Source organism: Ursus maritimus, unplaced genomic scaffold (assembly GCF_017311325.1).
Source record: "Ursus maritimus isolate PB19 unplaced genomic scaffold, ASM1731132v1 scaffold_11, whole genome shotgun sequence".
NCBI lineage: Eukaryota > Metazoa > Chordata > Mammalia > Carnivora > Ursidae > Ursus > Ursus maritimus.
Window position 1 is genome coordinate 15942531 of NW_024423453.1, and position 54638 is coordinate 15997168.

The following is a 54638-nucleotide window of genomic DNA, read 5'->3' on the forward strand; positions in this document are numbered from 1 at the left end:
TGTCTACAACATCATAATGTGTATAAATAAGAAAACCAATTGCTTTCAGAGGGAAATACATATACATTTAACCATCTGTCAGCTAACACCTCCATTAGGGTCTCCTTCAACTTTCACGAGCGCACTGAACTGAAAACACCCAAAATGGGTTTATCATTAGCTCTCAACGTCCCCACCTGTTTTCATGATTGTTCACTGCTTGGCTCCACCAGTGAAACTCATGCAGGAGTCCAAGGTGTTTTTTTCTGCGCACATCAAAGACATGGTTGAGGCCAAACCTTGTCCACAGGGGCCTTCTCAGAGTATAACCAGGATTAGGGCCAAAGGTTTCCTTGAAACCACCCACAGACTGGAACCCCGAGGACAACCTCCAAGCATCCTGGATAAGAAGGCCCTAACACAGTGCGTTGTCAGGACGACGGCGAGGGGGGCGGTGTGTGGAGGGCACTTAGTAGGACAGTGAAGAGGCCCCACTGCGCAATTTTAACCCGACTTCTGTGGCAGTCACGGCCTCAGTAGGCCCGAATAGCCGCTCTCAGAGAACAAGGTCGGCGTCATGGGCCGTCGAATGCGCGCTCGTGACGCCGTCCGGCGTCTCTCCGCTTGTTGACGCAGCCGCATAGCGCGCATAGCCCGCAAAGCCCGCAGAGCCCCAGGGACACTGCGCGGGCGCTGACGCTGGCGCAAGCGCAGGGCCGGAAGCCCAGCGGCGGAGACGGTTGGTGATTGGATGAGGCTCGGCGTGGGGTGTTAGTCCGGGTACTGGGGGACGTCACGAGGCCGCTTTTGAAAGACGCAACCCTGGGCGCGTGGCTCTCACACAGAGCGCCCCGAAGCCAGAGGTTGAGCCCGGGAGCAGGAAGCAACGGCGTCGGCGGCTGGGGCCGGGGAGCCCCGGGCCTGGGGCTCGGTCTCTGGCCTACGGGGCAGGAAGGACAATTTTGGTGGGTGGGAGTTGGGCTGGGATTCGGGCTGTTGAGGGTCTCATGTTTGTAGGTTTTCTTTTTCTCCTATTCTCTGACCCCCAAGTAGTTTTAAGGGCTTTCCCCGTGGACAGCTTTGATCCTTCTTTACCCTTTTGTAGCAGTGTTTTGGAAGGGATATAGGAGGGACGAGGCCTGTGCCTGTTAAAACTCTAGTCACAAAGCAGTCATGACATCAGTTAGAGAGATTTAGTTCTGTGTCGTATTTAAGCCAATTATGAAGATCGATATGTTTTTAATTTGAGTAAGTACTTTTATCTAGTATTTTTATGTTTCCTGCCAATTTTCTTACGATTTGTAGGTGAGAAAATGTCTGGCAACAATGACTGGTTTCAGAGTTCCCGGGTCCCTAGCTTTGCTCAAATGCTGAAAAAGAACTTGCCAGTTCAGCCATCAACCCAGACGGTAACTACACCAGCAGGATATTCTTCAGAAAGTTACAGCGTGTCGAATATGGCTTCCAAGGTTACGCAAGTGACGGGTACGATTTCATTTTCATTTACAGTAATACCTTAGTTCTTCAAGATTCTAGGATGGCCAATGAGTACTGTTGAGCCTCCAGTTTAAATGTTGGGTAGATATACATCCATTTACCAGTGGCTAAGTCCCATTTGGAACTCCGATTTGACTCTGAACACTGTAAGAGGCCTGTGGAAATTCTTCTCCTTGCTGCTCATTTATTCTTTAGGAACTGTTAACAGCTTCAAGCCTGTCTTGCCTTTTTGAGGTGAGACTATGTTGGTCCCTTCAGGAAAAGGACTGGACTTGTACTGATTTCTATTCCAATATCGCTTAGCATAAGTATAAAGCAGGGACAAACATTTAAATTCATTTGAATTCAATGTGAAAAGTAATAGAATATAGTGACTAGGAATCAGAAACTGATCTTAGTCCCAGGTCTTTGTCTTTAGTCCAGGCCTTAGTGACATAATGTGTGTGTGTGTGGGGGGGAATGCTTTGAGAGCTTCTGAAGACCTTGACATCATTAAAATTTTGTGATTCTTTGACATCACTTCAATAATGACAAGGATAGCACTTCTTTGCAAACAATGATTTTTGTACTCCAAAAAGGTATATGCATCAACAGGTTACACTTGTCATGTGTGCAAAATTTTTAGTAGAAACTTACTTGTAATGAAGAACACCTATAACTAGTTGTATCCGGGACAATCTGCCATTTTTAGGTGAGGATTTAGTGCTTTTGCTATTTTTTTTTAAATTTTACTGAACTGACAACTGTAACCATATCTTTTTAGGTAATTTTCCAGAACCATTGCTTTCCAAAGGTCTTTCATCTATTCCAAATCCTGTCCTTCCTCCAAAAAAAATACCTAAGGAATTCATAATGAAATACAAACGTGGTGAGATAAATCCTGTGTCAGCTTTGCACCAGTTTGCACAAATGCAGAGGGTTCACCTTGACCTTAAGGAAACCATAACAACAGGCAAGTGCAAAGTTATATCTGGTTATTACAGTGCTGGAAGATATTTTCCTGTTAAAAGCAGAGCATATAAATAGTACTAAATTTGATTATTTTCTATATCCACATAATATTGGGGTTAGGTAACTACTGGTATGTTTTGACAAGTATATTTCAGAAATTTTTATATTCGTATTTTTCTGCAAATAACTTATATGTACAAAATTTTTATAATCGAATTTTAATTTTTTTGTGTATGGCTAGTTGAACTGAAATCCCATCAGCCTTATGGATTATTTTCAGGTGTGAGTACTTGTAGACTAACATGTTTTTGAAGAGTTGTTAAATATTTGGACTATGATTATTTAATGAGAAGGATTCTGTGATGATGATACCTAACAAAATTATGGTCTAACTTAGCTTCTGAAATTCAAGGTTTAGAGGTGAAAATAGCACTTACATGATTGACACTCTATCTGTAGACTTGTCTGACTATTTTCCGCATTCTCTCTTGGAATTGGAAGGCTACAATAGTACAGATCAAATAAAATCCAGCCTCTAACCTCTTTATCTCGTGACCAGTGATTAGAAAGAACTTTAGGAAAGTGGAGGGATAAGAGAATAAGTGCTCTTAATTGACATGAATGGGGTAGAAGTATGAGAGTCAAGGAAACGGAGTCTTTAAAAATACATGTATGTGTACAAATGTGTGTGTGTGTATGTTTGTTTGTATATATACAAAGACATCAGGTAGTTTGGTTTTTTAAATTTTCTCTTACCATTGGTAGCTTTTGCCAATATGTATCTCAAGGCATCCTTGCAAAAGAATTTAAAGCTTTTGAGATTTTAGCTAAGGTTGTCATAGTGAAGTCAGATTTCCAGTCTTTTGTTTTGGAGGAAATAATAGTAAACAGGTGACAAAAATAGAGTCTTAGTATAGAAGGTGAAGTTTTCCTAAATCTAATCATTGTAGGTTGGATTTCTTCATGATCAATACTGTGGTCAGTAGTTTTCCCTCCATTCTTCTCAGACCATTCTTGGAAAATGTAAACTATTGGTCACAGTAAGAAAAAAATGTGTGAGGGCAAATCTTTAATGATCTGAGCAAGAGCTACTCAAAAACACAATCCATTAGTAATGGTATTCACTTTATGTACATAGTACTAGTTGAGTAATCTGAATCAGTAGGTTTGATGAGACCAAAGTAGCAGTATTTTAACAGCTCTACAGGTGATTTAAAGACATACTAAAGTTTAAGAATCTGAAGTATGATAGGATGAAGTTTAAAGGCTCAGCACTCTGGCACAGAGTACTTAATTAACAAATTTGATGGAGGATATCTCACACAAGAATCGTATGGGCCACTAGTTAAATATACAAAATATTCTCAGGTTTTATAAATTTGGATTGGAACCTAGGTGGAACCTTGGGAAACTGAAGTCATAGATAGAGGAAAGCGGTTTACTCAGATGCAGTCAGGAGTTGCTTGTAAAACCTTGATGTACATCTTAAAAAACCCAGGAGTTAGTGTAATAGGTGAGAAAATAATAACAATGATGATGACGATGAGGCTTATGTGGAGTGTAATTGTACCTATCCATCCGTAACCAGGGTAGAATCTTAAGTTAACCAAAGACTTTCTAAAGTCTGAATTACCAACAAGGAAAACTTGAACTGGAAAAATCTTTGCCCTGTAAATTTAGATGATTCCATTTCATTTTTCACTAGGCAAAAATGAAAACTAGGTAAAAGTAATTGTGTAAAGGTAATTCTTCTAGGAATTTTGGATGGCTGGACATTGAGTTTAACTCTTTAGCATATCTTCTCTGTTTTTGTTTCGGTTTTCCTTGTGGATTCTCTCCCCTCCACTTGCCTTCAAGGCTGTGGTGGTGTGAATTGCTTACCATAACTCCCTGATAGGTTCACAAGATTTCCGCAAAGGGATATCTTTTATTCTGGAACTTATAAGAGTATCAGAGCACTCAGAAGGTGGGAGAAATTCAACTTTATTGGCATTGAATTTCAAAAGAAGAGATGTTGCCAGAAGCTCCATATCTTACCTCTCATTGGTCATTCATTAGATATTTGGGTGCTTACTATTGCCAGGCTTCATTATACAAGCCACTGTTGCTCCGTGTATGATCTGTACTCTAAAGCTGTCCGTACCGTTCATGCTGAATCTGGAGCTAACCTGGCTGCTTGATAGGTTCCTCAGAACTAGTTCAGGCACTTATCAGCTTTACTTTTAATCTGCATTTTCTCTAAAAACAAAACAAACAAAACAAAACACAAATCTGATAGGCCAAGATTGTTTTCCACAGTTTTTGTGCTGGGATATTTTTGTATATCAAATGTCATTTGCAAGATCATACTGTGAATTATTGCAGCATTCACTCTGACTTCTTTTTCAAGGTAACGTTATGGGACCATATTTTGCTTTTTGTGCTGTGGTGGATGGAATTCAATATAAGACTGGACTGGGACAAAATAAAAAGGAGTCTCGATCCAATGCAGCGAAATTAGCTCTTGATGAGCTTCTACAATTGGATGAACCTGAACCAAGAATTTTAGAAACAGCAGGTAAATACTCTTGATTATAAAGGATTTATAAAATGTATCTTTTCCCAGAAGGAATCACCTGCAGGATTTATTAATGAAGAGTTACGTGGCAACTGCAAGACAGAGTAGCAGAATTTATTTCCTTCCATTGCTATCTGCTGCCATGTTTAATATTAGTTAAAATGCTCTCGTATAGGGGATAAAAAGTATACTTACAGTGATGAGTACTGAGTGATGTATGGAATTGTTGAACACTATATTGTACACCTGAAGTTAATTTAATACTGTATATTAATTGTACTGGAATTAAAAATAAAAATAGCAAAGAAAAAATAAAAAGGTTTTCTATAAAAGAAAAAAATGCTCTTGTATATTTCAGCACCATGAGCTATAAACATGTTGACTGAATTGTCTCATAATTTGTCAGATTCTCAGTAGCTTCTTATCCAGAAACTTGATTTTTCTCTGTAATTTATTGGGTTCCTAGTCTCTTAATAATGTGCATTTAATGCTTAGACTTTTAAAATGCAGTTTTTGTGAAGTTTGGCTATCTGTATTAAATTCAGTAATGGTAAAGCTACTTGAGAAAATAATGGCCTAAAGCAACATAGCAAATAGGTTAACTGTAAACTCCAGAATTAGATTGCTCTGGTTGAAATATTGACCTGGGATAGGCAAGTTATTTGCTTTCTAAACCTGTTTCATCATTTAAAACGTGGGGACACTAAAAAAATAATAAGTAATAAAAAAAATGGTGACTCTGATAGTAACTACCTCCTATGGCTGTTCTTAGGATTAAATAAATAATGAATGCAAAGCACTCAACCAGTGCTTGGTGAATAATTTGTAATAAAATGATAGTAGCTCTTACTAAATATTAATCAGTTTGAGGAATATGTTACCATTTTATATATGTGTTAGCATAATCAGCAGTTTTTGTCAGTGGTCACTTAATGGTAGATTACATTTTGGTTTATCTGTAAATTAACTTTAAAAAGAAAAGAAATTTGATGATAAATTCATTCTTTTTAAATTCAAATCATCACTTTTATTGTACTACTGGGCTTTTTTTGTTTTTGGTCTGTTCGTTTTTTCTTTTGTAGTACTTTAGCTCATTTTGTTTTTTCTCTAAGTTTAACTCTTATTCATGCATTTTTATTTTTGTTTAATTAAAACCATTATTTAGTAATTAAAATGATTTGCTACATGTAAGTTTTGATGTTTGTCATACTTTGGATTTATTAAGTACTTAGGAAAGTATTTTGTTAATTTCCATGTTATTTTCTGTTCACTATTTTTCAGATTAATTTTTCAGGATTAGGTATGATGATTTTGTCTTATACATGCTGGCACTATAAATGTCATATTATCCTTATTTTATTGAATTCTTTGATTCTTAATGTTATTTGACCTATAAAAAGCAATGATGCAGTGATTTCATTTTCTTGGAGGGTAAACCTTTTTTAAATTCAATATCAAATTATTTCTTTTTTATCTTGCATATTTTATATATGTTATGTATGTTTTTGGTCTTGAATTTTTTTTTAATTCTCACAGTGCTTTTAGTTACCTTTTGTGTTTAATATCTTTATCCTGTTTTGCTTTTAGTGATTTTCTGTTGAGCATAAAATTAGATTTTTTTTGACATAACGAATATTTCAATAAAAAACTTAATATTTGCATTTATTATGAATGGTAAGTGTCATGTTATGGTTTTTTTTTTTTCCTTTTATGGCTAATGTTTTCTTTGACTTTTTTTCTTTTAAATATTTGGAAGGTATGTACTGATTTTAACCTAGAAATTCCCCTTTCTGATATGAATTCAGTTTTGATAATTTTTTTTTTAAGATTTTTTATTTATTTATTTGACAGAGATAGAGCCAGCGAGAGAGGGAACACAAGCAGGGGAAGTGGGAGAGGAAGAAGCAGGCTCATAGCAGAGGAGCCTGATGTGGGGCTCGATCCCATAACGCTGGGATCACGCCCTGAGCCGAAGGCAGACGCTTAACCGCTGTGCCACCCAGGTGCCCCTGATAATTTTGAGTTTTGATTTTATCAGTTGATAATTTTGCTATCTTTACCAATATTCGTATTTGTCCATCATTCTTTTATTCAGTTTCACACTGATTTATCCTATAGATGAACAAATCCTACTCACTTTGAGCTTAGTGTGATGAGTGATTTATTTCTTTTATAGATAAGCCTTTGCCTCTCCAGAGTCTTTAACAAATTAATGTGAAATGCCGAACTGGTGACAAATAATATTCTTAAGGCATTCCTTCAGTTTATTAAGGAAATTCTTTATATGTGATTATTTTATCAGCTATTTACCCACCTAAGTATACCCCAGCAATATTTTCCCAGTTTCCTTCCAGCTGTAGCATGCAGTAGAATCAGTAAATCTATATTTTCAGGATGTGCTGAGTTCCAAGGACTGCGGTAGGTATTGGGAATCAAGAATCAAGTAAGATCTGTCCTCTACCCTCAAGAAACTAAAATGCTTTGTTGAAATTACGTTAAAACATGTCTACAGAATTTCCCAAGCATCTAATCTAATTGTTAGGAAAGGATGTTTTCCCTAAGGGTCTTTAAAATGCTTATTTAGGGCTAGCAAATGTTTTGCCCGGTGGACTACAGTTTTTAGTTTTTTTTTTTTTTTAAATAATATTTATTTTGTTATATTAGTCACCATACAGTACATCCCCAGTTCTTGATGCAGTGTTCCATGATTCATTACTTGCATGTAACACCCAGTGCACCATGCAATATGTGTCCTTCTTAATACCATCACCGGCCTATCCCAATCCCTCACCCCCCTCCCCTCTGAAGCCCTCAGTTTGTTTCCCAGAGTCCACAGTCTCTCACAGTTTTTAGTTTCTAAATATCTATCTTTTGCCTTCTCTGAAAATTAATGTGGCACTTTCCCATCTTCACTGATGCCCCTTTTATAGTCACCGTTGTTTTCTCAAAGAGTGCCAGTAGTACCTTAATTATGACTAAAGATTTTTTAGTAATGTATTTTCTCTTGTCACAGAGCCTAGTAATAATTTAATAATTAATTTAATTAGATCAATTTTTCCCTTACATTCTTTAGGATGTCCTGAACAGCTGAGTTTAAAGATTTATTTTTCTTGTGGAGGGATATGGAAGATAAGAGCTGAGTATTTCTTTTCTTTGCTGTGAGCTTTATATCAGTTTTTTTGATCTCCTATTCATTTATAACATAAACCTTAAAAAACTTATTTTTAATTTTTTCAAAATTTTGGACTCATCAAAATTTTTTTCCATGTATATATCATTCCATATTTTGTACATGGTGTTTTTCAAGTATAATCTTGTTTTTTTAACTGTACAAAACTTCTTGCTCTAACTTTTTTTAAGGATAGTGTTAATGTAAGTTTTGAAAACCTTAACACATTCTTTAAAAAAATTTTTTTTAAATTTTTATTTGAAGCTCCACGCCCAACGTGGGGCATGAATTCAATGACCCTGAGATTGAGTTGCATGCTCTATTGACTGAGCCAGCCAGGCATCCCTAAAATCTAATACTTTCTGACACGATGATTTAAGAATCCGGTTCTAAGTTTATTTCAATACTCCTTTTTAAAAAAATCATTTAAAAAGTTTTTAATGTGGTCAAATAGAATTTTGTAATGCATATATATAAAACAAATTTTAGTATCTTAACCATTTTAAGTGTACAGTTTAGTGTGAAGTACATTCACTTTGTTGTGTATCCAATATCCAGAACTCTTTTCATCTTGCAAAACTGAAATTGTGTACCCACTAAACAATTATTTCTCATCTTTCCCCTTTTCCCCCTCACATCAAGTTCATGGCAATTACCATTTTACTTTCTGTCTATATGAATTTGACTACTTTAGGTTTTGCAAAGTGGAATCATATAGTATTTGTCTTTTCATGGCTGGCTTTTTTCACTTATAATGTCCTTAAAGTTTATCTACATTGTAGCATGTGTCAGAATTTCCTTCCTTTTTAAGACTGAATAATATTCTGTTGTATGTATATACCACATTTTGTTTAGCCATTCATCCGTTGATGGATACTTGGGTTTCTTCAACTTTTGGCTATTGTGAATGATGCTGCTACGAATGTGGGTGTGTAGATAGCTATGACATTCTGGTTTCAATTCTTTGGGTTTCATACCCAGAAGTGGAATTGCTAGATCATATGGTAATTTCATATTTAATTTTATTTTAAGAACTGCCGTATTGTTTTCTATAATGGCTACAACATTTTACATTCCTACCTGTGGTGCACAAGGGTTCCAGTTTTTCCATGTCCTCACCAACACTTGTTATTTTCTGTTTTTTTTTGTGGTTTTTTTTGTGGTTTTTTTTTTGTATAGTAGCCACTCTCCTGGGTATGATATGGCATCTCATTGTGGCTTTGACTTGCATTTTCCTAATGATTAATGATGGGGAGCATTTTCTCATGTGCCATTTGTATATCTTCTTCAGAGAAATGTAATAATTCCTTTGTCCATTTTTGAAAGGGGCTATTGGGGGTTTTTTTTGTTGAGTTTTAAGGGTCCTATGGGTTTCACTTTCCACGGCTTCATTTGCCTGTGGTCATCTGTGGGCCGGAAGCAGATGGTCCTCCTCCTGACATATCAGAAGGTCAGTAGTAGCCTAACACTAGGTCGCAATGCCTATGCCATTCACCTCACTTCATCTCATCACATTTTAAAATCTCACATCATTACAAGAAGGGTGAAGACAGTACAAAAATATATTTTCAGAGAGAGAGACTATATTCATATAATTTTTATTACAGTATATATGTTCTGTTGTTAATCTCTTACTGTGCCTAATTCATAAATTAAACTTTACCATAAGGACATATGTAGAGGAAAAATCATAGCATATATAAGGTTTGATATTACCTGCAGTGGAGCTAATCCCCTCAGATAAGGGAAACACTACTGTATATTCTGGATATCAGTCCCTTGTCAGATATGTGATGTAAAAATATTTTCTCCCTTTTTGCGGTTTGCATTTTTGCTCTGTTAATAGTGGTTTTTTGATCAGAAAAGTATTTAATTTTGATGAAGTCCCAATTTTTTCTTTTGTTGCCTGTACTGTTGGTGTCCTATCCAGGCAATTATTGCCAAATCCAGTGTCATCATCAAGCTTTTCTCCTATGTTTTCTTCTAAGAGTTTCATGGTTTTTACCCTTATGTTTGGGTCTTTGATGCATATTGAGTTAATTTTTGTGTATGGGGTTAGGTAGGGGTCTGTCTTCAGTCTTCTGCATGTGGATATCCAGTTTTTCCAGCATCATTTATTGAAAAGACTGCCCTTTCCCCCTTTGAATGGTACTGGCCCCTTGTCAAGAATCATTTGAGAAAATATGTGAGAACTTATTTCTGGATTCTCTATCCCATTGGTCTATATGTCTGTCTTTATGCCATTACCATACTATTTTGATTTATTGTCACTTTGTGCTAAGTTTTGAAATAGGAAGTGTGAGTCCTCCAACTTTATTTTATTTTGCTTATTTGTACATGGTGCTTTAAAATGCAAACCAACATGTGCAGTCACATTTTCTTTATTGAAATTATTTGTTCTTGATGAACAGGATTTAATATTTTTGGTTTTCATTCTACCTGAGCCCAGCTCTCTTAGATAAATGGAAAAAAAATCCATCTTTCTCTGAGTTTTTGAAGTTATGTTTATTTAAAGTCCAGAGTGCATATTTCTAACTATAGTTATCAGCCTTTGCTTAACTAACATGAACTGCAAGATGACATTGCCAGTCTTCCCTTGTTAATTTTGATATATTCAGTCAGTATTTTGTCTTACTCAAAATTAAGTCCGTTGCAGTATTTTTTGCTTCCTTTGTTCTTATGAATGATTCTTGAGAGATACTAATTAATTTAGTTGAAACTTTGCTCCTGGAAACTGTCCATTTAAACTTTTCTGATCTTTTTTTTGTTGTTTCTTTGGTTTAATGTCATGTTCTTTTTTTGTTTTTCCCGGGTTCCCTAACTTGGGATCCAAATTGGAAAGCCATTGCAAAAATGAGACTAAGAGCTTTGAAAACTTTGAATGTAGTACTCCCCTAGGAAAAATGGTAACTTTTACTTATTAAATTTTGATAGGATGTTAATTTTAAGTATTTTACATAATATTACTACAAATAGAAAATTGTTCACGAGCATCTAAAACATGGCTTCATTCTGAATGCTTTTTGGAGTGTGGCATCTATGACAACGCAAACTATTTAGCAGCATAGGATTAGGAAATCCAGAACTGTGTGTGTATAATTTCAATATAGGAAAGACATTTATCAAGGCTGAGCTAATGGATATTTGATGGCCTAGAGTTGGCAGAACTATACAGAAAAAATAATCATTCTAAGATTGCTGTTTATTATAGAAGAGTAAGGTACCTGCTCTTTGGAACATTGAAATTTCATGTTTCTTTCTTTGTTATTTACAGGTCCTCCTCCTATCCCTGCAGAACCTGTTGTTTCACCTGAACCAGTATATGTCTCAAAAGTACATTATGGTAGGAAAATCCTTTATGATTTTCTTTTTTAGAAGAGTAACTCAATAAAAATTATAATTAAACTTATTATAATTAAACTTATAATTAAATTTAAATTGTAATTAAAACATGGTTAGGTATGAACATATACATTGGTATTTTATCATTCAAACCTGTCACACTTCTACAGGGAGGAAAATTTCCTTCTATATGTGCTAAAAAAGAGAAGGGAGAGGAAAGATTGAAGAAATGGCTTTTTTTCTATAAGGAGGTGATTCATCAGTTTCATATAGCTGCTCTTTTGAGAATGCTGTGCTTTGGTAGGCTTGTCATTAATGAAAACCAGTGGCTTTCTGGTGCTTAATGGTTGGGACGTTCATTTTAAATAATCTATTTAATTTAAATGGTAGTTATTTGTCACTCGAGCTCAAGAAAACAACTACAATTGCAGTTATAATTGTATGATCTACAATCAGCTACTTCTCCATGCACCTTAAGTTCTCATGTGTAAAATGGCCGTAACAATAATTACCTCATAGGGTAATTAGGATTAAATGAATTCATACATGTTAAATAGTTAAATCAGTGCCAGTAGATGCTTCCTAAACAGTAACCTTTTATTATAACACTTTGTCATATTCGACATATTGTGTTGGTAGTTGTATGCTTTTCCTATTGGATTATGAATCCTCTGAAAGTCAGGAAATTATTTCTCCATTGCTTACATAGTAGTTAACACTACAGACTTCAAAGTTTAGAATACTTACAGAATTAAAATGAAAACGAGCCTTTCTTTCTAGGTCTGGAGATTAGGATTTAAAAACCAACTTTATGTCTATTCAGACTTGGTTTGTCCGTTGTCTTTTTTTATTTACATTATCTTTCTAAAACAGAGAAAGACTGTGCACATTTGTGAGCTGGTTTGGAGTAAAAGGACAAGACCAGGGAAAATAAGCCTATTCAAGTGGCAAAATTTACTAAAGTTTAATATAGTAGTTTGATCTAACAGTCATAAGAATTGATGAAACGAAGGGAAGTGAGGGATGAATCTAGTGATAATATCCCTTAATATGGGAGACGGCCCTAGTCTGTCTTTTCAGCCTCTGTGGGCAATTTTCATGAATAGTGGGACAGAATCTCTGGTCAATGACTGACAGCATAGATTAATATTACCCTGAGAAAACAGGTCAATCTGTGAGGAACAAAGAAAATGTGGTTAACAATATGTTTAAAGAAATACATGATTAGAGTCAAGTTTCGTAGGTTCAGACAGGAGTCAAGTTGTCACAAAACAGCAAACCTCATCCTTCAAACTAATGGGTAAACACAGGGGCTGGATGTTGTTGCCTTTGAAGAAAAAAGATTTGAGACCCACAATAATTTCCCAAACAGATCCTGTTGGGCCAGTTATAGAGCATATCACTATCTCACAGCCTGTCTGCTTTGTCCTTTTTCTAACTGGACCATATTTCATTAAAAATAGCAATACTTTGGGGTGCCTGGGTGGCTCAGTCCATTCAACTTCCAACTCGATTTCGGCTTGGGTCATGATCCCTGGGTTGTGAGATGGAGCCCCACATTAGGCTCCGTGCCAAGTGTGGAGCCTGCTTGATTCTCCCTCTCCTTTTGCGCTTCCTGCCCCCTCTCTAAAAATTAAATAAATAAATAAACAAATAAACAAATAAATAAAAATTTTAAAAAGTGATATTTTGGCTCTGAAGATAGGTTCAGGTTACAGGATACTGAAGATTACTTGAAATTAGCTACTCGAAATCAAAGAAATGGTGTTAAATGGCATTATCTATGTCATATTTTTATCTTATCCTCCATTTTCAGTAATTTGGGAGAACATTTTATTTCCTTAATAGCCAGGGTACATTTATAAGGAAAATGGTATTTCACGTGCTTTTTTTTTTTTTTTACATGCATGGTAATAAGAGATACATTTAGTAAGACGGACTTGGTTATATTCACAATATTATTTCCTTCAACACTGAATTAAGACCCAGAGGTATACTGGTATGTTGTTAAGTCCCAAATGTTCTTTATGATATTTAGGTGCAACTTTTTAATGTGTAGCAGAACATTTTTTTTTTCCCTATACACAATTCTTGTTCTGTACTAATTGCAGTGTGGTTTTTCTACTCTACATTGTAACACAATACTTGTTGACTATATATGACATGATCAAACAAATTATGGTACATTCATTCTATGGACCCATTAAGAAGGATGAGATAATACCCTTGAGTGATGTCCAAGAACAAGTAAATGCAAAAGATACATTTCGGCATGTCCCAGTTTCTATTTTTTGAAGTGATATATATTTATAGATCTCAAAATTTCTATTAGAAACCGGTAATTTTTGCCTGCATTTGGTGAGGGAACTTCTGAATGTATATTTTTATATTGCTGTTTCAGTTTAAAAAAAGTTAAATTTGGGATGCTTGGGTGGCTCAGTTGGTGAAGCTTCTGCCATAGGCTCAGGTCGTAATCCCAGAGTCCCAGTATCGAGCCCTGCATCAGGCTCCTCACTCAGTGGGGGGGTCTGCTTCTCCCCCTGAACCTGCCCTGTCTTGTGCGCATGTGCGTGCTCTCTCTCTCTCTCTCTTCTGTATCATGAGTTTTGGTGATAATGCAGAGCCAAGTTGCTGAGTACTTCTCATATTTTTACTACATAAGGACCAAAAACTAATTTATGTACCACACATTGATGGTTTTGTTGATAGCAGTTTTAGTGAAGTATATGCTAGCATGCAATTATAGTAATAATTGGCACCTCCACGTTATATGCTTTGTGATGAGATAGAAGAATATAGCTATTACTTCATTATTTTTTTCTCTCAGAGCTTCATTTTGTGAATAATTTTGTGATTGTTCACATTCTTCTTGATAATGCGAATTTGTCTTTGCCAAGAGAGCGTTAACAATATTAACAGAAAAAATAAAGTTTAACAAATATAAACAAAAGCATGTAAATGGCCTAACTGAAATGCGTTGTGTCTTGTTAGCAGAATGTTAGCTGAGATTGCTAATGTCATACTTTTATCATTTGTGCGCTTTTTTTAATGTAATGATTATTAAGCAGGTAAAAAAAATTTCTGTGAAAATTTGACAGCAAAGTTGTTTCTTTGCTTTTTTTTCCTCTAAAAATATGAAATGGGCTGTGAACCACTCAATAGACTACTTAGCAACTACCATGAAACATCAGGAATTATCAGTGGTTTACAACTATACTTTGAGAAACACTATATTAGGTGATTCTGCAACTTCTCATTCTCTAGAACAATTGTTCTTCAGTAGGGATACACAAAGCAACAAATGGCCAGGGTCCCACCCCAGAATCTTAAGTAGGCTCTGTCATGTTTTTTAAAAAGAAATCCATGGGTAACTTTTGATGTATATTCTTGGTTAAAACTGTTCTCTAGTAATCCTAGTTACTTAAAACTATCTTTATTCCCTTTCAAGTTTAGAACTTTTTTAGTGGGAACATGGACTATATCAGGGGTCTAAGTGCTTAGTGCTTCGCTGTAGTTCTCAGTGGGGCACATACTAAGGAGTGTATTTTAATTGTCACCATGTTGAGGGGAGACTACTGACGTTCAGTGAGATGTTGGTTTGCAATATGGGACAATCCTATTCAACAAAGAAATGACTTGTGTCTTGTATGACTTTTGAATATTTCATTATATATAGATCAATAATTCTCTAATATGTAATATTAAGAATTTTTTATAAGTTTTCGATAAAGCTCAATAATGTAGTTTTTTTAGAATTGAATGCTTTAAAATATCAATCATGACCTAAATTATAATTTGCTCCCATATCTATAAATTACAAACTCAATTGTAATGTTACAATAGGAATAATAGAGGCCTCTGGGAGAAAGCACCGTGTTCTTCAAATTCATATTCCATTTGATTTTTTTTTCCAGAAGGGAGACATATTCAATATGCAAAGATTTCACAAATTGTTAAAGAAACATTTAATCAACTAATTTCCAATCATTCAGAATATCTGAAATGTAGCAATTCATTGGCAGCTTTTATAATTGAAAGAGGTAAGTCCACAAATATTTGGGATGTGTTTGTGGAAAAACTATTAAATATCCTAATCATTTGAGCTATATATAGCAGTATTTTAACTGACTATCTTTGACCCTTTTTACAACGGTGTTACATTGATTGATTTGAAGTGGCCTTTTCTAGTGGGTGTGGATCATTAAATATAAAGGCTGTCAACATTAAAGTATACTGACCAGAAACTAATAGAGAGCTGCAGAATGGTAAAATGCCTAACATTTTAAACAATAGCTCTGTTGAAACTACGATCAACCTGAAGTCTAGTTTCCATTGTAACAAACATTGAAAAGGTCTTGATAAAAATGAACAAATTTTCACTTTCAGGTAAGAAAGGATTACAATATGAAAAATCATGAACCTGTTTTTTTTTTGTGGGTATATGTAAAATCTATCTGTTTATAGCTATATATATAGATACCTATATACAAAAGTATTTTCTATAATCCAAAAATGCATGAGAATTCATAGATGGTAGAGAACTGGTAGAGTTAAAATCTTTGGGTAGTGAAATTTTAAGTGTTAATAAGACTTGGATAAATAGAGGAAAGGGCATTTTGGGAGGAAGAAAGCAGCAGTGAAAAAACTGTTTATGGAACTATGAGAAATTTATTACTAGTGCAGAGAAGTATATATATATATATACAGGGGTAATACAGAATATACTTCGGTTGATAAGATGTTACCAGATTCTGGAGTCATTTGAAATCCAGTCAGAAGTTGGACTTAATGAGATAGTAAGTGGTAAAAGATTTTTGGTCAGGGATTGATACAGAACTCTAATTGTTGGAAACAGCACGAGACTTAGGTGTGCTACTTAAATGACTTTGGGCATGTTATATACTTAACATCTCTCTGCTTCTGTTTTCTTCTAATTTCTTTAAAATAGAAATACTCTCTACTTCATGGAATTACTAGGATTAGATGTGATAATATAAATAAAGTACTTGGCACAGTACTTGGCGTTTAGGAAAAGCTTAAATTACATTTGTAATGATTAAAATAAGTTGATGTTTAAACAATGATTGCCAACAGTTTTTTTTTTTTTTTAATACTACAAGGATTGGGCCTGAATTAGGGAATCATAACTTACTTGATTGTGATGGAGCTGCTTATGTTAGAGTTGAGATAGACATGAACGGGCAAAGAAAATATTTTTTAGAAATATGATGTGATAAGATGAAAGTGACAACAAATGATAGTTGAAATGAGATGAATAAAACATAACATTTCAAGTTTACATAGTAGAATGGTGTTTCCATATCCCCTGGAATCTGGAAGCTGATGTGAAGTTGTGTGAATAGGATGGATAAGAGTAATAAATCTGGTTTTAGAAATATGATAGTGAATGTGGGGTGGGGAAAGACTGAGTAAAATTCAGTACATGTTCCTGGAGTAACTCACACAATCAATACATACTTAAAATGTATTAGAAACCTCAAATGGGTATTCTTCACACATTCCCTGAAATGTCCATTTTATACTTTCCTTTGTCCTCAAATATCCTACATCTTCTCTTCCATCCTTGCTTTCAACTAATGGTCATGCCTCATAATTTTTAATTGTGTCTGTAAGAAGCTATCAAATCCAAACTACTTCTGTTCTCTGCCACGAAATCTGTAATTCCTTGTATTTGTGCTCATCTTCTCTACTGTGAGTGGAGGAAGGATCTTTCCTCTTATAGCTAATCCTTTCACTTAAATTTTGATTCTGTTCCTTCTCACATCTTGATGAATTTCTTCTTTTTGTTATCCCCCCTTTTTCCTGCATTATCAGACTAGTATCTCCCTGAAACATGGCAGGTCGAGTTACAGAGTTGAAATAGAAACTGAGTTTCTATTTATAACTGCGAACTTTATATCACCATTCCAGAGCTTACACTGACACTATATACTTTGCTTTTACCATCATCATCCCCTCCTTACTGGAGCAACTACGTTTGTTTTAATGGAACTTTTTATTTTTCCCATCTAATTTTAATTTCTCCTCCAGCTTTTTCCATCTCAGTAAATGGCATTTTTCCAGTTGCTCAGACTAAAAGGCTAAGTCCTTTCCCTAACACCCTAAAATTTATCTGTGAGTTCTATTATGTCTCTAAACTATCAGATCTGATTATTCTTTTCCAACCATCTTCATTTCTCAAGTCTTAAGTCATTATGTCTTCAGCTTCTTGGACTTATAGCATTATCCACATAAAGGAGGGGTCTTAAAATGTAACCCAATGTGGTTTTCAATCCGTTACCCTCAGTAGCTTCACCATAGCTCTTAGATAAAATCCACAGACATCTTAGCATGGTTTATGATGCGTCCTTCTCTAACTTCATCTTATGCCATTCCCTTCACTCTTTACTGAAGCAGCTCTGCTGGTCTCTCTTTGTCCAGGGTCTGCACAAGCTCTTTCTTTTGACTACAGCACCCTTTACCTCACTCATGCTGCTTACTCCTCCTACTGGAACTTAAATTTCAGTTTCATAAGGAGAGATTCCACAACTAGTTTGCATGAGGTAACCTTCCCCAACCACCACCCCCCCCCCCCCCCCCGCCACCATTATTCTTTACATTGGCTCCATACTTTTTTCCTTTAAAGCACGTATCACAGTTTTTGGTTTGTTTAGTCTTTTTCTGTCTCTCCAACATTTTATTCCTAGCATCTACTTTAGCACCTGGAACTCGGTAGGACCTCAGCAGTTTTTGTTGAATTAATGAAAGTCCTTTAGGTATTTGCAAATGTGAAACTTTATTCTTTTTGTTAAAGATTTATTTATTTTAAAGAGAGTGTGTGAGCATGTGAGCGGGAGGAGGGGCAGAGGGACAGGGAGAGAGAAAATCTCAAGCAGACTCCCTGCTGAATCTCCCGACTCTGGACTCCATTTTGCGGGGCTCCATCTCACAACCCTGAGATCATGACCTGAGCCAAAATCAAGAGTTCAACGCAACTGACTGAGCCACCGAGCCACCCCTGAAACTGAACTTTGTTTGAAAGTCTAAGATTAGAGATTTTCTGAAATCATCAACACAGAAGTAAAAGAAAAAGCAAGAGGAGAATATTCTAGAGAAGAAAGAGCAATGAACCTAGTGACTACGCTATAGAAAGGCCTCATAGTTAGGATGTGAAAGGAAAAAAGAACTGTATAATCAGAGCATAGAGTTTCAAGGAAATCTCAAATGGGGTACAGCAAAAAGTAAATGGAGTGAAACTATTAGAAAAAGAATAGGGTGCTTTTTTCTTTAAAAAACCAATTTCCGTCAGTTAAAGCATCTACCTTCGGCTCAGGTCATGATCTTGGGGTCCTGGGATTGAGCCCTGGGTCGGGCTCTCTTCTTAGTGAGGAGTCTGCTTCTCCTTCTCCCTCTGCTCCCCCGCCCCTGCTCGTGCACACACTCTCTCTCTCAAAAAATCTTTAAAAAAGCAGTGTCAGTAGAACAGATAAACTATGATTTGTAGAGAATTTGAGTGGATTAAGAAAAAAAATAGAGCCACTATAGATAACTTTAAGGCAGCAATAGAATGGCAAATGATGTCTCTAGTAAGCCAAACATATCTAGATGTAGAAGAAATAAATGCATGTTTGAAAACTAAGGATATCTGATTATTCTATTGATTGTGGTAAAGTTTTAGATGAACTATTATAACTGCCTTTTTAATTGAATTTTATTGAACTATTAAAAAATTGGTTCCTAGAAGACTCTTGAACTCTTCTATGAAACTGAAATTTTTTCCATCTTTTTGGTCAATATAAGTAACTTTAAAATGGTAAGGGGAAAGGAAAGAGGGAGGTCAAAATAACCTACTGTTAACCTTTTCCTTTCAGCTGGACAGCATGAAGTTGTAGCTGTAGGCACAGGTGAATACAATTATAGCCAGTGCATTAAGCCAAATGGAAGAGTGTTGCACGACACTCATGCTGTCGTTACAGCAAGAAGGTCTCTCCTTAGGTAAGGTAACATGTATATTTAATGCCACCAAATAGTAATGCTTTCAGCTCAAAGTAACCACATATCAGTGTCTTTATTTACAAATGGAATTTTAGGGATCATTGAGCCATGGATATGACAGTCTCTTACTTATCCAAGTCATCTGATTATTTCCAGGTCATTTTTTAAAACCTTACAGTAACTGCCGTGTCTATATAATCTGTGGATTTTAGTGGTTTCTATTATCAAGACCTTATGAACTCAGTTTTAAGAGTTCTACAACTTTTTTTAATATACTATCTTTATTACTGAACAAAGTAATTGGAATATATAGCTTTATATTGGGACCAAGTAGGCTTGGTAATAGTCACCCCCCTGAATTAGTCATATTTATCCAAAGACAGCGCCAGAAACCAGTTTCCATTCACGAGGTCTGTGCAAAGTTTTATATAGCAGAACATAGATACAGTATTCTTTTCTTTTTTAATTTGAAGTATAGTTGACATTCAATGTTACACATGTTAATGTTCAACACTCACCACACTCACCACCATGGTAAATGTAGTCACCATCTGTCAGCATATGATGTTATCGTGGTATTATTGACACTATTCCCTATGCTATACTTCTCATCCTCCTGACTTGTTTTATAACTATAAGTTTGTACAGGCTGGCAGATGTCAAAAAGGGAGAAAAGGGCTGAGGTGAGCATGCCTAGTTTCTTTCCCCAAATTCTTCAGTAGTCACTCTCCTCCTTACAAAAGGAGTGAAGAGCAGGTAGGAGAGAGAAGCCAGGAATGTTACTCCTTAGAAGTCCCTTCATATGAAAAGTGAGAAATTTGTTATTTTCTCCAGGATCCATCTGATTGTGGTTCTGTTAAGCCATTGAACTTACTTTTTATAAAACTTTTTTATGGAAAATTTCAAACACAAGAATAAGATAATGAATTCTATCATTCAGTTATCAGCATTCTGATATCAGTACCAAGTGATCATATCCAATTATCAGCATATCCATTTATCGGCATTCTGCTGTTCTTATTTAACCTATGCATCCTCACTTTTTGTTGGTGGTATTTTCTTTGGTAGAGTATTTTAAAACATTTTTAGACATTATTTTGCCTGAAAAACTTAAGTACATGTATCTATAAGGAAAGAATCCTGTTATCTTAAAAGGAAAGTTTTGGGGAAATCCAGGAAGGTAATGCATGTCATTGTCCTCTAATCCTTGTTGGTGCTTATTTGGCCTCTTTAAAATTACCTCTTTTATGTTCATTTCTTCCCATGCTTGGCCTTATTTTATGCTTGTGCTGAATTTTCTTATTATTTCTGATGAAAGGAATGAAATCATGTTTTTTATTTAATAATCAAAATAGTATTAGTCCCCTCATTTGATTAGTATTAGTTTTTCAGGAGATTTGTTTCACTTCTTTATATAACTTACGGTCTTCATTCTGTTGTTCTTGTACTTCTGTGTTTTTGTCTTTAAAACCACTAAGGAGCAGGAACCACAGTTGTTGTCTGTCTGTCTTGGTGGGGAAAGGAAAATAGAAGCAAGGCAGAATTTTGACACTCCAGGTAGGAGGCTGAGAGTAGAACTGTCTGAGAACAAAGAGAGGGATCACTAGAGAAATGGGTCTTTTGCAGGATATGACAGTTGGGGACTCACGTGAAATGAGTGGAACGGTAGTCAAGGAATGGCACTTTTAGGCAGGTCACATGTCAGACTGGGCTCCAATTGAGGACTTCTTATGGGATTTAACTCTTCATTAAGTAAGGCTAAAGTTATTTTAGGAGTTCTTATCAATATCAAAACTTTCCACACAGGGAGGGACATTGCTCACCACACATGAGAATACGATGCTTAAGATAAATTACTTTAAAACTTTATTATTTGATAAAGTTATAACCCTTTTATTTTAGGTACTTTTATAGACAACTTCTACTCTTCTACAGCAAAAATCCTGCTATGATGGAAAAATCAATATTTTGTACAGAACCAGCTTCTAATCTACTCACTCTCAAACAGATTATTAACATTTATCTCTATATGAACCAGTTGCCTAAAGGGTCAGCCCAGATTAAGTCACAATTGTAAGTATCTTGGAAGTTGTTTTTAAAAGCAGTCAAGATGGCTCTATCTCATATATTCTGAATCCCTACAGCAATAGAACAAGTAAATTCTTATCTATTCGTATTCTCCCTCTGGCTTGAGGTGTTATTTGTGGCCTGCTAGAGGACCACTCAATCCGATCTGATCTATTACTACTCAGTCTGATCTGTTACTACTTCTCCACTCCTCCCCTCCACTCAATCTGATCTGTTACTACTACTTAAACATTCCATGTAATTTACCACTTTCTATGCTGTTGAAAATTTTTTTCTTTCGAGTTCTAAGACTTCATAAATGTTAGGAAAGCATGGATTTATGTACTGTCACGTACTAATACAGGAGCTAAGAAATGCAGTTTGTTTTTCTGGTCAATCTGTAGCCAAAACTTCGTTATCTTGATTAATGGGTAGCATCAGCGTGAGATGTAAACAGTACAGGCAAGCACAAAGGAGAAAGCAAGTCTGACTGTCTAGAGATAACCATGGCTAATATTTTGTTACAAATTCTTCCAGTTACACATTTGAAAACAAGGGCAAGGAATGTTCCTGGAGAAAAAATTCAGGACAAACGATATTACATTTTATTTTTTTTAACATATTTTATTGGAGAAGAATCTTGAATACAAATTGTCAGGGTTTTTTCCCTTCATTCTCTTTGTAGTTTTTGAAAATTTTCATACAGAGAAAAAAAATAACTGTGGTAGGAACAAAAATTAGGTTTTCATTTGATTTTAAGGGACACAAAGGCAGTAAAAAGAATTTATCTTTGCAAGAAACTCTAAATATGGTTAATTTCTGTTTGGTATTAATCTTGTGGAACCAAGTCACTCCATTCCTACCTTGCTTTAGTTTTGTATCTTTTTCTGTTGCTAGAATTAAATGTACACTGGCAAGTTAGACATATTTGAAAACAATTCTTAAGTACGTATATTTTTATTTTTTTAATTTTTTATTTAAATTCCAGTTAACATACAGTATAATATTAGTTTCAGGTGTACAGTATAGTGATTTATTACTTCCATACAACACCCAGTGCTCAACACAAGTGCACTCCTTAATCCCCATCACCTATTTCACCCATCTCCCCACCCCCTTCACCTCTGGTAACCATCAGTGTGTTCTCTATAGTTAAAAGTCTGTTTCTTGGTTTGCCGCCCCCCCTTTTTTCCCCTTTGCTCATTTGTTTTATCTCTTAAATTCCACATATGAGTGAAATCATATGGTATTTGTCTTCCTCTGACTTATTTCGTTTAGCATAATACCCTCTAGCTCCATGCATGCCATTGCAAATGGCATGGCTGAGTAATATTCCACTTTGTATGCTTTGTTTTTTAAAGGAAAAAAACCTTTCCTTTTCTAGGCGTCTTAATCCACATTCTATATCTGCATTTGAAGCCAATGAAGAACTGAGTCTCCATGTGGCTGTTGAAGGCAAAATTTATCTGACTGTCTACTGTCCTGCAGATGTTGTTAACAGAGTAAGCAGTATGTCCTCTAGTGACAAATTGACAAGATGGGAAGTACTTGGTGTACAGGGAGCATTGCTGAGTCACTTTATACAGCCAGTTTATATCAGCAGTATACTTGTTGGTGAGTGGGATTTTAGTACTTCCTGGCCTCTTTCACTAAGTAAATATATTTTATTTATCCGTATAAAATTGGATTTTGCATACATGATCCTTTATTTAAGGTAAAAAAAAATTCATTGTTTCATTGAGCTTTTCATTTCATGGTAACTTGTGATCATACTTGGTATAATATGACTTCTTATCAGGAAGAGAATAATATTTTAAATTAGCCAGTTAGATGTATTATACCTTAAACTTACACTTTTGTTTGCACAACATTCAAATTCACCCCTTTCTTTTGGAAAAAGATGTTTTCTTGAACTTCTCAAGTCTAACAGCTTATATTTAATTATCCTTAAAATAAGAAAAATCTTAAATGTCCATTGGTTTTTTTGCTACCTTTTTCACACATTTGGTTATGATCTGGATCCTTTTAATTTGTCAAATGAGTTGGAAGTAACTAGAACACAAGATAAATAATGCAAATTAGTAATTTACTTTCTTTGGGGGGAAGTATTTACAGACTTATATAATTATATTTGAATGGTTTTTCAGACATTATGTCAATAAACAATTTGGGGGCCCATTTGTATAGTTTTCATAAAGCACTGAGTGTTGCAAAACTTTAATTTACCTCTGTGAAACACTTTAAATACTACTGTTACTTGGTTCTTCTTTGCTTGACGTTAATTTTTTATAACAATTGCATGTGTAAGATTGAGATCTTCTTATGAGAATATTTTTGTTTTAGGTGGTGATATTTCTGGGTTTTTAAATTAATTTTTTGTTCTTTATATATTTTATACCCATTTCTTAGGAATTTCTCTTACAAGTAATATTTTTTCAGTTCCATGTGTATACAAGATGCTGTTCTTGTTTGGCTTTAATAAGTTGTAAAAAGGAAAATGGTTATTTATTTTCTAACATTAAGCTTATTCTCTTTGTATAGAAAATACATTACTTGATTCACAATTCAAAGGATTCAGAAAGGTTTTCAGTGAAGTTTTCCTCCCATCCTAGTGCCCCAGGCACACATTTTTCTTCTGTGGCATTCGTTGTTACTAGTTTGTTGTTCTTCTTTCCAAAGATAGTTTATACTTATAGAAGTAAATGCATATTCTTTTTCTTTTCTTTTTTTTTTTCTTTTTGTGTTTTGTGTGAATAGATAATACACTTCATACTTTTCTGCATATTGCTTTTTTCATTTAATAATTTATCTTGGAAATATTTCCATCTCGAGTATGTAAAGAATTTCTTCATTATTATTTGTGTCTCACTGTATGGTATTTCTTTGTATAAAGGTATGATAATTTGTTTAACCACTTGTAGGTTGAGGGAATTTTAGATTGTTTCTAATTTTTTTCAGCTACCAAAATGCTATAGTACATGACCTTTTTATGTTTGTTATTTGCTCATGTAAAAGTATATCTATCTCTAAGATAAATTTCTGAAAGTAGAATCACAGGTAAAGATGTATGCATTTGCAATTTTGAAAAATGTTACTGAGTTACACTCCACATTCCCACTGGTAATATATGATAATTGCAATTATTCTTACCCTCAAAAGTAGTTACTTTTAAATCTACTTTTTCCAGATACATATTCTTGTAGATGATACATTTCTTAGATTTAATTTGCTTACTAAAGTTTTTTGCCTTATTTTCTTTTAGTCAGGTCTGATACACTCTCTCAGGCACTTAAACTTTTTTCAGTCTCCTTTAAGAAAGGCTATTTTTTTCTCGAATGTCTATTAAGTATCTAAGAATTGTCTATGCTTTCTCTAGAATCACAGCTTTCTTTGACTTTGGTGAAAAAAATATTGTAAAATTTGTCATTTATATGACATAACTCCATACTATATTTAGTTTCTTAAAGGGATGAATATAGGTTCTTGTAAAATTATTTAGTATTTAGTTAGTGGTTTGGGATAGGAGCTTAAAAATTAAATCTCTTGTTGTTTTGAGTGTCATCTTGCACCTAGCAATGGGGAACACCATGTAACAATAAAAACATATAAGACTTTGTAAAATTATTTCTTTTCTCTTTCTTGGCATTTTTGTGGGACACAAAGCATAATTGGTGCTGTCTGGTACAACCTAAATGATGTTAATGTGTTTAAGTTGTTGGTAAAAAATGCAGGGGCGCCTGGGTGGCACAGCGGTTAAGCGTCTGCCTTCGGCTCAGGGCGTGATCCCGGCGTTATGGGATCGAGCCCCACATCAGGCTCCTCTGCTATGAGCCTGCTTCTTCCTCTCCCACTCCCCCTGCTTGTGTTCCCTCTCTCGCTGGCTGTCTCTCTCTCTGTCAAATAAATAAGTAAAATCTTTAAAAAAAAATGCAGATTTTTGGACCTCTTAAGATCTCTATTCTGTGTCTGGGCGAGGGGGTAGGAGTTTTGAGACAGAGGAATATACATTTTAAAAGCACCACGAGGTGATTCTGATACAGATGATGTGAATGGCTCTTTGAGAAATACTCATTTAAAGTTTCTGTACACTAGAAGAGAGAAATTTAGAGAGCTAAAAGAATCTTCAGAGTTCACTGAACTTTATTAGTAGTCTAGTACAGTTTCTCACTTAGCATATAAATTTTTTTATGCCATTCCTGATAGAGCATCATCTAACCCTAGTTTAAAAGCATCCAGTAATGTGGAGTGTAGGATTTAAAACCAGTCTATTCTAATTAATTGAATAGCCCCAGTTGTTTTTAAAAAAATTCCTCCTTATTTAGAATTGAAATTTGCTTCCCTTTAATTCTGTTAACTGACAATATAAGTTAAATCTAATTCTTTGAGGATAATGACCTCATCCTGTTTTCTCACAAGTCTAATGAAATCTTTTACAGTTCTTTAATTCTTAAAAACTTTATTTACTAGATCATTTACCATTGGGAAAGTATTACGTTTTCCAACTCGTGATTTTGGCTCAGGTCATGATCTCAGGGTTGTGGTATCCAGCCCTGGCATGGGGCTCTGTGCTCAGTACAGAATCTGCTTGAGATTCTCTCCCTCTGCCCTGCCCCCTGCTCATGCACGTGCACTCTCTTTCTCTCTCTCAAATAAATAAAATCTTAAAAAAATAAATAAATCCATATTAGGAGGAAAATTCACTTTGCTTAAGTACTTAAAAACAGCTGGATTTATATTAGTTTTCAAGCTTTTTAAGGTATATTTTGCAAATTTGGTGTTCTATTATGGTAAGCTCATCTGTCTGAATATTTCAAGAGTGTTTGTCCACAGGTATTTCCATCCAGTTCTTTTAATACACTTATTTGAATTGTACTTTTGGATTATAAAGAATACCATTTGCTAATTCCCTACTAGTGAAAGAATCTGTTTTAAACATAGTTTATGGACTTTGATAACCTTAGCGATTCTGTTATTTCTTTCTTTCTTTCTTTTTTTGTTTTAAAGATCAATAATAGGAGGTTCATAGTGTTAATAAAACACTTGCTCCAAGTCATTCAGTTTGCCTATTGGCAGAGCCTGGACTCAAAACCAGTTTTATAACTTCTCATGCTGTTGCTTTTTGTATTAAATTGAGCTCTGATAGCTTTGTCTGAGCATAGCAAGTGACTAGAATCTCACTGCTATGTCTGTTAAACTTCACACTCTTGAAGGCAGATGCTTTGCCATAGTCATCTTGATCCAGTTTTTGCAAGGGGTTAGTAAATATTTCATGAATAAATGGTTAGAGTCAGCATGTTTTGTTCTTGAAAGTGCTTTTATTTTTCTACTTAAAACTAATTGGAACACTTGAAAAATAAATTTTATTCTTTACACTTGTTGCATTTTATGCTCACCTAGGAAGCTTTTAAAATAATGTGAGAATGGCATTGGTATTAATATCCCAACCCCTCAAGATTCTAATGTGCATCCAGGATTGATAGTTACTGCTCTCTGATAATCTAATCTTTTATATTCTTTTTTCATCGGGTATTTATTGAGCCCCCTACTATATGCTAGGTGTTGTGCACTGTTGCATTATTCTCAGAGATACCATTCATGTAATAAAATACAGAGTGAGCATTATGAGTACAAAGGCAAGATGCTTCTTGCCTTTATGTCTTCTCCTAGCCACACATTTGTGTTTCACAGGGACGTGATTTGTTTTCTCTGGATGTCCTGTGACATACGGGTGGTGGTGTTAAAATGTAATGCCTCAGACTGATTATGATGTTCCAGATATGGTAGGACCAGTGCATAGTTCTTTAATGTTTGATTCTTTGATTTATATGCTTTATTCTTATTCATGCAGCCTCAGTTTTTAACAGCTGTTTCAGCAACCATTTCTGCTGACTTATATTACAATTATGGTAGATTAAGTTCCTGAGAATCTTTACTGTATAAAATGCTGTCCAGTCAGGTCAACTGTGGTCCTCGAATAGATTTAATTTTTGACTTCACCTTTGAGTTTCATGTTATTTTAGATGACTTGAGATAAACCAAACTTTCCCTATTATATGACATGATTTTAGAGCTATATTTTTCCAGGAACAAGATTTAGCCTCAAGGTATAACCAAAACCGTACTTCAGATTTGGTTAATAGTTAAAGCATACATATATAAAGGGGAAAAGTAAAATTTCTAATATTAGTATACTTTTTTCCTATTACATTATTGCTTTTATACCACCCTATTAAAACATTTAGGTGGAACAATTTGGTATGTAAGGAATCTTAAATGGAATTTGACTTGCAGGGTGGTTTTTTTTCCACATGTGTGTTGGTATTTTAGGCACAAATAGTGCCATTATCTCATTACAGTGTGTCATAGTCTGTTTGGGATGCTACAAATTCCACAGACTGGGTGTCTTAAACAACAAACGTGTTTCTCATAGTTCTGAAGTCTAGAAATTCCAGGATCAAGGTTTTAGCAGATTCAGTGTCTGGTGAGGGCCCATTTCCTGATTCATAGATGCCTATTTTCTCACTGTGTCCTGATACTCTAGCAGGGGTGAGAGCCTCTTTTACAAGGATACCTCACAAAGGCTTACTATCACATTAGGAATTAGGTTTTAACATTAATTTTATGGAGACACATTTAGTTTGTAGCACAGTGTGTAATAATAGGTAACATTTTCTTTTGAATCCATGTCTTCTGTTCATTTTAGATACAGTGACTATTCCACAGACCTTATTTCTTCCCAACTGTTTGTGCCCAAGTATATCTTTTTTTTTTTTTTGTGCCCAAGCATATTTTTAACTGGTCTTCATTTGTTAGTATTTCTTAATTTGGAATGTTCAATGGAGTACTTAGTGTCTATTGATGGATGAATAAAGAAGATGTGGTATATACATACAATGGAATATTACTCAGCCATAAAAAAGAATGAAATCTTGCTATTTGCAACAGCATGGATGAATCTAGAGGGTATAATGCTAAGTGAAATAAGTCAGAGAAAGACAAATACTATATGATTTCACTCATGTGGAATTTCAGAAACAAGAAAAAAAAAAAAAGACAAACCAGAAAACAGACTCTTAACTATAGAGAACAGACAGAGAGGAGGGGTGATAGGTGGGGGGATGAGTGAAGTACATGTTGGGGATTAAGAGTACACATCTTGATGAGTGTCAAGTAATATATAAAATTGTTGAATCTGTATATTAGATACCTGAAACTAACACTGTATGTTACTGGGATTAAAAAAAACACAAAGGAGTGCTTAGAAAAAGGATGTCAACAGCAGTTCATGTTCTTTTTACATCATTTTCTAGTTTCCAAATAGTCATAATGAATGTAAGACCAGTAGCCATCTCAACAGTTCCAATGTATGGAAACAAAACTTTGTGAAGTAATGTTTAGTGGTGTGTAAAATTTCTCTTTGTGAGAACTTCTGACCTTTTTCTCTAAGGAGAAAAGAGATCTATTTTTGAATTACTAATTTTTAAATAGGAATGACTTGTCTAACTTCTATTTTAAGTTTGATCAGCCTACTATTTTATACTATACTAGTGATATTACATCTTTTTGAGCTTTCTTTCAACAGTTATTTTAACTGAAAACTCAAAGGTTTTGGTATTAGTCAAAATTGTAACCGGAAATGGTCATTATTTAAATTATTTTGTGTTGTGAAACTGGGAACATTGTGGTACTGGAATAGTTGTAATTTGTGGCCCTTAGATGTGGAAAAATAACTTAATCTCACCAACCATCTCTCAGCCGCATTTATCTCCTATATTGTTTGCTTGTTTCATAATGTGATCTGAGAAATCAAGACAGGAGGAGCCAATTCTCTCTGGGAGAACCCTGTAAAAAGTACTGTATTTTTTTCTGGGTGAGTTCTGGCTCTTCACTTTTATTCACTGAAATGTCAGTTATTTTCTGTAGAATCTTTTTTGAATGGAAATTATGACCATTGTTACCTTGTCCTGGTTCTGGTAAAGAAAATAGAAGTAGCTGCTGAGAAGTAGGAAAGGAAGTTTGCAAGATAAAAGATAAATAGACCTAGACTGTTTCTTTCTTTTTTTCTTTCTTTCTTCTTTTTTTTTTTTTTTTTTGGTCTAGTCTTTTGATATTGAATTTCTGAGTGTTTTGTTTTTACTTTCTAGGTGATGGGAATTGCAGTGATACTAGAGGTTTAGAAATTGCTGTAAAGCAACGGGTCGATGATGCACTCACTTCAAAACTTCCCATGTTTTACTTGGTCAACAGACCTCATGTTAGTTTAGTACCTTCTGCATATCCACTTCAAACAAACTTGGAATATAAAACCCTGAGTCTGAATTGGGCACAGGGGGACATTTCGTTGGAGATTGTGGATGGCCTAAGTGGAAAGATCACTGAAAGGTTAGCATTACTAATTTCTTTTAAAATCGCATATTTAAGCAGGACACATGTGGTGAGCAACGGGTATTGTATTAAGTGTTAAATTACTAAATTGTACACCTGAAATTAACATTACACTGTATTGGCTAACTGGAATTTAAATTAAAAAAAAAGATCTTAAGGAAGAGAAAATACATTTATAATACTGTATTTATCAGAAAAAAATCTGCATATAAAAGGACCTGTGCTGTTTAAAACCCATGCTTTTCAAGGGTCAGCTATATTTAGAAGAGGCCTGTGCAAGTGTAAGGGGCCCAGAAAGTTAAGCTTCACAGTAAATCTACCTCCACCAATGCTATAATAAAAACAAAACAAAACCTTTAAAAATATTAAGGAAAAATGCATTTTAATAGAACTTTTAAAATTATTCTAACTTTTTAGGTACAGTTTTTTTATTTCTGAACAATAATAATAGTTATCATTGAGTGCAACGATTTTGTGGGCATTGTGCTAATTTAAAAAAACAAAACAAAACATTCTTTTTTTCTGATGAGAAGAAGACCTGGAGAAGTTCTATAACTTACTGAAGTTACATAGTAAGTTGAATGGAGCCAGCATTCAAAATCAGCCTCCAGAACCTATATTTTTCTAAGTATCTTTTTGTGATTTTAGTTAACACTGGAATCATATAACGTATTTGTTTTAAAAATTCATTTTCTCTTACTGAATCTGAATTTCTGGATCTAAGGCTGAGAATCTGTATTTTTGACATGTGTTTTCAAGTATTACTTACATATACTTAAAAGTGAAAACTAATGTACTAGGTTGTATTGCCTTCTTATAATAACCCTGTAGGTTGGATGGTAATGTTGCTCTTTTTCAGATAAACTGATTCAAGCTAGGTTTAATATCTTGCTTAAAGTCACCCAAATAGTAAGTAACACAGCTGGAGTTCTTATCTGGACATTTTATTTTCAAAGCCCTTATCAGTAACCATAATATGCTATGCCTTTTAGACATTTCTTTATAATATCCCTGCCATTGATTATCAAGTAAAACTAAAACTGTTCTTTCAGCGTGACCATACATTTATAATGAGGTAATGAATAATGTTAAAAATTTAATTGCCTAAACTGCCTAAACTTTCTTTGTGAAAGATGGGTTTAAATTAAGACCACATACAAAAGTGTCTTGATATGAACTCAGGCTTATTATTGATTATTTCAACTAGTGTGGATTACACTTTTCTTGCCTTGAATCAGCTCTTAATAATGGACAACCTACACACACACAAACAAAACAAGTCTTTGATAAGACATTAAAAAGTCTTTTACTGAAAGCAGATAAAATATGAGCATAACAGCTGAAATTAATGTAAAATGAGCTTAACTAATTTATTATAGCTAAATGCTTGCCAGATGATTACAAATGAAGAGAGCAGATGTGATCTAAATATTAGACAAGGTGTAGTTCAGCTCCAAAGCATTACATAAGGCAAAGGATAATTTATTATTATAATGTATAATTCACAAGGAAGAAAGAACAGTAATGGATATCTATGCAACAAATAACATAGTACCAATATTCATAAAACAGAAGTTACAGAAGAGAAGGAAAAATAGAAATCCACTACTAGTTGAGACAGTAATTGACCTTTCAGTTCATGATCAAATAGACAAAACAATAAACAAGGATATTAGTGGTTTTAAATAACAGAAAGGTAGATTTGATTAACTTACACAAAACTGTCCGTAAAAATACTTTTGAAGATTCTACAGAATATTGAAAAAAATTGATCCTACGTTAGGCCACAAAGAAAATCTCAAACTCTGAAAGAAGCAGTGAGAGAACCTAGAAGTGGAACCTCAACTCTATAGTCAGCTAACTAATCTTCAACAAAGTAGGAAAGAATATCCAAAGGAAAAAAAGACAGTCTCTTCAACAAATGGTGTTGGGAAAAATGGACAGCAACATGCTGAAGAATGGAACTAGACCACTTTCTTTTACCATACACAAAAATTCAAAATGGATGAAAGACCTAAACGTGAGACATGAATCCATCAAAATCCTAGAGAACAAAGGCAGCAACCTCTTTGACCCCAGCCTCAGCAACTTTCTACTAGACACGTCTCCAGAAGTGAAAGAAACAAAAGCAAAAATGAACTATTGGGATTTCATCAAGATAAAAAGCTTCTGCACAGCAAAAGAAACAATCAACAAAGCTAAAAGGCAACCTACGGAATGGGAAAAGATATTTGCAAATGACAAATCAAGGGCTACTATAAAACCTATAAAGAACTTACCAAACCCAACACCCAAAAACCAAAAAATCCAGTCAAGAAATGGGCAGAAGACATGAACAGACATTTCTTCAAAGAAGACATACAAAAGGCTAACAGACATGTGAAAAAATGCTCAACACCACTCATCATCAGGGAAATAGAAATCAAAACCACAATGAGATACCATCTCACACTGGTCAGAATGGCTAAAATGAAAAACTCAAAAGGAAACAATGGATGTTGGGAAGGATACGGAGAAAGGGAACCCTCTTACTCTGTTGCTGGAAATGCAAACTGGCGCAGCCACTGTGGAAAACAGTATTCCTCAAAAAGTTAAAAACAGAACTAACCTATGACCAGCATTGCACTAGCAGGTATTTATCCAAAGGACAGAAAAATAGTGATTTGAAGGGGCACATGCACCCCAATGTTTATAGCAGTAATGTCCACAATAGTCAAAATATGGAAAGAGCACAGATATCTATTGATAGATCAATGAATAAAGAAGATGTGGTGTATATGTATATACCATGAAATATTACTCATCCATCAAAAACAATGAAATCTTGCCATTTGCAACAGTGTGGATGGAACTAGAGTAGATTATGCTAAGTGAAATAAGTCAGAGAAAGACAAATACTATGTGATTTCATGCATGTAGAATTTAAGAAACAGCATAGAGGAAGAGAAGGAAAACTAAGATAAAAACAGGCAAACCGTAAGAGACTTTTTACTATAAGAAACAAACTGAGGGTTGCTGGAGGGGAGGTGGGTGGAGGATGGCCTGAATGGGCGATGGGTATTAAGGAGGGCACTTGTGATGAGCACTGAGTGCTATATGCAGCTGATGAATCACTAAACTCTACCCTGAAACTAATAATACACTATATGTTAACTAAGTTGAATATAAATAGAAGTTAGAAGCAATGTAGATAGTATTTTCTGATTGTGAAACAGTAAATCTGTAAATAATCAGTATACTAGGAATTTCTTTCATTGGGGAAAAAAGTCCTTTAACTTTTGGCTCAAGGAGGAAATATAAAATGAAACCACAGAATATTTAGAAAACAAGGTTATTGAAAGTATTACATATCAGAACTTGTAGGATATACAGCAAAAGCAAAGCTGAATGGAAAAGCTAGTACTTCATTCAGATGCTTTATCAAGAGATAATGGAAATAAGCAGAATGAAGAAATCAGCCAAACTAGAAATGTAATTTAAAGAGCTAAATAACAAAAAGTTGGAAGTAATAAAAGATTCTGTGAAAAAATGTCACTAGCTAATCTCAGATTTAATAAAATAATAAGGGAGTAAATAACAGAAAAAGAAGAGTAAAAGTAAATATTTTAAAATATTTTTAAATATTTTAAACACCTTGTGAAATGCATACATTTCTAGGAAAAATTATTTCTATAACTGGTACAGAAGAGGGGAAAACTTAAGCAGATTATTTTCATAAGAAAGTTATCAAGAAGGTGCCCTATCTATTCTCAAAGAAAGCACCATTCTGAGGTGGTTCAGACGAATTTTTAAACCTTTAAATAGCAGAAATTTCCAGTGCTATCTAAGAAGATGGGAAAACATTAAAATCCTTTTATGAAGCAGGCGTATCAGTGCTACTTAAATCTGATAGAAGATTGCTGCCCTCCCTCCACAAAAGTTACAGATGAAACTTTGTTTTATATCGAAGCAAAACAGCTAAATAAAATATTAAGGAGCAGAATGTAGCAGTACATTAACAAATACATATTTTATACAATAATATCAGTCAGTATTTTTTGTGGGAGTGAGGATAGTAACATAATAGAAACTAATACCAGATTAGAAATTCTTATTAAAATAAGTTGCCGGGGTGCCTGGGTGGCTCATGGACGCCTGGGTGGCTCAGTCAGTTTAGTGTCTGCCTTCACTCAGGTCATGATCCCAGGGTCCTTGGATCAAGTCCCACATCCAGCTCCTAGCTCCTTGCTTGGCGGGGAGCCTCCTTCTCCCTCTGCCTGCTGCTCCACCTGCTTGTGCTCTCTTTCTCTCTCTGATAAATAAATAAATAAATAAAGTTAAAAAAATAAAATAAGTCGCCTTATTAATTGAATTAAGGATATCACATATTCATCTCTATAAATTCTAAGGCATATAATATAGCTACAGTTATTCTAGAGAAAGGTAATAAAAAAGCAATAGTTTTGATATTTTTGTTAAGGATAAAATGTGTGTTTATTCGTCAAAAGTATCATCATGATTGATAACATCCAGAACAAGACATTATTGTTTACTGTTGTTAATATTTTACTTAAAGCATTTGGACAAGAGAAAGAAATGAGAGATTATAAAATATTGGAAGGGAGAAGGTAAAATTACCATTCTTTGCATATGGTATCATATTCTACCTGAAAAGCCCAGGAGAATTATTGGTAAAACTACAACAAAAGGTATCATGGTGAATATATTAATAAAGAGATCAATAGATTTCATACACAGGAGCATATGTTAACTATTGCTATATATAAAACTATCTCAAAACTTAGTGACTTAAAATAACCATTAATTACTGCTCACAAGTTTTTAGGTCAACTGAGCTGGATTTTTTGGGGCTCCCTCATTCATCTGGGGTTAACTCTAGGTTAACAGAAATTTAATTTTGCTGATCTTAGAGTGATGACAGGGCTCCAGTCCATGTGTTGTCTCACCCTCCCCTAGACTAGTCCCAGCTAGCTCATTTGGCAGAGGAAGGATTCCCTAGAGAATGAACACAAACCTGTGAGGCCCAGGCTCAGTACTGACACAACCTCTATTCCATTCACCAAATAAGTCACAAAGCTAACCCAAATTCAGCAGAGGGGAAATCAACCACAGTTACTGAGAGGAGAATGTGAGAAGTCACATTATAAAGAGTATGGAGACAGGGAGGAATGAAGGATTTGGGCAATTTTTGTAAATACAAAAACAACTAATAAGATATAATGAAGAGAGAGTTATAGCAAAAAATTTCATGGTCTATAGACCCACTTTTATTAGAAACAAAAATATATCTGCATGCACATACACGTATATGGAAAGAAGGTCATGAGGAGGTGTGTATATAGTTTATTTTTTTTAGTGAGTTAAAATTTAATGCAGTGAAATGTACTATATAGTTTCATGACTTTTGATATATGTATACACCTGTATAACCATCACCCATTAAAATGCAGGACATTTTCATCATTCCAGGAAATATTTCTGTACCTTTTTTCAGTCAATTCTGGTACAGCTACTGTTTTAATTTGGATCAGCATAGATTAATTTTGCTTCAAACAATAAAATGTTCCAGTATCCATCTTCTTTAATTTTTAATGCAACACTATAATAATTTAAGCTGTAATTTAATAAAAGAAATTAGCTTCAGAAAGTAATATTCAGAACGATTTTTGTGTAAAAATCTTTCACTGTCTTCATTGTATATAATTGAGAAAAATATTTGTAGATTCTGTGTTGATTTCAATCTCTACAATTGCCAACATAAATCCTTGAATAATGATTAGTGGATATTTCATTGCTTTCTACTTTAGTTCTCCATTTAAAAGTGGTGTGTCAATGGCAAGTCGGCTTTGTAAAGCTGCAATGTTAAGTCGATTTAACCTGCTTGCCAAAGAAGCTAAAAAAGAAGATTTACTTGAAGCTAGTACATACCATGCAGCAAAGGTAAGTCCTTAAAGGAATGAAATTGATCATAGAAATAAAATTTAAGACAACAAAAATGTAATTTTATGATAATGAGACATAGGAGAAGTTGCTTAAAATAGTTCCTGAATATAAGGTATTGTCATGTACTGGTAGAATTAATTTTTAAATGACTGTGCCAGAAATTGAATATGTAAATGAGTGTTGCCACTTAAAGTAGCCACCTTAATATGGTATGTACTTATTTTGACGATATTTGATCAAAACCTGTTTTCATACCCAGGAAAACAAAATGGTAATAAAATTTCTTCTGTGTATATTAACTGCAAACTTTATAAGTATTCTAAAATAATATATTAAGATATCCATACAAATTTTCCTTTTTAAAGTTGTGAAACTGCTTTAATTTCAGCGTGTGACTTGGGACTGATTAAGTAGATGATGTACATAGCCTTTTTCTCTCTTTAAAAATATTTATTTTTTTTAGTATTACACATATAATGCATAGAGAACTTGGCAATTCTTTTTTAAATAGGAAAAATAGTACTTGTAATCCTTCCTACTATTCAAATTATGATACTTTTAGTCCTGTAAGCATGTTCTTTAAGTTTCTTGTTGTGTGTTTTGCATATATGTATATTTGTTTATGCATATATTTTAAAATATACTGGATGTGTTTTTTAATCAGCTTTTTTTATTTGGTATATAGTCTGACATGAACCATGTTATCATAATATGACATACCCAGGGCATCAAGTTTTTAAATACAAATTGTTTCTGACAACCTAAATTCAGTTTCAGTCAATAATCTAGTATTGTATGAAAGTCTTTTAATTTCAATAATATCTTAACGCTCAGACTTTATAATCCCAACCTGTGAAACAATTATATTAACTGCAGATTTGTGGGTATATACACACATTTTTAAGTATAAAAGTTTATCTAGGCAATTTCTGGCTTTGGTGACATGAAGTTGCAGATCATATTTATAAAAGCAAGTATAAAAACTGGAAAAAATTGTCAAAAAACTACCTTTCACAACTCTGGAAATTGAAGACAGAAGTGTGTATTATTGAAAAACTGAGCTTTGGATAAAACAACAGGAGTTCACCCAAGGCTGTTCCTGTTCTTTCCTCCTCTTTGCTAGTTTGAATGGCAAGAACTATAGTTTTTACTAGAGTGAGGATGCAACTGGAAGTAGTAGATTTGTTGCTTGAGGGTGGACTTAATTTGGGGCAGAGGGTAAAAATTTGAAGCTTTGTCAGCTAATATGCCAAACCTAGTAGGAAACAGATGGGGAAAATCAGTAATTTTGCTGGCCCAAGATTGCAGTCCTGTTTGGAGCAAGTGATGGACCAACTAGTACCTTACTTAGGTAGATTTTAAAAATGAAAGAGCCATGGAAGGGCTAGGATAAATTCTCCGTATATCCTTGGCTGAATGAGAACCTACACTTGTGCAGGGAAGACCCTATAGAAACCAGTAAAGAGTGAAACTGTAAAAGAGAACTGGCTGCAACATTAATCCAGTAGTCTCTCCTTATCTATGGGGAATACTACCAAGAACCCCAGCGGATGCCTGAAACCACAGGTAATACTGAATCCTATATATACTGTTGTTTTCTTATATATACATATGTATGATAAAGTTTGATTTATAAATTAGGCACAAGAGATTAACAACAATAATTTAAATAGAACAATTACAACAGTGTATTGTAATAAAAGTTATATGGTCTCTTTTTTAAAATATCTTATTGTACTCTACTCATTTTTCTTTTTCTTGTGTTGATATGAAATGATAAAATGCTTATTTGATGAGATGAAGTGAGGTGAATGATGTAGGCATTGTGGTGTAGCATGAGGCTACTGTTGACCTCCTGATATCAGAAGGAGGATCATCTGCTTCCAGACTGCGGTTGACTATGGGTAATTGAAACCAGGGAAAGCAAAACCATGGATAGGGTGGAGGGACTATGTACACCCCCCCCACACACACACAAACTGATGAGAAGGTAGATGCCTTATAGGTTAAGGTGTTTGAGCAGTGTCTACTGAAAACATTTATTTATCATTAAGCTATGCAGATATAGGGTAACCATCAGGAAACCAGGCTAAAACATAAAAATAAGAATGAAAAAACCAGGAAGGGCCAACAGCAGCTACACACCATGGAGAAAACAGACCTCACAATTTAAGCAAGCTAAATTTAAAAATAAAAAAACTTCAGAAAAAACCTCATCCAGAGAGAATAAAAAACTTCAGAAAAAATAAAACCACATCCAGAGTTTCTATAATATACTATCTAAAAAGTTTAACCAAAAAATATGGGATATATAAAAAACAGGATGCTGAAACCTATACTCAGGAAAAAATAATAGTCAATAGAAACTCGTTCTGAGTGGGGGTCCAAATGTTAAATATAGCTAAGACTTCAAAGCAGCTCTTATAAAGCTGTTCAGAGAATTGAAGGAAAATATAACAGTTTATCAATAAATAGGCAATCTCAGTAGAGAAACAAACTACAAAAAAAAATTCTAGAATTGAAACTAATAAGTGAAAAATTCTTTAGATGGGCTCAACAGCACATTTGAGACGGCAGATAAAAATCAATGAACTTTGAAGATCAACAAATTATTTTTTAAAGACAGAATGAAACAGATTGAAGAAAAATAAGCAGAGCCTCAAAGATTTATGGAACAATATTAAGCACACCAACAGATGTGTATTAAGAATCTCAGAAGGAAAGGAGAGGGAAAAACAGGAAAAAATATGAAGGAATAATAACCGAAAAAATCCCCCAACTGGATGAAAAGCATTAACAGATTCAAGAAACTCAGCAAATCTCCAAGAAAAGAAAAAACTTTGAAAAGATCCATATCCGCTAGATCCATCCATTAGAGAAAGACACACACTGTATGATTTCACTCATATGTGGAATTTAAGAAACAAAACAAATGAGCAAGGAAAAAGACTCTGAAATATAAAGCACAAACTAGTGGTTACTAGAGGAGAGGTGGGTGGGGGAATGGATGAAATAGGTGAAGGGCACTAAGAGTATCTTTACTGTAATGAGCCCTGTGTAATATATTGAATTATTGAATCATGATACAGCGTACCTTAAACTAATATAATGCTGTGTGTTAATCATAATGGAATTTTAAAAATACATTATTTAAAAAGATCCGTACCTAGATATGTCCTATTCAAACTACTTAAGACCAAGACAAAGAGAAAATCTTGAAAACAGTGAAAGAAAAAAAATATTAACCATAGAGCAGTACATCTAAGGGTTGATTTCTGTTTAGCAACAATGGAGGCCAACCTAAAATAGCCAGCACAGTCTGGAATAAGAAGAATATAGTTGGACAGTTCACACTTCGGATTTCAAAGCATACCACAGAGCCACAGTAATCAGGACACCGTAATACTGGCATAAGGCTAAACATACAGCTCAATAGGATATAATTGATAGTTAAGAAATAAACCCTAACATTTATGGACTATTGATTTTTAACAAGAGTACCAAGATAGTTAAGTGGAAAAAGTTAGTTTTTTCAACAAATAGTCTTGGGACAGCTGATATCCACGTGGAAAAGAATGAACTTGGACCTCTACCTCATACCATGTACAAAAATTAACTCAAAATGGATGATAGACATATATATGAGTTAAAACTATAAAACTCTATGGAGAAAACATAGAAGAAAATATGTATATTCTTAAGTTAAAGAAAGATTTCTTAGATCTGATACCAAAAATACAATCCATAAGAGAAAAAAATTAGTATTTTAGACTTTATTACAATAACAACTTTTGCATTTCAAAAATTAAGAAAATGGAAAGGAAAGCTCCATACTAGGAGAAAATATTTGCAACTCACACATCTGACAAGGGACTTGTATCCAGAATATACAAAAACTCCTGCAACTCAGTAATAGAAAGATACATGACCTAGTTTTTTAAATGACCATAGAATTTGAATAGACATTTCTATAAAGAAAATAAATGACCAATAAGAATATGAAAAGATGTTCAACATCATTAATCATTAGGGAAATACAAATAAAAATCACAGTGGTTCACTGCTTTACACATACTAGGATATATCAGTAATAAAAAAGAAAGATATTAAGTGTTGGCAAGGATATAAAGAAATCAGAACCATCACACATTGCTGATAGGAATGTAAAATAATGCAGCTTCTTTGGGAAACAATTTAACAGTTCCTCAAAAAGTTAAATATAAAGAGGTGCCTGGTTGGCTCAGTTGGAAGAGCATGTGACTCTTGATCTTGGGGTTGTGAGTTTGAGCCCTACATTGGGTGTAGAGATCACTAAAAAACTTTAAAAATTTTTAAAAAGTTAAATATAGAGTTAGCATGTAACCCAGGAATTCTATTCCTAGGTATATGCATTAAGAAAATTGGAAACATATATTCACACCAAAATTGTACACTAATATTCATAGCAGTCATATATATAATACACAAAAGATGGAAACAACCCGAATGTTGATCAACTGATGAATGGATAAATGTGGCATGTCTCTTTAATCATCTATAAAAGAGAATGAAGTGTTGATACGTTCTACAACATGGATCAACCTTGAAAACATGTTAAGTGAAAGAAGCCAGACACCAAAGGCCACAGATAATAGGATTTCATTTATATGAAATGTCCAGAAAAGGCAAATTCATAGAGATAGAAGGTAGATTAGTGGCTTCCAGGGAATGGGGAGAGGAGAGAATGAGGGTTGACTGCTAATGGATATAGGATTAATTTTTAGAGTGATGAAAAATTTCCGGAATTACTGGTAATGGTTGTACAACTTTGTGAATATACTAGAAGCCATTTATTGTACGCTTAAAAGGATGAATTTTATGATACATGAATTATATCTTAACAAAGCTGTTAGAAAAGAATGCAGTGAAATGATGTGCTTATGAATTGGAAGAACAAATATTGTTAAAATGTCTATATTATCCAAGGCAATCTACATATTTAATGAAAGCCCTATCAAAATACCACCAGTTCACAGAGTTGGAACAAACAATCCTAAGGTTTGTATGGAACCACAAAAGACCCCAAATAGCCAAGGCAATTTTGAAAAAGAAGTGGCTGGAGGCATCACAATTCCAGACTTCAAGCTATATTACAAAGCTGTAGTCACCAAGACAGTATGGTACTGGCACAAGAACAGATACATAGATCAATGGAACAGAATAGAAAACCCAGAAATGGTCAACTAATCTTTGATAAAGCAGGAAAGAATATCCAAAGGATAAAAGTGTCTTGAACAAACAGTGTTGGCAATACTGGAGCACTTTTTACACCATACACAAAAATAAATTCAAAATGGATGAAAGACCTAAACGTGAGACTGGAAATGAACAAAATCCTAGAGGAGAACACAGGCAGCAACCTCTTTGACATTGACTGTAGCAACTTCCTACTAGGCATATGTCCAGAGGCAAGGGAAACAAAAACAAAAATGAACTATTGGGGCTTCATCAAAATAAAAAGCTGCACAGTGAAAGAAACAACCAAGAGGCAGTTTACAGAATGGGGGAAGATAATTGCAAATGACATATCAGATAAAGTGTTAGTATCCAAAATATATAGAAACTTATCAAACTTATCAAAACCCAAACAAAAAATCCAGTCAAACGGGCAGAAGACAGGAATAGACAGTTTTCCAAAGTAGACATCCATAGGGCCAACAGATACATGAAAAGATGCTCAACATCACTCATCATCATGGAAATCAAAACCACAATGAAATACCACCTCAGACCTGTCAGAATGGCTAAAAGTAACAACACAGGAAGCAACAAATGTTGGTGAGGATGTGGAGAAAGGGGAGCCCTCTTACACTATGGGAATGCAAACTGGTGCAGCCGCTCTGGAAAACAGGATGGAGGTTCCTCAGAAAGTTGAAAATAGAACTACCCTATGATCCAGCAATTGCACTACTAGGTATTTACCCAAAGAATCAAAAATACTGATTCAAAGGGGCACATGATATTTATAGCAGCATTATCAATAAGAGCTAAATTATGGAAAGAGTCCAGATGCCCATTGACTGATGAATGGATGAAGAAGATGGGGTGTGTGTATATCTATATCTATAAAATGGATATATATTATATAATGGAATATTACCACCAAAAAGAATGAAATCTTGCCATTTGCAACAACATGAATGGAGCTAGATTGTATTATGCTAAGCAAAAGAAGAGAAAGAAATTCCATATGATTTCACTCATGTGGAATTAAGAAACAACAGAGGAACATAAGGGAAGGGAAAAAAGAGGGAAGCAAACCATAAAAGACTCTTAACTACAGAGAACAAACTGAGAATTGCTGGTGAGAGGTGGGTGGGGGGATGGGCTAAATGGATGATGGGTATTAAGGAGGGCACTTGTATTGAACACTGGGTGTTATATGTAAGTTATGAATCACTAAATTCTACTCCTGAAACCAATATTACATGATGTTACCTAGAATTTAAATAAAAATTTGGGAAAAGAAAGAAAAGAAAAATGATATGTTTAAAGTGCTGAAAGAAAAACTTGGCAACCAAGAATTCTATAGCAAGATAATTCTTCAAAGCAAAATTTAAAAATCTCCAGGCAGACAAAAATTAAGAAAATTTGTTAGCAGAACTTCCCTAAAAGGAATTCCAAAGGAAGTCCTTGAAGCTTGGAAGAAATTACAACCAGCTGACACATAAATCTATAGGAAGGAATAAAGAATACTGAAAGTGGTAATTATGGGGGTAAATATATAAGGGGGTGTGTATGTATGTGTGTTTCCTCTTATTTTTTTTAAAAAATGGAAGTTCTTTAAAACAATTTTAACAGTGTATTATTGATTTTGTAACAAAGGTAGATGCAATATCAACAGCAATAGTGTAACAAAGGACAGAGAAAGAAATCAGTCATTATTGGAACAGAGGTACTGTATTTTACCAGATTGTCAGTTTGAATCTGAACAGAGGCATATTGTAATTCCTAAAGTAACCATGAAGAAAATAACTGGAAAACTACATACAAAATATCAACACACGAATTAAAATGGTGTATTAAAATTCATTTTTAAAAAGACTAGAAGGCAATAAGGAGGAAGCAGAAAAATAAAAGACATAGGACTTGGAAAATTAGTGACATGGCCGACAAGAATCCACTATACCAATAATCATTAGATTTTATTAGACTAAATGCTCCAAAGAAAAGGCAGAGCTCATCAGATTGGGTTAAAAAAAAAAAAGAAAAGCAAGATCCAACTATATGCCGTTTGCAGGAAACACGTGAAATTCAAAAACAAAAAGTTGAAAGTAAAAGGATGAAAAAAACATGCAAACAGCAATAAAGATAACTGAAGTGTTTATATTAACATCAGACATAGGTTAAGATGAGAAATATTACAAGACGGCAACATTTTATAGTGGGAAAAAAGGCTAATACATTGAAACATCTAACAAATAGTTACATAATAACCGCACGTGTTAGTAACAACAGAACCCCAAAATACACAAGCCAAATCGGACAGAATTGAAAGGTGAAATAGATAATTCTACGATTATAGTAGGAGGTTTTAATAGTCTTGTTTCAGCAGTTGATAATACAACTAGACAGAAAATAAGAATTTAGAAGGCTTAAATATCACTGCCAACCAAACTGGCCTATATGAAACACTACATAATAGAATACACAGTATTTTCAAGTACACATGGAACATTCTCCAGTATTGGCAATAAAACAAGTCTCAATAAGTTTAAAAGGATTAAAATCAGACAAAGTATGTTCTTAACCACTGTGGAATTAAATTAGAAATCAACAGTGGACTGATCTTTGGTAAAGCAGGAAAAAACATCCAGTGGAAAAAAGACAGTCTCTTCAATAAATGATGCTGGGAAAATTGGAGCTACATGCAAAAGAATGAAACTTGACCACTCTCTCACACCATACACAAAGATAAACTCTAAATGGATGAAAGACCTCGATGTGAGACAGGAATCCATCAAAATCCTAGAGGAGAGCATAGGCAGCAACCTCTACGACATCGGCCACAGCAACCTTTTTCACGACACATCTCCAAAGGCAAGAGAAACAAAAGATAAAATAACTTGTGGGACTTCATCAAGATAAAAAGCTTCTGCACAGCCAAGGAAACAGTCAAAAAAACTAAGAGGCAGCCCACGGAATGGGAGAATATATTTGCAAATGATGCTACAGATAAAAGATTGGTATCCAAGATCTACAAAGAACTTCTCAACTCAATACACGAGAAACAAATAAATCATAAAATGGGCAGAAGATATGAACAGACACTTTTCCAATGAAGACATACAAATGGCTAACAGACACATGAAAAAATGTTCAAAATCATTAGCCATCAGGGAAATTCAAATCAAAACCACACTAAGATACCACCTTGCGCCAGTTAGAGTGGCAAAAATTGACAAGGCAAGAAACAAAAATTGTTGGAGAGGATGTGGAGAAAGGGGAATCCCTCCTACATTGTTGGTGGGAATGCGAGTTGGTACAGCCACTCTGGAAAACAGTGTGGAGGTCCCTTAAAAAGTTAAAAATTGAGCTACCCTATGACCCAGCCATTGCACTACTGGGTATTTACCCCAAAGATACAGACCTAGAGAAGAGAAGGGCCATATGCACCCCAATGTTCATAGCAGCATTATCCACAATAGCTAAATCGTGGAAGGAGCCGAGATGCCCTTCAACAGATGACTGGATTAAGAAGACGTGGTCCATATATACAATGGAATATTACTCAGCTATCAGAACGAATTCTCAACATTTGCTGCAACATGGATGGCACTGGAGGAGATAATGCTAAGTGAAATAAGTCAAGCAGAGAAAGACAATTATATGGTTTCTCTCATCTATGGAACATAAAAACTAGGAAGATCGGTAGAAGAAAGGGATAAAGAAAAGGGGGGTGATAATCAGAAGGGGGAATGAAGCAAGAGACTATGGACTGTGAGAAACAAACTGAGGGCTTCAGAGGAGAGGTGAGTGGGGGAATGGGATAGGCTGGTGTTGGGTAGTAAGGAGGGCACGTACTGCATGGTGCACTGGATATTACATGCAACTAATGAATCACCGAACTTTACATCAAAAACCAGGGATGTACTGTATGGTGAATAACATAATAAAAATATTATTTTGAAAAAAAAACAAGGTAAAAATCAACAGTGGAATGAAATCTGGAAAGTTATCCGTTTGAGAATTAAACAGCTTAACTTCTGAATAACGTGTGAGTCAAAGAAGAAATTATAAACAAATTAAAGAATATCTTCAACTGAATGAAAATACAACACATTAAAATTTGTGGCATATAACTGAAGGAGTGGTTAGAAATCTATAGCTTTAATCACTTCCTTAGGAAGGAAGAAAATTGTAGAATCAGTTATTTGAGCTTCCACTTGAGATGTTAGGAGAAGAGCAAATTAAAAGAGAGAAGGAATAATATAAAATAGTATAGAAATCAGTGAACTAGAAAAGAGAAATCAATGAAATCAAAAGTTGATTCACTAAAAAAAAATCAACATTGATAATCCTTTAGACTAACTGATAAAATAGTAAGGGATAACACAAGCGATCAAAATTTGGAATGAAAGAAGGGTCATCATTACAGACCCCAAAGAGCTAAAATAATTCTAAGGGAATATTGTAAACAATCTTTTGTCAAAAAATTAGATGAGTTTGATGAACCCATTTCTAAAAAGATATAAATTATAAAATGTGACTAAAGAGAATATCCAAACTGAACTAATGTAGTTGAATTATTAATTTAAATTCTTTTCCTAAAAAGAGAGACAAACCAAGACAGACTCTTAATTATAGAGAGCAAACGGATGGTTACCAGAGGGCTTGGAGGGTATGGGTTAAATAGATGATGAGGATTAAGGAGTGCACTTGTCTTGATGAGCACCAAGTCATGTATGGAATTGTTGAATTGCTATACTGAATACCTGAGACTAATATAACCCTGCATGTTAACTGGAATTAAAATAAAAAATTATTTCCCTAAAGAAAAACAGAGCGCAAATATAGCTTTACTGGTAAATTCTATTAAACATACACGCAAAAAAAAAAAAAAATACAAATCCTACAAAAACTCTTTCATAAAATAGAGAACGCTTGCTAACTTTTATGAGGTCACTATAACCCTGATACCAAAACAGGATTAAAACATCACCAAAAAATGAAGACTACAAACCCTTATCACTCAGGTACATAAATACAAAATTCTTAAGATATTGGCGAAGTCAATCCAGCAACCCATAAAAAGGATTATAACATCATGACAAAGGAGGTTTGTTCTAGGAATGCAATGTTGATTTAACATCAGAAAATTATTTGATGTACTATCATTATATGAATAGATTCAAGTACAGAACCCACATAATTACCTCAAAAGGTAAAAAACGTATTTCACAAAATCCAACAGCTATTCATGATAAAAATCCTGAATAAGAAATAGAAGTAAATTTCCTCAAATGAAGAACCTACCACTGACATCATACTTAATGGTGAAAGAATACTCTTCCCCGCCCCCCCGGCCCAAGATTAGCAGGATGTCTGCTCTCATCATTTCCATTCAACATTGTTCTGTAGGTCCTAGTAAGTTCAGCAAGTCAAGAAAAAGAAAAGTCGTTGAGACTGGAAAGGAACAGAGAAACTTCTTAACTCTAAGTAATGTAATCTTGTATGCAAAATGTCTTGTGGAATCTAACAAAAACGACTACTATCATATGTGAATTTAGTACACAGTATAAGGACAATGTAGAAAAATAAATTATAAACATATGTATTTATATATATATGGAATAATATATATGGAATTATATATATATATGGAATGAACACTCTAAAATTAAAATTGGGAAATTGTTTTCTCCAGAATAGCATAAAAATGCTTATTAGCAATGAATTAAAAAAAATAAGTACAAGATCTATACACTGAAAATGATGAAACATTGCTGAGAGTAATTGACCTAAATAAATGGAGAGATGTACCATTTCATGGGTTGGAAAATTAGATATTGTGAGGATGTCACTTCTCTCCAAATTAACCTATGGATTCAAAGCAAACTCTTACTAGAATCCCAAGCTTTGTGTAGAAATTGATGAGCTGATTCTGATCAAAATTGATGTATAAATCCAATGGACATAGAAGAACCAAAGGTAGATTTACCCTACCTAGTTTACAAAATTTCTCATAAAGCCTCAGTAGTCAAGACAATGTATTGATATAATGATAGACATATAGATCACTGGAACAGAAAAAGTCAGAAATTAACCCATACACTTATGTTAATTTTGTATAAAAGTGCCAAGGTAACTTAATGGGAGAAAGAATAGTCTTTTTAGTAAATGGTGCTGGAACTGTTGAATATCTGTGGACAAAAAAAAAAAAAAAAAAAAAAAATTAGACTCATATCAGTCATACCAAAAAAAACCTTAAAATAGATCATATATCTAAGAGGGCTAAAACTATAAAACTGCCAAAGAAAATGTCAAAATATGTGTATTCTTAGGTTAGGAAACAGTTTCTTAGATGTGATGCCAAAAGCGCAAACTGTAAAAGAAAAAATTCATCATTTGGACTCCAGAATTTAAAACTGGCTTTTCGAAAGTCATCATTAAGAAAATGAAAATACAAGCCATAGAGTGGAAGAAAAAACTGACAAATCATATATCTGATAAAGGTCTTGGATCTGTAATAATATATAATGAACTCTTACAACTCAGTATTAAAAAAAAAAAACACCCGGTTTTTAAAAGTAGCAAAGAATATATACAAATGGCTAATACTCTGTAAAAGATGCTCAGCCTCGTTGTTAATTAGGTGTTGATGATACTACTGCTTATCTACTAAAATCCAAAACACTATATACTAGGTGTTGTTGCAGAGAAGCTGGAGACCTCTTGCACTTCTGATGAGAATAGTATGGTCTCTTTGGAAAACAGTCTGGCAATCTCTTACAAATGTAATCATATAGTTACCATGTGATCCGGCACTGGTATCTGTCCAGGAGGAACAAAAACATATCCACACAAGACTTGTACATAAATGTTTACAGCAGCATTATTCATAAATAGCCAAAAACTGGAAACATTCAGTTGTTCATCAGTTGGTGAATGCATAAACGATGTGGCAAATCCATATGATGGATACTAATCAGCAATAAAATAAATCAAACTACAAGTACATCAAACAACATGAATGAATCTGAAAGCATTATGCTAATCAAAACAAGCCTGACACAAAAGAGTTCATATTGTGTTCATCAATTTTTATGAAATTTCTAGAAAAAGCAAAACTCTAAAGACGAAGTAGATAGATTCATGGTTGGCAGGAGCTGGGAGTACAGAATGGACGGCAGATGGGCACAGTGGAACTTTCTTGCAGGTCATGGAATTATTTTACAACTTGACTATAGGATGGTTGCATATCTTTATAAATTTATTAAAAATCATCAAACTGTATATTTGCAGTGAGTGCATTTATGGTATGTAATTATACTTCAGTAAAGCCGTCTTAAAAGTTCGTCTGTATGTTCATTTATAAAAAATAAACCAAAATGATGGTAGTTATCTATTGTTCAGGGATTATAGGCAGTTTTTATTTTCTTCTTTATATTTTCTCTACTTTCCAAGTTTTCTGTAATGTGTATGATTATTTTAATTAAAAATGTTGCAAACAAAAATTGTCTATAAGGAGTGTTGGAAAGGAAAATGTTTAATTTCAAAAATAATGAGAAAAATAGGAATTCAAAAATACTTTCAATAATTTTTAAAATGTCAAACTAGAGAAGCAAGATTAGGGCTACTTTTCATAAGCCAAATTCTGCCTATATTCTATAATTCAATTTTTTTTCTTTCTATAGTGTATGTCTGGATCCTATCAAGAAGCTAAAACTTTGCTGAAATCCTACTTGCAGCAACATGGCTATGGCTCCTGGATTGTGAAATCTCCCTGTATAGAGCAATTTAGTATGTGATTTAGGCAATCCATTGTCATATTAAAAATCTTTTATTTTTTGGTGTCTTTGACTAGTAAATATATTTTAAAAATTTTGGTGGCTTTCAGCTTTCAAAACCAGAGTCTTGCAACAGCAGTGCCCAGAAATTGCTGAAAATAATAATTTACATTAAAATATTGTGGGTTTTTTTGTGGCTTTTTTTGGAAAAATTATTACCTGAGTCATTATGCAGCCATTTTGCATTTATTTTTACAGGCATTATAAAGCCACTGCCCTTTTTGTAATTTAAAAGAAAATTTCTTTTAAGTTTTGCTTTAAAGCTATCTATTTAGCAAATATATTCAACATTGTTTCTGGGTATCTCACGCAGGTTGTTTCTTTTTTAATTAAAAATAGAATCCAGGAATACAAATAATAGTTTTTGCTCATTTGTTGGTTAATTCAACAAACATTTGAGTACCTAATATTTGCTAATCACCATGCTTGTGTGATAATGAAAAATAGCAACTAGAGCACCATTTCTCATGTCCAAGAAATTTATGAATGCAAACTGCTTATATACATGCAGAAAAATGTTAGCCATGTTAGAGAATAATTTCTTAAATTAGTTATTCTGATTAAAGGTCATCATAAATGCTTTAAATAAGATTGAACATTTTCAAGTGATGTGTAAGATCCATCCAAATGTGATTTAATATTTATAATTTCAATAAGTAGGGATTTCTTAATCAACAAAAGATAACTTGGCTTTACAGTTACATTTGTTTATACAGTGATTAGATCAAAAAAGAAAGTTTAGTTATACTTGAGTTAGGCTATATATCTTCAGTGAAACTGAGTTTGTTCCATACTTCAGCCTCTTCAACCTACCTATTCCTTAGTTTCAATCACAGATGAATTAAACATTATTGGTCTCAGGCTTTGTTCCTCTTAGCTTGGGTCTTTATAATCTTTGATGAGGTCGATATAGGTTTTTTGTTTTATTCTGTCTATTCGAAAAGTATCTTTGCAAGATTGAAATTGATACTAGTTGTTGCCATTCTTTGTTCAGAGATAGAAGCTTGATATAAAAGACTCTAGACTGCCCTACATCAAAAGCAGTAATGCTTATTGCCTCTTTTATGTATTATGGTTGTATAAGATATTTTTCTTGAAGAAAAGCAAACTTTAAATTCCAACTTCTAAACTTCAACTTTTAAAATTGTACAAAAGCCATTAAACTAGTTACGTCTAAATTTAAGTCCTCTTTTAGCTCTCAGGTTCTGTTATCCGAGATAAACATTAAAGGATAGATAAAAATTGAGAAGGCTAAAATGAGAGAGAGGATATATTCCAGTTGGAAATAATAAAGCAAAAATTGGATAGGAAATATTACCGTGTTTGAGCCTAGTTTATAGAACACTGGATGGAAAAGTTGAGGGTTGAGTCTAGCAGATGTTCTCATTTGGGTAGTCAGAAGGGAACCCTTGAAGGATTTTGTGTAGGAAAGTGACATACATTAAGACACCATTCCACAACATTTTTTGTTTACTTATTATGGTAATTCCCAAACATACAAAAATAGAATAGTAAATGAATCCCCATGTACCCATCACCCAACTTCAATAATTATTAAAACATAGCAGTCTTATTTTGTATATATCTCCCCATGCTGGATTATGTTAGAACAAATGCCAGACAAGTTATTTCTTTTTTGTTTTAGTTTTATTTTTTTTAAGTTTTTATTTAGATTCCAGTTAGTTAACATACAGTGTAATATTAGTTTCAGGTGCACAATATAGTGATTGAACACTTCCATATATCACCTGGTGCTCAGCACAAGTGCACTTCTTAGTCCCCATCTCCTATTTCACCCATTTTCCCACCCACTTCCCTCTGGTAACCATCAGTTCTTTCTCTAGAGTTGAGTCTGTTTCTTGGTTTCTCTCTCTCCTCTGAAAATACTTTGATACACATCCATGAAACATAAGAACTCTTTAATACACACACACATACACATATACACACACGTATTGCAGCAATTCAGTTAGCACACCTTAAAAATTAATAGTAATCCTCCCAATATCTCTTAAGTGTTGTATAGATTGTTGGAATCAAGATCAAAATCAACATCCATATGTTGGAATTTGTGTGTTAAATATCTGTTAATCTATAGATTTTCTCTGGCTTTTTTTTCTTTTTTTAATTAGTACCTTAAAAAAACTGCGTTCTTAGTGGAGTCTTCCACAATCTCATATTTACTGCTTACATTTCCATGATGTCATTTAGTGTGTTTCTTTGTGACCTGTATTTCCAGAAATCAATAGTTGAATCTAGAGGCTTTTCAAATAGAGGTTCAATTTTTTTAGCAAGAATATGTCATAGGTAGTATTGTGTACATTCATCACAAGACGCACAATGTGTGGGATGTCTCTTTTTGTAATACTAGCAGTCATTGATCATTGCCCAGTTCCGTTATTTTATTAGGGATTGCAGGTGATAAATTATCTGATTAGATGAAATGCTTCCGTTAAAAGAAATGTTTGCTTATAGATGATTTGATGACCTGGGGCATAGTTGGTACAAAGGCTAGATTGTTTCTCTGTCTTTAGATTTTTGAAATGGTTGGTTCCCTGTCATTTTTTAAAGTTCACCAGTGAGAATTTTTTTCAGTATCATTATGAGTTTAAACATATTTGTGTTTCACTCATTACAATTCATATTTTTCTCTTGTGTCAGTAAGAACCTATTCTAAACCTCTCAGTGTTGTTCTTCTAGTTGATGTTTCTAATGCTCTTTTAAGTAATATCATTTTGTATGTTTTATTTTCTATTTGTTGCTGACATATAAACATAAAACTACTTTTTTATGTTGGCCTTATATCCAGTGCTCCTGCTAAATTAATTCTAATAGCAGGAGCACTTTTTGGATTTTCTTTATACGCAGTCACATCATATGCGGATAATGACAGGTTTATTTCTTCTGATCCAATCTTTATCTTCTAATTTCTTTTTCTTGTTTTTTTTGTTTTTTTTGGTTTTTTTTTGTACTGGCTATAGCTTCCCAGTACAATGTGAGTAGAAGTAGTTTAGCAGTGTCCTTGTCTTATGTAAGAACCTTGTCATGTTGGTGCCTTTTCTTCTGAACATGATCCCAGTAGTCTTTGTTAATTTCCTTTCTTATGACTGAATGTTCTTGCCTCATCTTGTGCATTCGTTGCTCCATTCTTGGAATTAGTCATTGCACCTTACCCCGCTCATGCACGGGTGTGTGCGCGCGCATGCTCGCTCTCTCTAAAAATAAATAGATAAATCCGTAAAAATACATAACAAATCTGTAATACAAGGTATTATGCAGAAACATCTAGCTTTTATCCTTTGTTCCTAAGAATGTGTGTGCATGTATACTCCCTCTCTAGCTTTATATACACACACATAAATATATGTGTATGCATATGTATATAAAATTATTAGGTTTTTCATTTATCCTTTATTGTTAATGTAATCACACACACACACATAAACATATGGGTAGTCATTTGGGTTGTTTTCTGTTTTTCTGCTATTACAGTGTTCTAGTGGCAGTTTGTTTTTTTGTTTTTGTTTTTTTAGGTTGCTTAGAGTAGAAGAGATTAGAAAGTCAGGAGCCATGACAGTAACCTAAAAAGTAATGATGACCCCAACCAAGATTGTGACCAGTTATTAAGGGAAAGATAAGTCCAAGCAGTGATGGGGAGATAGGACCTAAAAATAGAATATATGAAACAAAGGAGAAGACAAGATGAAAATGATACCATGGGTTTGAGCTAGAAACCAGAAGTACTATAAATAAAAGTGGAGGAGTCAAGAATGGTGTGTTTGAAAATATTTGAAGTTTTGACATATATTTTTAAGGTGGTAATAAGATCACCAAATGGAGATATTCAGCAATTGGAAATACAGGTATAGAGACCTTTGAGAAAGTTTTGGAGTAAGGATAAAAAACTAGGTATCACTTGCAAAGAGGCAATTCTCAAATTGTGAGAAAAGGTGTTTGCTTTTTCTTGGGGAGGATAAAAAAAAAGAATATTCGGGCTAGATTCCCAAGAAACTCTCATATTTTGCATTTGGAAAAATAAGAGGAAGCAACAGTGGGTGAGGTTGGCAGAAAGAGGAACTTCAAAGAATAGAATAGGCATTCTCAATTGCTCTACAGGTCACGGAGAATGAGAACTACAAAAATATCATTGGAATTGACAACCAGGAGTCTACAAATCACTAAAATAGCAGTTCCCCAAGCTAATTGCTCAGAAGAGGCATCACTCCAGGGTATTCTGATTGAGCAGATCTTGGAAAAGCTCTCAAATCTACATTTTAACAAGTTATTGCAGATGATTTGATGTGGGTAGTATATTGACCACACTGAACAACACCACCCTGCAAAGTAATAAAAGTTTGGTGGTGGCAGAAAGATTGGCCACAATTAAGAAATAAATGAGAGATGAGGATTTAGAGTTAGTGACTGAATTCTATTCTCTCTAGCAGCTTGGTGGTGAGACTAATATGGCTGTTTCGGTTTTTGGGATTTTTTTGTTTATAAGCTGAAGATTTCATCAATGTGTGTGAATTTATAGTGGAGCCACCTAATTTGATATTGATGACTTGTTTTGGGGAATAGTGGATGTCAGGTCAGATAATTGGCCTCATTGCGATCAGACCGGCTCTGCTTAGGGAGATTTGGGTGATGTGAATATATTACTGAAATGGCTCAAGCCAAAATGGGGGAAATAAACTATGAGTACATAGAATTAAGTGGAAGTAAAGCAGTTTCACTGAGAGAGCAAATATGAAAGAACAGGAGATTGTATTCAGGGTATTTTCAAAGTTTGAAATCTTAGATACTGACTCTGGCCTGTATTTTGTCATGTTTCTTTCATCTTCAGTCTAACTCAGTTATTAGAAATAATAGTTGAAATCTAGGCATGAAAAATGGCTTATGAATTGAGATTTAGTGTTCATTCCATTCTATCTTTGAGGGATCTGTGGTGCCAGGGATAACTAGAGCCCTGGACAGTCAACCCTGGCCTTAGGCAGCCTATTGTTTACCCCTATGTTCAGTAATGCCATTTTCCTGTCTGTGCCATGGTATGGAAAAGTTTAGAAAGCAGCATTCTAAACTTTTTTTTTTATATTTTTTAAAAATTGAATTTAGTTAACATGTATTATTAGTTTCAAGGGTAGAATTTAGTGATTCTTCAGTTGCATATAACATCCAGTGCTCATCACAAAAAGTACCCTACTTAATACTCATCACCCATTTAGCCCATTTCCCACCCACCTCTCCTCCAGCAACCCTCAGTTTGTTTCCTACAGTTAAGAGTCTCTTATGGTTTGCCTCCCTCTCTGTTTTTATCTTATTTTATTTTTCCTTCCCTTCCCCTTTGTTCATTAGTTCTGTTTCTTAAATTCCACATGAGTGAAATCATGTGGTATGTCTTTCTCTGACTGACTTATTTTGCTTAGCATAATACACTCTAGTTCCATCCATGTTGTTGCAGATGGCAAGATTTCATTCTTTTCAATAGCTGAGTAATATTCCCGCGCGCGCGCGCGCGTGTGTGTGTGTGTGTGTGTGTGTGTGTACACGTACCACTTCTTTATCCATTCATCCCTCGATGGGTATCTGGGCTGTTTCGTATTTTGGCTATTGTGGAAATTCCTGCTATAAACATTGGGGTGCTTGTGTCCCTTTTAATCACTTATTTTTGTATCCTTTGGATAAATACCTAGTGGTGCAATGCTGG

General features: G+C 34.2%; 1 protein-coding gene across 2 annotated transcripts; it reads left to right on the plus strand.

Moving 5' to 3' along the window:
* Positions 1 to 1292: 1292 nt before the first annotated feature.
* Positions 1293 to 48895, plus strand: ADAD1 (adenosine deaminase domain containing 1). 2 transcript variants are annotated; one of them, XM_008689487.1, is made up of 11 exons: positions 1293 to 1464; positions 2240 to 2428; positions 4817 to 4984; positions 11428 to 11496; positions 15410 to 15535; positions 19367 to 19490; positions 21393 to 21563; positions 22942 to 23171; positions 29702 to 29939; positions 35750 to 35882; positions 48782 to 48895. In XM_008689487.1, exons 1-11 carry the CDS (start codon positions 1293 to 1295, stop codon positions 48893 to 48895), a joined length of 1734 nt encoding a protein of 577 aa, XP_008687709.1. The 2 variants fall into 2 exon arrangements, with proteins under 2 accessions (XP_008687709.1, XP_008687710.1); XM_008689488.1 differs by having other exon boundaries at positions 21426 to 21563.
* Positions 48896 to 54638: the final 5743 nt, after the last annotated feature.

Bases quoted from the DNA above. Each gene is read 5' to 3' on its own strand.
- ADAD1 (XM_008689487.1), top strand. From the start codon at position 1,293: ATGTCTGGCAACAATGACTGGTTTCAGAGTTCCCGGGTCCCTAGCTTT. The intron at 15,536-19,366 runs GTAAGTCCACAA...TTTTCCTTTCAG, and splicing joins AGCTTTTATAATTGAAAGAG to CTGGACAGCATGAAGTTGTA. The intron at 23,172-29,701 runs GTGAGTGGGATT...TTTACTTTCTAG, and splicing joins TATCAGCAGTATACTTGTTG to GTGATGGGAATTGCAGTGAT.